At 38.7% G+C, this 72,089-nt stretch overlaps 3 protein-coding genes across 7 annotated transcripts; 2 read left to right on the top strand and 1 right to left on the bottom strand.

The window, feature by feature from the left end:
* Positions 1-19,313: 19,313 nt before the first annotated feature.
* Positions 19,314-42,757, bottom strand: ctns (cystinosin, lysosomal cystine transporter). 4 transcript variants are annotated; one of them, XM_040129374.1, is made up of 12 exons: positions 42,566-42,757; positions 39,895-39,958; positions 35,714-35,816; positions 35,173-35,251; positions 33,937-34,027; positions 32,982-33,085; positions 32,276-32,413; positions 31,381-31,480; positions 30,522-30,641; positions 27,288-27,458; positions 26,704-26,821; positions 19,314-19,923 (listed from the first exon to the last, which is right to left on the bottom strand). In XM_040129374.1, exons 3-12 carry the CDS (start codon positions 35,787-35,789, stop codon positions 19,778-19,780), a joined length of 1,143 nt encoding a protein of 380 aa, XP_039985308.1. In that variant the 5' UTR covers positions 35,790-35,816; positions 39,895-39,958; positions 42,566-42,757; the 3' UTR covers positions 19,314-19,777. The 4 variants fall into 4 exon arrangements, with proteins under 4 accessions (XP_039985308.1, XP_039985307.1, XP_039985306.1 ...); XM_040129373.1 differs by lacking the exon at positions 42,566-42,757 and having other exon boundaries at positions 31,381-31,420; positions 39,895-41,225; XM_040129372.1 differs by lacking the exon at positions 42,566-42,757 and having other exon boundaries at positions 39,895-41,218.
* A 14,345-nt stretch (positions 42,758-57,102) lies between these two features.
* mrpl55 (mitochondrial ribosomal protein L55) lies at positions 57,103-61,377 on the top strand. 2 transcript variants are annotated; one of them, XM_040129377.1, is made up of 3 exons: positions 57,103-57,239; positions 57,697-57,814; positions 60,882-61,377. In XM_040129377.1, the coding sequence occupies exons 1-3, from the start codon at positions 57,196-57,198 to the stop codon at positions 61,029-61,031; spliced, it is 312 nt and encodes a 103-aa protein (XP_039985311.1). In that variant the 5' UTR covers positions 57,103-57,195; the 3' UTR covers positions 61,032-61,377. The 2 variants fall into 2 exon arrangements, with proteins under 2 accessions (XP_039985311.1, XP_039985310.1); XM_040129376.1 differs by having other exon boundaries at positions 57,568-57,814.
* A 697-nt stretch (positions 61,378-62,074) lies between these two features.
* On the top strand, positions 62,075-68,288 carry ndufa11 (NADH:ubiquinone oxidoreductase subunit A11). Its single transcript, XM_040129812.1, has 4 exons — positions 62,075-62,211; positions 63,622-63,714; positions 65,327-65,449; positions 68,075-68,288. Exons 1-4 carry the CDS (start codon positions 62,133-62,135, stop codon positions 68,185-68,187), a joined length of 408 nt encoding a protein of 135 aa, XP_039985746.1. The 5' UTR covers positions 62,075-62,132; the 3' UTR covers positions 68,188-68,288.
* The last annotated feature ends 3,801 nt before the right edge of the window (positions 68,289-72,089 follow it).

Here is a 72,089-nt window from a genome sequence, read left to right as displayed (position 1 = left end):
AACGATCTGGCAAGAATTAAGAGCCTATCAGCTCAAATGAATATTTGAGTCAAATGAATTTTTCTCGGCGAACAGACGCCAAAAATCAACATCTTCTGTGATTTTGGCCCGTCTGCGCACTGAAATCAAATGAAAGCATGTTTGCCATCATCAGTCGTGCAATTTCTTAGGTTCCAAAATCTTAAAGTAGTTAGATGAGCTTGAGGGGTCGACAACATATCTTATATACATATATATATAGGTATGTTCCAAAAGAAACAAGCTGTTTAGACTATATTATGTTCAAATTCTCTCTCTCGTCGCGAAAGAACATCAAATCCAACATGTACTGCGTTTTCAAAAAAATGCTTATGCAAACTCAATTCAAAGCACATACTTACCTTGCTTCGGGAGTCTTCTTAAAGTAGTATGTTATGTTATTTTTGTTTTTCATTGTGGTTATTTCCGTGGTTCACTAACAACGCTACAAAAAAATGTCATTTAAAGGTTTTAATGGAAGTTGAGGTATTGTATGTTGAAGACAGTTGAATGGATGATAAGTGGAGGGATGAAGGTAGAAGGATGTCATCTGTTAGGCTGGTCTGTGAGCACGACTGAAGACTGGAGAGAGGGAGACTCAGTCTGGGGGTTCCATCTCAGGAATGATTCCAACTGAGGTGATTTACAGCCCCCCAAAAAGCGTCAGATTGAAATTTAGCCAAGTCGAGTGTGGACTTGATGGAGGTAATTAAGATTATTGCGGATGTAGGAGCGATATGCTTGAGATGACTAGCGGCCGATGACCTGGATGGTTTCGTCTGCGATGCCCAGTCTGACTGCTGTGGATTCTGCGCCAATATGGAAGAAAAGGCTCAAATATTGTTCTGAAGATATGCCTGAATTGCAAAGGACTTGGTTCTGGAACCAGAATTGAGTGGCCATCTTTTCCGTTTTAGGTGAGGAAGAGTGGTTTTGGCATTGATGCCATGGCAGTATACCTGGAGCTGATGTATTGGTCAGTGGCTTGTATGGACCGTGAAAGGGGTTGAGGCGGAAAATGTAGATAGGGAAAGTAACTCCCAGCTTTACTCCTTCGAGGTTGATTATGAGAGACTAGTATGGATGGTAATGTTGCATAGAAGGGGGATATGGGAAGAATTCGGGGAAAATTCAGAGCACCTCAAGAACCTGAAAAAAGGAAAGCAAGAATATTGATTCTAGCGAAGATGGTGGAGTAATGACGAGAAAATCGTTGAGGAGATGGAGTTTGTAAGGTAGCCTAATTGAGAGTCAGGATCCAGCACACAGCTTCTTCTGCAGTCAAATTAAGATGCACACACAAAAAAAAAAAAAAAAAAAAAAAGCCTGAAGTCTGGATGAATAGGGGAGACTTTGAATGTGCTGGCCATGTCTCTTTAAGAAAGCCAAACTCCATGATCTGCCTGATGGATGAGGATGATACCATGGTTGAGGGTTGCATATTGCATATAAACATCTGGACTAGGAATTGTCTGTTGATGCTTGGAATGTGTGAGCCATGTGGAAGGAAGGTCTATCATCAGTCTCCTTTTTTCAGTGTATTCTCAGGTGGCCACACCAATTGGGCTGATGCGCAAAATTGGAAAAGATTGTTGAATTGGCCTATCAAAAATCCTACTTTGATTTCTTTAGCCAAAAGAGTGTCAATGATGTGAGGTTCTGTGAGAGTGCATGGCAGGCATGGCAAGCATCAGGAAGTACTTCTATACCTGGGTAGCTATTGATGAGAAAGTGAACAAGCTGTCTATCTGGATGGTTTTGGTTGGTCTGTAGGTGTGGTTGCATTGTGGGGGCAGGTACTTCTAACATAAGCAACCCCCGAAAAAGGAGCAGATGTGCAGGAGGCAGCAGTTAGAAAGAGTGAAGTCCAGTTGGTTGAAGATTTTCCACACCATACTGCCTTCTTGATTCCCCGTTTGTCAACTCTGTTTGCCGTGGGAACGTTAACTGAGGAACGAATGTCAGTGAATTTAGGGATGAGGTTGGGGTGCAGACTAGGGTGTTGCCTGAGGAAGAGAGACGAGAGCGAGGTGGTGGAGCACTGACTGTGCATGCTGTGGCAGGGTGGGAAGGGGCTCTACATAACTTGCAGGAGAGGGACGAAACGGGATGCAGTTTCGGCAGTAGAGTTCGGAGACAAGGGCGCCTCAGTATGTTCCCCAGTTAAATTGTTGTATCCAGCCAGCTGTCTAGTTATTAAAATAAACATGTTAACTTTAAAAACCCATCCCTCCAAAATTTAAGGCCGTATCTAGCAGGATAGAGAGATAATCATCTAGCTCACCTCTTCTTGCAGGAAAGACTGAACAGATGAGTGACTGAACAGTAGAGTGAAAGAACAACGGCAAATACTGCAGGAGTAAAGTCCTTTCACCTTGACAGAGCTGCACTAAACTATGGTTAGTCTGCATTTCTCTGGGCTGGCTAGTGTTGATGTTGAAAGAAGCTGGGCTAAATCTACATAAGTACTAGAAAGAATCTGCTGGCGTAATGCAGGGGAGACAGGAGATGGGTGATGAACTGATGAACCTTGATGGGAGGGTGGTGCTGCTTTGGCTAGAGTGTAGTTACTGACACAATACAAAAAACATTTAGGTGTTGGAGAAGAGGGGGGGTGGGGAAGAATATACCATTTGGAAATGAAGGAAGAGGCTGTAAATCATCAACTTGACTAGCCTGAGGTGTGGCACTTTGGGTTGCTGGACAGGGCTCTTGTGCTGCCGTGTGGGCTATGACAGAAGAGCAGAAGCCATAACCATATTGCTGTATACGTGTGATGGAAGGATAGAGAAAGGAATGATGGGATGGAAGGATGTATGTGCACAGGAGTTTTGTGAAGCCTTCAAACATAGGGAGTCCAGGAGATGAGTTATTTCTCAGTTTAATAATTCATATCAAACCAGAGAATCAAATTGAACATGTAAATGGATCTTTTATATTCAGAAAACCACAATCTGCAAGCAGTTTGCTGTGGCCAACTTCCTAGAAAAGAGTACCTGACTTAGCGCTACACAGGGTTTTCAAAGGGAATGTGCACCTATCTGATTGGTGAAGAACGTTGGGGAGGTGCCGTGGTTTAGGCTTAGCGCTCCCTTGGCTGGCAGATAGGTTGGTCCCTCCTATCTTCCACAGGCTTCCACCAGTCCACCATTCCTACCATTTATCTTTACCAATGTTCCAATTGGAGCTTTCCACATGTTAAAATCTCAGCCTTTTTAGTTTTTCTAATGCTACAGTCAGGTTCCCCCCTCCGCCTGTTTGCATTGGGATAATAGTGCAACATTTGTCACCTATGAGGTCATAGAACCATTGGCCTTCAGTCAGCATGATATCCAGAACAAACCTATTTTGTAATGCCATCAGTGCAGTTGCATGTAGTTGTTTTCTTTCTCCCTCTAGCACATTCACTGTGTAATTGATGAATCTTTGTTGGGTGCAGATGGATAAGAAATGTATCCATCAGCTATTTCTTGCTGTATATTGTGCTGTGTTTATGGCCCCCCAGATTGGTATCAATCCCACAGTCTAACCTGAGATAATCCACCCTTTTGATTTTGCCTGCTGGGCCTCTCATTTGGCTCCTGATTCCAGGCAATATACACTTTATCGTCCGCTTTCCACTGTATGTTTGAACTTCTTTTTACTTTCCTTGATTTCTGCACTGGGGGACTAATTACTGTTAGATGTCCTGTTAGCAGGATGGGAGTACAGATTCCAGTCTAATTCCTTTCCAACACTTATTTGTCCGTCGCAAAACCAAAATACATCTCCTAAGGGATGTGTACCCAGAAAGTGAAACAGAAGTGAAACAGAAATAAGGCAGTATAGAAATAATGCCTTATTTCTGTTTCACGTTCATGATAGATAATAACATTGACAGCCAATTGTTGGCATTTGACTTTTGCCAAATTCTTGGTGTTACACAATTTGATATATGCTTTTGTTAGGTGTCCAGGTTATGTTTTGACATTGTTTCTCTGTGTCTGTGAGATTCATTGTTCATCTTATCCCGTTTACAGCTTCTAATTCCTGTCCTCTTGCCACACAAAATGGAAACACTATTTTTTCGGTTAATTGTACTACCAACGGTAACCTAAAACTGTCCTGTTCTGGGTTTGATTCAACTTCCTTGGGCAGATCAGGTGGTGACCATTCCAGGCTGGCATCCCTCCTGCCATGTGTATGGACAAAGCATTTGCTCAAATCTGGACAACTTCCTATTTTACTACCTGGGATTGGTCCCACCTAATGGAGCCTTTTTGCATTGTAACATGCTATGTTCTTTGTTTGTTTATGGACACTTTTGTATCTGGTCGCAAGTGTCATTTTATTCTATAATTATTTGGTATGTAGTTCTGTCCTATTTTTTTGGGGTCTTGTCCTATTAACCTATTAGTACTGGTCATAAGTAGTGTTGTTTCCAAGTTTATACAGTAGTTTAGGTTGTGTCATATGGTAACTTGCGCGTATCCTTCTCTACAACTTTTGGCCCAATTTTCATGGTGAAAATGGATTTCCTTCTGGCCTGGTATTGCTCCTATATCAAGGGCAATATTTTTACATTGTCACCAGCATTGCTCTTGCTGCTAGTACACAGTTTTCTGTGTACAATTCCTTCCTTTGTGTCTTGCTGATCTGCAAAGTTTATTGCTAGCATGCCTCCTTTTGTTAACAACACCATAAGCCATTCTGTTCATTTCTTCCTTCCCTTTTTCCTCATTCTGAGGAACCCCTTTAATTATCAGGTCTCTACATCCCTGATGCTCCTTCCTCAGGGCTCGTTGGCTGGCTGCTTGTTTGTTTGGCTGCCAGTCTCTGAGATCTCCTTTCCCCATACGGGGTGGTATCACCTGACCCATCAGACTCCGGAGGTGCTGTCCTCTCTATCTCATTTCTGATTTTTGTTACTGATCTTCCTGGTTCATCTGGTCGTTTGCAGTGATTTTGACCGCCTGGGTTCACTGTTTTCAAAACCTTCAGGAGAGGACTGAAGGTTTTGAAACCAGTCTCCTGGTTTCATTTGTTCTGAGTCCTCAGTGATCTAAGCACTCCAAGGTTGGATGGTACCTTTAACCTGTTAAAAGATAACTTTGTGGATTTCAGTTAAATGTTTACAGTAGCTTGCTAGTTCTGGTTCAAGCTGTTCGAGTGGAGGTCCTTCGTAGGGCCCCCTAATGTATGGGACAAGCGTAGGTCTTCCTGACATGCAGTTATCTTGACTTCTCATTTGAATTATTGCAAGTAGTAGTGCATCCGGCCATTTAATCCTACCTTTACTGCACAGATTTTGGCTATCTTAGCTTTCAGGCTTCCATCTGCCCTTTTTACCATCTGCTCTAACTGAGGGTGGCATACACATGCCAGTCTGGATTTCATTCTCTCTTGGTTAAGATCTCTATCGTTCTGTTCACAAAATGAACCCCATTATCTGTGCTTATCCTCTCACGTATCCCAAACCTCGGTATTAATTCTCTGTTAAGAAACTTTGCCACTACCTGAGCGTCGTTTTTAGCACTTGCCACCACCTCGATCCATCTGCTGAATCTGTCTTTTACCACTAATATTTACCTTTTGCCGTTCGCAATCTCAGGACTCATATCCACAAAATCAAGCATTATGTGTCTGAATGGTCCATCAGGTACTGGGATTGATACAATTGGTGCTGAGAATGTTTTTGTGTAATTATATTCTGCACATGTTTCATAGTCAGTTAGCATCCCGTCTACCATGGCTGTCAGATATGCTCACGACCATGCTTGTTTAATCTTTCTTATAACCTCCCCCCTTGCGCAATGGTCTTCCCCATGTGCAGTTCTTATCAGTGTCTGCAAAAGAGAGGAAAGTGCTATAAAGAGGGCTCTTGGTCCTCACCATAAGCATAGTGTGGAGGACCCATTTTCTTATAGGCTCTTCTCCTCATCTGCATAATTTTCTCATAGACAATAGCAGCTGCTCGTGCTTGTATGAGTGAGTCTAGATCTGTTTCAGCAAGTTCTTGTGGCTGGTTCATGACTAGTTTTATTTGGGCTGTTAGGGTTAGGGTCTGGTGGCTGCATGGCTGCTGATTATGTCTGCTATGGCAGACCCATGAGTTATGGCTGTGTCCTCTGCCTTCTTAAAGCCCCTTTGCTGCCATATTAACCGCGTCCTTCAAGCTGGCCACAGATTCAGCTTACACTTATGGCGTTTCCATATATTGCAAAAACGTGGCAAACGCCAGCTTGCAGGCCGTGGTTTATGCCTTAATCTCAGCCAATTGCACTGAACAGGGTTGATCCCTTTGCGCTGGTTCCTGGTTATCTTCTGATTGATCCAGGAAAGTAACATGGATTCCATCTGGTGTGCACATTATCGTGGCCTTGAGGCCCTCAAATAAATTGGTGTTTGTGTTGAATATAAGAGCAGTGCATGTACCAGGCACTTCTATCTCCTATCCCCATCTATGTAGGAAGGTGAGCAGGAACTTGGATGGACATTCATCTTCTTTTAACTTTTCTTCATCCAGTTTGGAGGCATCCATCTTTTCTGGAAACTGCTTTCGGAGTTCCTCCCACACTTTATTTCTGTATGGTCCAAATCCTCTAGTCCTGCTGCCTCAAAGATGTCCTCTGTGATGTGTTTCCCAGCCACGTGCATCAGTTAGGCTTTAATGTCTCCTAGGGCGAACCTAAATCCTCCCATACTCTCTTCCAGGGCCAGGATCCTGCAGTGAGCTCTGGAAGTCTCCCACCATGTCCAAGAACGTCCATGGAGCATACTGCTCTTGTTCTTGCCTTGTCAGCAGAGGATACTGTCCAGCTGTCGAGTGGATACAATGGATACAAAACCATTGTTCTTCCTGTTCTGCATGGTCTTGTAGTATGGTCAGACTCTGAGCTCTTAGGAGATTAGGTCTACCCTAGGGTCATCCTTTGTGGGCCAGGCTTCACTACTGTTTTGGTTACCCGTTTCTTACGCTGTGTGTTCCGTAACTGGCAACTTCCCTGTGTTTTGTATTTCTTTTTCCTCTCCATGTTCCAGGAACTGCATTAGGTTGTCTGCTGACTCTGTATGAGGAATGGCTTGCTTTCTTCGGACCATCTGTTGTCGGGATGGCTGCTTCTTCCTAGGCAGGCACCCCATCCTTTCTAGTGTCATGTTACTCTCCTCGATCATCTGAAGTGTTCTCTCCAAGCCTTGTCTTCTTCTCCTGTCATTTTCTTGTCACCTCTTTTTTGCAGCGTTCATAGATTCTACTCTTAATTTACCATGCACCATCCTTTCTTCAAAATTCTTTTCTGCATCCTCTGTGACATCACTGTCATCTTCCTTTCACTGCTGTCACTAGATTCTGTGAGTGCATTTTCGTCAGGTGTGGATGTGTTTGTAGGCTGTTCCCTCTTTGACAGGCTGGGCTCCTTTTTTCCTTTCATCTCCATGCCATCACTCCCTGCCAAGGGTTCTATCTCCTCTTGGAGTGGTTCTTCCCATCTTGCCATTACCTCCTTCAGTGCTTTGCGTGCTTCCTCGTAACATGATTGTGAGAGTCGCTGTGTGCATGGCACTTGCTCACTAGTGTTACTTCTTGTCCATTGCACTTCTCCTGTTAGTTCTCCCCTACATTTCAAGACTTTGTCTTTTCCATCCTGTACTTGGTTTACTGGATAATGTCCTACTCTGAAGGGGTTCCTATCCCCAGGGTATGGTGGTAGGTAAGGCATGGGACTCAGTGGTGTGCTACTTGTCTCTATTTCTCTTTTGTCCAGTTTCTCCCTTTCTTTTATTTCTTCTGTTTCTGTGCTCACTATCTTTCTCAGTTTTCTGATTGACTGCAAATAATTGGTGCCCTCTTGGACTAACCATGCCAGTACATCTTTTTCCTACTCTCTTATCACTGAGGCTTTGTGGTGCTTGATGTTGGCTTCCACTTCCTCACAGCAAGTAATGTCAGAGTTACCATCAATTGGCCACTGTTGACCTGTGGAAGTCCTTTTGTACTTTTTCATACACTTCAAAAGTTTTTTCTTTTCTGGATGTCTTTTGATTATTAACTCGGCAGGGGTAGTGGCTTTCTCCTCCGCCTTCTTCCTTCCCATTGTTCCAGCGCCTGTTCCCATGGAGTTGTATTTACCCAATTTTGTTGTAATTTGCTAATCTCTAGCCTCCTCTGTCTTTTCCTGCTAGTCTCTCCAGTTCTGATTACCACAATTATTTTCCCAACAGTAATGGCAGTTCTACGCTCCTTTGGGGAACTGAGGGTTGATTGTTCCGACTTTACCTCTAAGTCATGTCCCCTATTTGGGTTTTCTTCTTTACGTACCTGAGGTAGATTAATTAATTACCCTGAAAATGTTCTTTCCCCTTTTTTCTCTATATATTTGTGCCAAAAATGTGTTCTAATGCCTTGCGTGTCTACACTCTCCATGTAATAACTGGCATTGATAGTGTCACACCCACACAGGAGCCACAAACTTGGACAACTCCTCTTTATAATTATTATCAGTATTATTATTATTATTATTATTATTATTATTATTATTATTATTATTATTATTATTATTATTATTATTATTATTATTATTTTATTTATTTATATACATATATATATATATTTTTTTTTTTTTACTATTATAATTATTATTACTACAGAAATTCGTCCTCACTCTACCCCTATTCTTACCCTTACCATGCCAGTCACCTTCCAGTGGTTTGCAGTGGTCTATAAAAAATCAGACCTCAATAGACAGACACATAGCAGTGCACACCCTAGCATCCACAGTGACACATGGATCTTAAAGCTCTTGCACTCTATGGTGTTGTGCACTGCTATGTGTCTCTCTATTGAGGTCTGATTTTTAATCCCTTGTTCTTTTACTTCACTATCCACTGTCCAAACTCAATCACGCTACTCCCCACAAGTCGTACGGTGCACCTAATAATCTCTGTTGGAATAGGGGAGCCCAATCCTGACCCCTCTGTGCCCAGGCAGTGCTAATGCAGACGTTAAGTTTTTCCAAAGAAATGGATATGCATCTAGTTGCAGTATTCATGCCAATCTAGAAATGTCCCAACACTCTTTATACCACTATTCCACCAACAATTGCCAATATCCCTATTACTTTGCACAGACAACACGTATACGAACAACACATTTAGCTCTGTTTACTCTCGGCTCCTCAATGTCAATTTGTTGGTTTGGTATGTCAACAACACATTTGGCTCTTCCTGCATTCAGCTATACAGTGTCAATACATCTGTATGTCGCTGTGCTGTTGCAAGTTGCCGTCCCCTCTGGGCCCCTCTAGCAACTGTCTCCTTACAATTTCTAGCACATGTCAACCAGTGTTACATTGGCCTTTCGCCCACCATGGGCCCCCTAAGAGCTGCCACCAAGTAGTTTTAGCACAGTCCAAATATCAGTATGGTTGGTCTTCCGAAACAATACACTTTAGTACTGCCCTACCTTTTTGTCAGAGCAAATCAACTTTTCATACTAGGCCTTTTTTTTACTTCATAACAAGACCGTTGACAAACATAAGCACAGTCCGTTAGTACCTTACAACGCATCCAGAGCAATAATCACCCCAGACTCCTTATGCTGTAATATTGGTTTTCAGCATCTTTGCATGTTCTATGTTCTTTTGAGAGGAGAGGCTGGATATTACCTGGGGCCTCTGCAGGTGCAGCCAGACACAATGATTGTGCAGTTTTTAAAAATAGGTTCTACTTACCTCTTTATGTGGACACCATGCTTCTGGACTGCAGATGCTCTGCCCAGGTACTCAGGTGTCCCCTGGCCTCTCCTGGCTGGCTGGCCAATTTATGTTGCGGAAAAACTCTTCAGTTGAACCAATAGATCCTCAATCTTCCACAACTCTTACTTTCTATCGACTAAGAGGCAATTTTCAATCAATCAACTAATTAAACAAATAAAGCATAAGGACAGGCAGAGTTTGGCGTGATTCTATAGATTTACTGTAAAATGCAACATAATAGTAAACTGAGGCTGGTTCGTGAACACAGTTACTGAATCTGAGTAAAACCCTTCTCACCTTATATACCTTGCTGGAAACTCCCTTTTGTGTGCTGACCATTCCGTTCTGTGTAGCTTATTTTAGTTATAATCCTGCCTTTTCCCATACTAGGGGATTTTCCACCATTAGGTTGCATACATTTTTATTCTTCGCCTCTGGCAATCCTTGGGCCACATTCAAACTTGTTGACATCCTATATTCAATCATAATGGTGTCCAACATGGACTGATTCCAAAAATGAAATAGGAACATTTCTTATTCAGTGTCCCACCTGTTTCTAACAACGTCATGAGGGTACTTCACAGAAGATGGACCTGTGGTTTTTATCTACAAAATAAAATATAACACTACAGTCAAGGTCAGGCCAAGAAGGTGTGATGATGGGAGTGTACCCACAGAAGGTGGAAAGATTAGTGATATAAAAATGAATATACAACTGAGACAATTCAGTGTTGCTCCTGGGACCAGCTCGGTTTATGGTATTCTTTTTTAATATACAATAAATGTACTTCTACGGACTATGGATAGAGTGGCAGAGAAGCAGGGCCCATTTGGCCTAGGTGTAGGTTTTCTCCCACATTACCTAGGGCAGCGTCAGCTCGACTTCCCCTCCCATAGGAGATACTCCTTCAAAATAAAGGTGTTTTCAAAGTTAAAAACTCACTATGTTGTGGAGTTACCTAAGGTGGCATTGTCCCAACTTCTTCTCCTCCAGGAAAACCTCCTTCAAAGAAACAGTTTGTCAGAAATGTTAATCTGTCTCTGTTATGTAGTAGTACAACTACTACATAACAGAGACAGATTTTCATTCTATGGAAACATGTAGATTCTAACCAGTAAATTGTCCGAATTCATGATCACTTATGTATGAATGAATAATACACTGATAGTGATGGTAGTTTGCATGAATTGATATATATTAGAAAGGTGTATATTATCTGGTTTATTAATTTCAGAGTGGATTAGGGAAGAGTGGAAAAGTGTTGTGTTGATTTCCTCTCCTACAGGGAAAATTCCTTCAAAGTAGCAGTATCTACAAAATAAGTTGTATCATGTATTTATTTTGGTTCCTTAGCAACATAACTTTAAACCACTAAGGTTAGGACTAGTGATAGGTCAACTATTAATCATGATAGTTGTGTTAGTTGCTATCTATTAGGAAATTATATATGATATAATTAGTGTTTATTTATATTAAGATGTGTAGGAGAAGTGGTGTAGATGTTAATGTTGTATTGTGGTTGTGTCTGGAAGTGACTTCCTCTTCTGCAAAAGATACGTCAAACTGAGGATCTACATATGGCATATCTTTTAATCACAAAATTCAGTTATGGGGGACTCTAAATGTCCCTAAAAGGTTAGGATGAGGAAGATTAGAAATGGTTAGGTATCCATTTTAATAAAAAAAAATTAATACAAGGAAAGGGTTAGGGTTATGGGTAGGGTAATGGGTGAAACCCGATGCAATTATATCATTACAACTGATCGATACGATTGTTTTCGTAGCAGAATAAAGTGAAAACCAAGAGACAACTCATTATCAAAAAATAATATTTTTTTTTAAAACCAAAGATTCACAACATCCTTAGTAGTTAACCAGGCAACACTTTTCTCTCTCTTTTCCATTGTTTTTAAATATCCCACCATTGTCAGAGGAAACAGAAAAACATTTCTACTATGTGTAGAACAAGTCCCATTGTGATTTTTTACATACTTATTAGGCCAGAATTAGGCCACAACCATAGCTCCTTAAAGGCCAAGGTCCAAGCTAACAGTACCTGCTTATGAAAACTGACTTTTAGGAAGATTGTCAACAGAATAAATACATTTAAGTAGAAATTCAATCCCACCCATTTTACTTAATTCTTCAAGAACTTTATTAGCCAACTGATTTTAAAGCTATTGTTAAGGGACACATAATCTAAGACTTCCACGCCTCCATTATTTTTGCTATTACATAAAATCTCTTTCTTTAGGTAGTTCATTCAGATAAAATTCAGTAACTGTGAATTAAGCATTTTAGATGTTTCAGTTGGCATGTGTACCACCTGTTAGGTAAGGCCAAGCCATGGAAAGATGATGTGCTTGTAGAACTGGTTCACACCAGTATGACCTATAAAAGCTGCCACCTGACTTTGCTGAATTGTCTAATGTACAGACCATGAGCATGTCTTGTCTCTGTTTGAATAGACTGACCCATATTAATATGTAAGAGATGGGAATAAACATTCGAGAAAGACTTCTCTTTTTGGAGGCTTTATTCTTAGAATTTCCCCAACACTTGTCTAAAGAGAGTGAAGCATATACAGATCTAGAGATCCCTTCAGCCATTGATAATAGAATTCTTACTTGCATTGATAAATCTCCAGATAACCATAAATTAATTTGCTAATAACTGGGTAAAAGGTAAAAAAATTTTACGTATTCCTTTACTTAACAAAGTGTAATTTTTCAAAAAAGAAACTGAATCTTTTACCTTGATACATTTATGTACACCACATTACAAAATTTGAGTGGAAAAATGGCAGATTTCTTGACTTTCCTCTTCAAACCAGACACAGAAGAAAAGTAATCAATAGACTGTATAGCTTTGAAATTTCATTTTTTTTTTTGCAAGAATAATGAAGCGTCATCTGTCAGCTGACATATTCTCTACATAGAGCTGAAATCCCTTGGAAATCGCTCATTTTGTTATGTGTAGCTATTATTTGAGTGACACGCAAAAGTAAGAACAGGGGGAAACCAGACAGCCTTGTTTCAAACCTTGTTGAAATTTAAATTATTTTGTAGTTCCAAAAGTAATTTTACTGAGATAATTATATCCATTGTACAGTGTTTTGACAGCATTCAAAAAATTATCACCAAACTAAGTTCAATTGTATCAAGGCCTAATCAAAAACCAATAAATTGTATAAAGCTGTCATGTAATATAATGTGATTTTAATCAATCATATCAAGAAATAATCTCATGTTGTTATGAATATTCCTACCATGCATAAAGCCAGTTTGCGCTTCATCAATTATTTTCCCCAAAAAAGTCTTTTGGCAAGAATTAAAGTAAATATTATTAATTCATAGTTCATATTGTGCCCAATTATCTACATGTAGCATGTCTTTATTGGGTTTAAGACCTTTGATACATTCTCTGATTTTGGCAATATTAATTTGATCATCACACAAGGCCTTAAAATGGTTATCAACTTTGTTGATATTACTAGAAAATGTATCAAGAAATGTCTGGATTTTATGAGGACATGGGTGAGCAGATGTACAAAATGTTTGATAAAAATGGACCGGCCCTCCTGCAATTCCAATTGTGCAATACATATTATAATGAAAAATTAAATAGTAATAATAATATAATTTAGTATTGATTCGCTGCTTAAAAATCCATTCACCCAGAGGAAGATAACAGAAAAGCAGTGAAAAATCTGGGACCAAACCAGTTGAAGGGCTTCATTAAACAGCCCTCTGGAGGTGATTAAAGGGGTGGGCAAAAATTAGAGTTTTCCTAGCAAGTGGTATCAACACATCCGAAAGGTCAGCTGTTACACAAACAGTCCATGTTCATACAATGAAAATGTTTGCAGCAAAGCAGTCATCATCCTGATAAATCCTGAGCTCCATCAGAGCTGTCTGAAAAAAAAAAAAAAATTCAGAAGCTAAAAATTGAATTCCGTTTCCCCTGGAGAGTTACCTCTGTCCTGTGAAATTTATAACTACAGTTTTTAGTTTTGCTGCTTACTGTAATGTCTATAGTAAGCGGCTGCATCGCATTCTGGAGATGTCAGGCTGCCTGAGACAATTCTGACAGGTCCATGAGCTGCACCACTATCTTTGCTCAAAGGGCTATGCACTGAAGTGTGTGTTTGTAGTCTACATTCAACCAATTAAATTTTATTTAAGTAGGAAGCATTACTATTATTATGAACAATAATAGCAATAAAAATATTATTATTATTGTTATTATTAATGCTGCGTCCTTAGTAGATAATATTTACCCTTTGAAGGCAGCAAAAACATACGATCGTTATGGTAATTGACTGTGTATAAAAATGGACGTTAAACTTGGGGACTGAAAAGTTAAGCCAATGTGGAATTAACCTTAAGTGCAATAACACTGAGGGCCGCTAGGGGTTGTCTCGAAAAAATCTCTGGCTCCAACAGACTCCCTTTCAAAAAGCGACAACTTCTCTCATGTAATACTAAATCAATCCATTGTTTTTCCACAAGTCATTATGGTGTCATTAGCTAAATTCACACCTTCTGATCAGTGTTCTACTGTTCCTACTGAAAATAATTCCCTAATTAATTAGATATGAGGCCTAAAAGAGAGGTATGTTTGGGGGCATGCTGGGTTAGATTCACATACCTGGTCTGGAGCCAGTCTGGAGTGACTGACAGACAATCCAGAGACCTGTACTAAGAAGTAGGATTTGTGGTTAGTGAGGTAACTTAAGGGTTAACCCTGGGTTTTCGGGGTTACGACTTTGGTTCACTTCTTACATTGTACATCGCGATGGTAATTTATACTGCACACCTAGCCTGCTCTGGAGCAGGTTAACTTCAGAAGAATCAGATCAAAACCTGTGCAAAGACTGCGAACAGCGAACAAACTGTCACACATGAATATTTCACCATTTTCACCAAATTGGGCTTTAATTGGCTCAGGAAAATTGTTTCAAAAATGTAATTTCCCCTTGTGGTGAAATGAACCCCATTGTGCAAAAATAGCCCAGGAGTGTCAAACCTTATTTGAGGGGGATGTACAAAGCTGCCACTTAAACACTGAACATACAGCATGTAGCCGTAACACTGTTCACAAACCTGCAATGCCATGTCAATCTTCCCCAGATTGGCACCAGCCTTCCACTTGCATCTCTGGCTGATACCAGAGATGATTACCTTCATATCTGTATACTGCAGGTGGAAGCTGTGCAGGTCCTCGCTCATTGCTGCAACGAGGCTGACACTTGAGTCATCCCCCAGGCCATTTCCACCTCAGTGGATGAGGAGGACATCCAGTAATGCTCCTCCTGGTAGGGACTGGTCGAAGTAGGGGAGAAAACTCTTCCACCTAGAACCACCCCAGCTGAATCAATGGATGGAGATACCATCAACACCAAGTTTGTGCCCCAATGTGTCCACAGGTTTTCAGTCAGATCCATCCCTCGCTTCCTCTCCAGCTTCACCGTTTTGTCCAAATGTGGTTACTTCTGTCTCCAAAAAAATTAGATTGCAGCAGCCAAAATGCCAAACTCAATGCTTCAAAACGGCAGTTCACAAATCAAAGGGTGACGTCACAGTGGGTTGAAACTTGGTTGTGGTACTGGGGTGATGATTGCAAAGTGAAAGCAGTTGCTAAGCGGGCACCAAAAAATACCTTTTAAACTTAAAAACTGCTAGCCACCAGCAGCTGGATCTCTGCTACATTGTACGTTACATGCTGACGGCCAAAATTCACAGAGCTGCCAACCTAGGGCCGTAGTCCCACCTAGTGGAAAAGTCACGCCACTAATATGGCTTTCCTATATGGGGATCTTAAGAGTTATAGTAAGCACATTTAATTTATTTACACTGTGTATGCAATCGCATATATCCTCTAAAGCATGTTCTGTTTAAACTGAATATTGATTATTCCTGTAATTTTTGTGGCCTAAGCAATTATTTTTTCCTTTTTTTTTGTGTAAAATCTTCTGTCTAGGAGAACAGGTCAAGTGGTTATGCTGTATGGTAGTGATATTTTTAATTAATTAGAGAACAATTAAATGGAAGACACAGTTATATTTTTAATTTAGTTGTTTATAATCTTGAAATAAAATGAAATGGTCAGATAGAAAACTCAACTTTACCCTCTTTCTTAATGATATTCATACATAATCAAACTCTAGCAAACCTTCAAAATAAAAGGCAGTGGGAATAGCTAGATTAACATATGCTTTTCTTTTTCTACATGTTCATCATCACATATGTAAAACAATAGACAAATTTATCTGATTTTGTATGGAGAAACCAGTCAGTATCTTAAAAAGAGGATTTAACAACAGTAAATTACACTTTTAAAATTAACTGACAACAACTAACATTGTTGATGATGGGCAGGAATTACTTGTTCCCCACCATGTCTTCTCTTCTGTTGATGGTCTAAGTTTTAATACATCCGCCAAGGAAGGGATGTGATCCCCCATGTCTGTTGGTTTGATTGTATACTTGTCAGCAGGATTACACAAAAAAACAATGAACCAATTTACACTGAACTTTGTTGAGGGATGGGGCAAGGGCCAGGGAAGAACCCATTAAATTTTGGGGCTGATCCGGATCATTTACTTTGAATTTGAATTTTTTCCTCTGAAGTCAGATTTATGTTGTTTGACCTGGCCTCGGCAGAGGTCTGCGCTCTAAAACATTTTCTGAGATGTGAGGACTTGCTGGCCAGGCGGTCATCTTGGCAGTTCCCAAGATGACTAGCTGGTCAATGTCCGTCGTCATCCTGGGGAGAACAGTCTATTCTTGGGGAGCCCTTTGGTAATTTACCCTTGGCTCTGAAGTCTCCCTAGCATTTGGATATACAATTCCTTTCGGAATATACATTTTAATCTTATAGATGAAATGAAAATTGCTTGTCTGAAGGTTGAGTTAGGTTCATGCTTTTATTGGACAGTACAACAGTGCTGCTGCATTTGCAATCTTTGGGTTTCTTTGGGTTTTTTAATATACAGTACATTACAGACTGGATACAGGGTATCTACCCGTCTTGAAAGTTTTTAAGCAGTATGCAAGTTAGATTCCTCTAAAAAGGCCTGAGAATGCATTAAAGAAGTCTTAAATTTAATTTAGTTCAGTTTTAAATCTTGCCTCTTAGCTGCTGTAGGCAGTCATTGGTAGTTCTAAATGTTTATATATCTAGCAGCTGGTGAGAAATATTAAACACCTCTAATCAATTTTCACTGGTCAATCAAACAATCCACTTTTTTCCCCACCTACTGCTGGAAAGCCCTGAATTTATTTATTTATTTTTTTTTAATATAAATCGATAATTCTAGGCCATATCACCTCTTCTGGTTTTCCATCATACTTTGGATGGAATTATCATTAAACGGGCATGAAACTGCACCTTATGTGGTATTGAAAAGGTCTTAAAGAAAATCTTAAATTTAACTTTGTGAACCCTTCAAAGACCCTGGGATAGCATTCATGTCTTTTTATTGCATATCACTGTCATTTAGCTAATTTTTTCTTCCAAAGAAGTCGTAGTGGACCTTTAAATTGAGATTATTTAGTTACAGCAATGCAAAGTTGTTGTAGTGTAATCATCAGTGCTCAGCTGATGGTGTCTGCAAGAGCACTGCTGTCCAACTTGCCAACCAACTGCGACAATGTGACTGATATTCTTTTCACCTTGTGAGTCTGTCTGTGTGTGTGTGTCATCGTGGGAAAATGTGGTCCTGGAGACACCTCCTGTAGTGGGAACTACCGCAGAGGCAGTTTTGGGTACTTTGGCAGGTGTCTGTCTGTGGACAGTTTTGTCACCTCGATAGCATCACAACCGGAAGAGATACAGTCACAAAACTTTACAGAAGATTGGTCTGGTCTGTAATAATGCAGTAATGACTACTGAGTACACCTGTAATAGTGTAGTAATGACCACTGAGTACCCATGGGTCAAAACGTAATATTTATTTAAATCTATTTTTCACAATTTTTTCCTTTGGTACACATCTTACAGTGCAGAGTTTAGTTCACCCGCTAAATGTCACTGACACAGACACAAAACAAAGCTTGATTTTGACATTCCTGTCATTCCAGAAGCTAACATCTGGAATAGTTATTGGATTTATAGCCGTTAACCATTCATCAAAATGCCTGAATTGGTCCTAATCACAACCATGTGAATCGGTCTAGGTCATCCTTACTTTCCATTAATTTCAGGATATCGATAACTGTTTATAATTATAGTTCTCAGGGTGCAGCTGGGTATATACATTGTTCTTATTTAATGGAAGCAAATGACCCGCTGGGTCACAAATAAGCAGACAGCAGGTTAATGAAGCCCCAATAGAATGCTCTACAGAGACTCTACAGTCCGCCTGTGGTCTTCTCTCAGTATCGGGTTTATTGAAGAGTGAGCAGCAATTTATTGCATGCGTTGGATGGCAGAGATGGACTTTTAAAAGTAGAAAGAGCAACTAAAATTAATTTCAACAGATTGCTTCCACCTCTTTGGCGCCCCTCTAGCTGGTGGCCCACTAAGCAACCGCCTAGCTTGCCTATGCCTAAAAGAAAACCCTGCAAACTTGCGCACTCGGTACAGAGAAAAGCAGCTGTTCTTATAACATACAGAAGTGTTAAAATGGCTGGAGCAAGGACACTTGCAGTCATTTGGACCATGACTGCATTGGACCTAAATGAGGACTTTGAATTGGAACAGTACTTGGGCTGTGACTGATGATGTTTCAAAATTCCACACCACCACCAGTACAGAAAAAAATGCAGACTGAAAAAGGCCTAGTGTATCTGACCTATATGCAGCTATCATTCAGATCATGATTTAGTTACGTAAAAAGAGACAGTTTTCCATGGTGCTGGCCTTTCCATGCTATATTGTCACGAGCCATTAAGTTAGATTGGCATTAGAGGTGCATGCCGTTTTTGTGTAGAATTTAAAGGAAATGGGACATAGATGAAACCAGATTCTTCCAAATGATATTCCATCATTTGGTCTTTTTGATGATGTGGCGGAGAGCGCTATCTAGCATGTCAGTCCAAAATCTCCCATAGGTGTTCATTTGGAATTAGATCTGGTGACTATGAAAGCTCTAACATATGATTCACATTTCCATACTCAAACCATTCTCTGAATCCCTGTGTGCTGTGGATGGGAGCATTTTTATCCTGGAAGAGACCACTCTCATCCAGATAAAATGTTTCCTCACAGGATAAAAGTGATCAGCTAGAATAACTTTAAACACATTGTAAACTTGTCAGTGTTTTCTGGTGGACAGACTCCGAATGGAGTCACCTTCTGTAAATGACCTCAAATAAATTCCTTATTACTTATCCACAAAAATGTACCCAAATACTGATATTTGATAAGCTAAAACTACCCTGCTGATTTATCGATCAGGCTCTAGTAATTATGTTATCTCAAAAATACTATGACTTCAGTTGTGATATTAACCGAGTATCTTGTCTCTTGGCTGCTTTAAGAAGTCAATTTTAGTTAAAAAATGTTTTGGTATCTAATAGATTGCTGGGAGACATTACACACTCCTAAACTAGTGGGACTGTTATGACAGTGAACTGTTTAATCCTTTTTTGTGGAGTTTCAGTCAGCACAATCAGACCTTTTAGCAAACTGTCACAACTGCAAGCTTAAATATTATATTGGATGTAATAAAAAGTGTTTACATCAACACATCAGTTTTGCTTATACATTTATATTAACCAAAATATTCATACAGTGGTAAAAAAAACAAAAACAAAAAAACATGCTGATCCTGAGATATTTTAGAAGGCGGCACACTGAGCTCAGAGATTCTGGATACAAATCATGTAAAACCTGCTCTGGAGAACTCTGCATATGATGGAAGCCAAAGATGACAACCACCATGACTTCTCTCCAGTAACTTGAATCATTTGTTGGTTGAACAGATGTGCTCATGCTTGTTTACTGATAGAAATCGGTCACGTGTTCCCTTGTGATTGAGTGATTTTAGACAGTCTATCAACACAGCAGTGAGCCAGCATCAGTCTTCTTGGCCCGTAACAGCTTCGTACTGTGGTGGCTGTCTGTAAAGACAGTAGTGCTGAGTCATGAAGAGGATGTCGAACGTCACAGAGAACAAACCCAGGCCAAACTTTGTAGGATCACCTAATATCAGCCTCCACTCATCTGAGGAGAGATACATTACGGTCAGTACAAACAAGAAGTTCTGTCATACAGATATACAGTATACTATTTGTTGTGAAAAATGTGTGTGTGTTATCTCCAGTAGGTAGTAAATGTATTTTAATTTTTAAAATTCATTTGTCATGTAAATACTGTCTTCTGCATTAATTTTTAGCCATGCTAGTGGTGAGGCTCTAGGGACAGCATTGTTGGTCGGTTTGTCCACCATTTTGTCCAGACTGAAATCGTAACTATGTAATTGAACCAAATTTCATGACAATCATGCATGTTCTCCCTAAGGATGAATTGTGATCATTTTTCTCTACCTACATCTGGTAAAAATTATAATTTGTTCAGTACTCTGGTTTATAACAAAATACATCCAAAACTTATGACATTACCTACAGCCTCAGCTGTACTTTGTGTTGCTAACAGTGAATATGGTAAACATCAGCATGTCAGTGTTAACAATGTGAGCATGTCAGCATTACAACATGACAACCGCTCCTATTTTTACTAAAGATGAACCACGTGGTTAAACTTGTATCATCTTACTATTACTATCTTCATTGCAGCCACACAGAGCTGCATGTTTCTTACTTTTGTTAAATTGTATTTGAAAAAAATCTAGTGGTCTAATACGCAGGTACCAAACTACAACAACTTACTGATAGTAGCACAGTCGTTATAAATGTTTAAATTCATTTACGTCTTTATCACAAGCATGTGTGCTGGTTGTGGAATTTTCCCACAATTTTAAGTTCTACTACCTGCCAGATATGCCCTTCAGCCCTTACCAGAGGTACCTAACAAGAGGTAAGTCTTAAAAATACAGGTTTCACAAAAATATAAGTTCTGTTTCTATAATAAACACACCTAATGTACACCTATCTATATCAGCTTAATACTAAAGCTAAATACTGTCAAACTGGAAAAGTTGTGGTTTCTGGGTAAACATACTGCACCAATGCAACGAAGCACAGCTCTCACTCTACAAGTCAGAGGCAGCCAAAAAGCTGTTGCAAAAAAACAAAACAAATATAAACAAAACAAAAACAAAAAAACACTGCTCACACATTTTGGCAGTGGCCAGTGACACTCATGCCAAGGTTTTAACCATTTATTGGCTCTGCTCAGGCAGTGCCATGAAACAAATCTGAGCAAGCTTGACAGATTGTCCTTGAGCCCCTAAACCTGCTTTCCAAAATGATGATGTTGATTATGAAAGTGATTAAGTGGCGACATCCTTATCACATTTCTTTTGAAGTCATGCAAGCTTGATACTGATACTATTTTTGCAGTCTACAGAGCAGTAAAGACGCATTTATAAACTTAAAGTGCACTCAAAGAATTCATACCCCTTCAATTTTTTCACATTGTTATATTGCAGGCTTATGCTAAAATAAAAACAAAAAAAACAAACATTTTTTTCCCCCTCAATCTACACATAATACCCCATATTGACAAAAAGTAAACTGAATTTTTGCAGATTTATTAAAAAGGGAAAACAAATAAATAAAAATAACTATTTAGATCCTTTGCTATGACACTTCAAATTTAGCTGAGGTGCCTTCCATTTTTCTTGATCATATCTGAGATGTTTCTACACCTTGATTGGAGTCCACCTGCGGTAAATGCAATTGATGATTTGGAAAGGCACACACATGTCTATACAGTATATGGTCTCTCAGCTGATGATGCATATCAGAACAAAGATCAAGCCATGAGGTTGAAGTAACTGCCTACAGAGCTCAGAGACAGGATTGTGTCAAAGCAAAGATCAAGCCATGAGGTTGAAGGAACTGCCTACAGAGCTCAGAGACAGGATTGTGTCAAAGCAAAGATCTTGGGAATGAAAAAAAAAAAAAAAAAAATTCTGCTGCATTAAAGGTTCACAAGAGCACAGTGGCCATAATTCTTAAATGGAAGATGTGTGGGACAACGAGGACTCTTCCTAGAGCTGGCCGTCCGGCCAAGCTGCGCAGTTGGGGGATAAGGGCCTTGGTATGAGAGGTGACCAAGAACCCAATGGTGACTCAGGTTGAGCTCCAGAGATCCTGCGTTAGGGCGCTCCATCAACTTCCATGCTTAACGCTTAAGACTTTGAGTGTGAACATATCAGAACTGGCATATTTCAAGATGTTATACTGCTAATACTAGCTTTTTATGTTTATTCATCATTCATTTACGCTAATAAGGCTACCAGGTAGAGTGCACTCAGTGCACTGTGGCCAATTTAGTTAATCTAGAGACAACGTCCAGATTTTTTTTGACCCGTGATTAATTGATTGGTTGAAGAGTAGGTATGATTTCATTCAACCAAGATTTTTTTTGGTTGACTACAGCCTTAATGCAAACAGATGATTAAGGACATTTCTACAGCCACTTATCTTGCCTGTGAAAATAGAAATGGGGCTTGTGCATGTGTGCTAAATTCCACAATGACTGAGATTCATAAAAACAGAAGCATGCATATGTGCCGCTTTATAAATGTGATGAAAATAATGCGTAGGCATATTTTTATCTTGCGTGTACACACAGTTTTAGTTATGAATCTATACAGAGTTTAATACATCTGGCCCCTGGTGTGTAGAGAGAAGTCAGAATAAACTGTGATTTTTGGTTGTCCTTTGATGCTATCTCTATCTTCAAATGCTTTGAACAATACATCACATGTATACATACATGTACATATACAGTGGCATAAAAAATAATTGAACCCTTTGGCATTATCTGCATTTATGTATAAATTTGCCTTGAATATGGTCAGATCTTTACAATTATGAACTACCAATCTATTTAACTATTAAAAACACAAATCATTGTATTGTTTTTGTTCATGTTGAATACATCATTCAAAAATTCCTTCGGCTAATGACATTAACAAAAGCTAACGGGAGCCAGAAGTCAGCACACCTCCACACCTCCAATCAATGAAACCGGATTGCAGGTGTGGGTAAGAGCTAATTTGATTTATAAAACATAAAAAAAAAAAACACTCAAAACATTTGCTGATCACAAGAAGCATCTCCTGATGTAAATATGCCTTGCAAAAAAAAGATCTTGGAAGACTTTGGATCAAGAATTGCTGATTTGCATTAAGTTAGGAAAGGTTTACAAAATAATCTCAAAGAGTTTATGTTTATCAGACACAGAGTAAAACCAACAAAAAATAAACAAATCTAAAGCATACAATAAAAACACTACAAGCAAAAAATCAAAAACACACAGCTGCTAATTAAAAGCATTGTTAAACATGTAGTTCTTTAGTTTGGATTTCAGAGTGGTCAGCATCATCTAAAGTCTTAGCTCCTCTGGCAGTTTGTTCCATATTTGAGCAGCATAGAAGCTAAGGCAGCTTCACCGTGTTTAGTTTTAACTCTGTGAAAAACCAATAAACCACAGCCAGTTGACCTTAGAGGTCTGGAGGGTTTGTACTGGATTAGGAGACCTGATAAATATCTTTGACCTAAACAGTTCAGGGATTTGTGGAAAAACAAGAGCATTTTGAAGTTGATTCTCCGAGAAACTGGAAGCCAGTGTAGTGATCTGAGTATTAGTGGTAGTATGTTAAACATTTGTGATCCTGGTTACAACCCTGGCAGCAGCATTCTGAATCAGTTGGACCTGTCTGATTGCTGCCTTAGAGACCTATGAATAGACCACTGTGGTAGTCAATTTTGCCCCAAATAAAAGCATGTAAATGTTTCTCTAAATCCTGTTTAGACATACAGCCTCTGAGCCTTGTGATATTTTTAAGGTGGTAGAAGGTTGATTTTGTAATTGATTTAATATGACTCCAGAAATTTAGCTTTGAATCCAGGATAATGTCAATGTTCTAGCTTGATTTTTGCTATTCAACAACAGACTGTTAAGGTGGACACAGACTTTACGTCTTTCTTTATTGGGCCCAAAGACCATAACTTCAGTTTTGTCCTTATTCAATAAGTGGAAATTCTGGAAAATCCAGTTACTAATTTGATTGATGCACTGACCCAGACTGAACTGTAGTCATTTGTTGGCACAGCTATGTATCTTTGTGTATGATCTGCATATGTATGATATGAAACCTTGAAGTTTTGGATGATTTCAGCTAATGGAAGCATATAAAAGGTTGAATAACAAAGATACAAGAATCCTCCCTTGTGGGACTCCAAATGTTTTCGGTAGACGCTCAGATGTGCAGTTGCCAATTCATACAAAGAAATTTGTCTTAAAAGGTAGGACTTAAACTATTTCAGGACCACGTCAGATACACCAAGCCAGTGTTTAACTCTATCAATTAATATACTGTGGTCTACTGTGTCAAAAGCAGCAGTCACGTCCAATAACACAAGAACAGAGACTTTACCAGAATCGATATTACAGTGTTGTCTTTCAGAACCTTGATGAGAGCTGTCTCAGTACTGTGGTATGGCCTAAATCCGGACTAAAACATGTCAAGAAGGTAATTTTATGCTAAAAAATTAAATTGCTTTGTTGTCTAAAGACAACGTTCTCAGTAATTTTGCTAATGGTAGGAAGCTTTGAAATTGGTCTGTAATTATTTATTGCAGATGCATCCAAATTCCCTAATTACTTAAGGCAGAGAGCTGTTGGCTTCTGTTGTTAGGCAACTAAAAACATTATTTAAAAAAATTCAGTAGGCAGTGAATCAAGGCAGCATGTGGAGGGTTTGAGATGCAGGACAACATCTTCAAGAGTTGAGAGGTTAGAGTGTCAACGTGAGTCATTTTTGCTCAAATAGTTCTAGTTGATGGCTTAGGCCTGTTACTTAGATCCAGTAAGGAAGCAGTGATAGTTTGCCGGATCTTTTGAACTTCTTCTGTGAATAAAGAAGCAAAGTCATTAAATGACTTTCTATAAAGTAAGTAGGCAGTGAATCAAGGCAGCATTTGGATAAGCATGCTATCTTTAATTTTATCCTACAAAGTCATGTAAATTCAGAAAGCATTGGTGTTCCTGGACTGGTGAGTTTATTGAAAACATATGTGCATTGTTAATTTCTGAGTTATTAATCTGAAATAAAAAAGATTGTCATTTTCAGCTCTAAGTGGCTCTATCCAGATCATAATGAATTTGGAGTTATGATTTATGCCATTTACTCTCTGCTTTTTCGAGATGTTCTTTTATGATGTTTGGTCCGTGGAGCGTTCCTCCATGGTGCCTTACGTCTACCGAAGGTGACTTTGATACTAACTGTTGCAACTTCATCAATGAGTTAAAGATTTTAAAATTAAAATTGTCCAGCAGTGCCAGCCTGTTCCTCAACACTGACAATAGTGCCCTTTGCAGGGCCTCCGAAGACAATTTTTGTCCAAGAGCCTCTCCACTTGCTGGATTTTGCAGAGATTGGAAATCCCTAGCTACAAATTCAGTGATTTTCTCCAGGTGAAAGTGACAGCTCTCACACCCCGAAGGCGAGGTAAGTGGAGCCATGGCGTTTGCCCAGCTTGTTGTTCTAAATACTTAAAAACCACAAACCCGATGATAAATCCTTTATCTGTTGAAGTATACAGTTAAAAACAACCAATATCTGATAACGTGTATCATTAAAAGTAGCTCAAAACCAGATAAGAGTCAGTTTAATAGTTCAAGGGAGAGGTTCTGGTAGACAAACGCACGAGTTGACACATGCATGTTGGTACCCAGCCAGCTTGAGTCAAAAAGCAGAACGCAGAATGATCAATGAGGTAACAGCTCAAGGCTTAGAGGAATTATTGGACCTGGTTAACATATCTTTTCATGACATACACAAATTACAGTACATGGCTGCCGCTGCATCACTATGAACCTGAATTTTGCCAAAGAGCAGCTTGAGTCTTGACACTCCACAACGCTACGGGGAAAATGTTTTGTGGATTAATGAGACTAATTTTGAATTGTTTAGGAAGACCAGGCACCACTACGTATGGTGTAAAAAGGGCACTGAATACCAAAATGAAAACTTATTCCCAAAGGTTAAGTAGAGTGGAGGGAGCATCATGATTTTGGGCTGCTTTGCCACATCTGGGGCTGGACAGCTCGCTATCATTGAGGGGAAAATGATTTCCCAAGTTTATCAAGGTATCTTAGAAGATAATGTCAGGGTAGCTGTCCACCACTTGAAGCTCTGTTGAAGTTTGGTAATGCGGCAGGACAAAAACTTTAAAAATCAAATCGAAAATCTACTACAAAATGACTTCAATCTAGAAAAATCTGGTTTTTGGAGAGGCCCAGTCAGATCCCAGACCTTAACCCAATAGAGGTGCTTTGGAATAACCTCAAGTAAGCCATTCACACCAGACATCCTTAGAATACGGCTGAGCTGAAGCTGTTCTGTAAGGAAGAATGGTCTAAAATTCCTCCTGAACGTTGTGCAGGTGTGATCCGCAGCTACCAGAAGCGCTTGTTTGAGATTATTTATGCCAAAGGATGTTCGACCAGTTAGTAAATCCAAGGGCTCACTTACTTTTTCAGCCAGCACTGGGAATGTTTAATGGCTTTGTTCAATGAAGACATTAAAGATTATAATTGTTTATGTATTATTATTAGCTTAAGCACACTGTGACTTAGATGAAGATCAGATCACATTTTATGACCAATTAATGCAGAAAACCAGGTCATAACAAAGGGTTCATTGAATTTTTCTTAATTTCTTAATTTTTCTTAATTATTTAATTTCATTTAAATATGTGGCTGTTTAACACTTTAACATTTGACAGCTGGCTGCCCTAAATGCTACAAATGATACCAGATGAAATACAGCATAGAGCAAAAAATAGCATAGACTAAAGTATTTACCGTTGTTGTAAGACTGTAAAATCATTTGTAGAATACTGAAGATTCCACCAGTGAAGTCCAACAACACATTGCCAACACTCCACCCCTCAGTACTCTGTCTTCTATAGTTCATGTACGCCTGGAAACAAAGCCAGAAAGCCACAGACAATTTAACTATATGTCAGTGATAATTCCTCGGACAAACAGAAAAAAATAAAAAATACAACAAAATATGATACTGGACTGAATTTTACAGTAAACGTGGAATCAATGGAACTTCAGCACATCCTTTTTTATCAGTGTATTTACTATAAACAGAGTGAGGGGGAAAATATAGACATGTACATTGTAATGCAAGTCACTACAACAGTCCTGTAACAGTTCCTACCTTTATGAAATTTAGAATTCTACTGTAGTCAGTGTCAGAGAGGTGAGTCAAATCTGTGAACTGTAGCGAGGCTGTAGTTTGTGCTGTTGCTGTGTTTTGTTGTAAACTAAACATTTTAACATTTAGATTTTTACTGCATGGCTACTGTATATCAATGCATTTAATTCTCAATGTGTTTCCATTTTTTGGTCTCTATGTGTGTATGTGTATAGCTTACCTGTGGCACATATTTGATCAGAGTAACTGTTAGTTTAATGTAGGAGAAATAGTAGAGGTAATCCAACCATGTGATCTGTTTTGCTACAGCAAGAAACAAGCTGACCAAGGCAAATGTCCATGCAATCAGCAAAACAAAAAAGGCAGCCCAGGAGACCTTCTGACCCCCCCTCTGAAAGAGAGATGACACAGAGGATTAAATACATACACAGAGTCAATGATACAGTCCTGGTTGAAATTATCGGCACCACTGAATTTTAAGTACAGAATTTAGAATGTCTTCACAAATAAATGCTAATTAACAAATTTTTTATAAATCAGAATATTTAATAAAATGTACAAAGTTACTGAACATCAACAAAAACAAGGCTATGTTGTGGCTGGACTTCCCTTCATGTGTTTGCTTCTCCCTTACTGTCTGTGCTCACATACACTGTAATTTAATACAGCTAAATTCCCAATGAATCGGTTCCGATTTACATTTTTTTCTATTTCTGTTGTCAGACTGTTGTCAGACAACAGAACAAGTATTAAATAGTGATATACTCACGGCATATTAAGACTACATATTAACCAGCAGTCACTTCCAAGCCACTTCTAAGCTGCAACTCTGCACTGCTAAAATCCTGTTTTTCTACCATGACTTCATCTGACATAATCACCATACACCTAAGTTAAAGACAATGGCTGTACCGTGATTTTGGCTACATTTACTTTAAATGATTACTCAGAGAGAAAGTGGTGCACTCAGTTGAATGAGATGCAACGAGAGGCAATACTGGCAACTCTCTTCTACGGAAAGTAGCTAAGGTTTGTCCAAAAAGTCGCTGTATTTGTCGCTAGGTGCTTTTGTGAAGAAAAGTCGATAAAAGGGTATGAAAAGTTGGTAACTCTAGCGACAAATGCTCTTAGTTGGCAACACTACCTGTAAACACCTATTCCATGTTGAAAGAGCAACAACCAACGGTGTGACTTCAGCACTGAGTCACGCAGCATTTGGTAGACCAGTGCTGTAACTTTATCACTCAACTTTATCACACTTTATCACAATACAGACATAAAATGTACGCCTGACACAATTATTGGCACCCTTTTGAAAAAACCTCAAGCAAGACATCTAAAGAGCTTCAGGCTGACCTGGAGCAATCTGGTGTGGTGGTTTCATCCCGTACCATACGCCACACACTAAACCAAGTAGGGCTCAATGGGCTAAAGCCAAGGAGGACACCACTACTGAAAGAAAGGCAAAAAAAGGCAAGACTAATTTTTGCAAAAGCTTTCAGCCACAGTCTTTCTGGGATAATGTTATATGGACAGAAGAAACCAAAGTTCTTTGGGAATGCAGTGCATCAGTTTGTTCATAGTCGACAAAATGAATCACATAAGAAAAAGAACACCCTACCTACAGTAAAACATGGTGGAGGTTCTATCATGCTGTGGGAGGCTTTGCTACCTTTGGTACTGGAAGCATTGAATGTATCAAGGGAATGAGAAAATCAGAAGATTACCAAGGCATTTTAGATTGAAATGTGTAACCCATGGTCAGAATACTAGGTTTAAGGTGAAGGTCTTGGGTCTTTCAAAAGGGGACAACAACCCAAAGCACACATCCAGCAGCAAAAAAGAATGGTTGAAAAGGAAAAGATGGACTGTTTATAACTGGCCAGCAATGAGTCCTCACCTAAATTCCACTGAAAAACACGTTTGGAGAGAGCTGAAACCTGCCATTGCAAAAGGGACTCCTGCAAAGAGCTTGAACGCATAGCAGTGGAACAGTGGAAGAGTGGCAGAAACTATCAGCAGACAGGTGGAAATAGCTTCTAGATAGCTACAAGAAACGTTTAGAGGCTGTCGTTGTTGCCAAAGGTTCTGCAACCAAATAAAGTGAAGGGTGCCAATGACCGTGTCTAGGTTACATTTTGTGGTTGAATTATTTCACTATTATGCAGTTTTGTTTTTAAATTTCTTTTGTTCAGTAACCTTGGACATTTTATTAAAATATTTTGATTGTACAAAATTGGTTAATTTTCATTTATTTCTTAAGTTATTATAAATTCTGTACTTAAAATTCAGGGGTGCCAATAATTTCAACCAGACCTGTATATTGTCAGACAAACTGCATGTCCACATATTCACACATACACCGACCCACCCACAGTCATGTGATACTCGCCACTCTGCTGAGTGCTGAAACACTATTTCAGTTAAAAATAGAAATGATATTATATTCATTAATTAATTCTAATTGCATTTTTGAATGCTGTTAAGTTACTGACAATGAAACTCAACACCACCTGCAGCCATTTCACAATCAAGCTTACCTCCTTCAGTTCTTGTGTCCAGAGTTAGCATTTGCTCTCTATTCCTGGACAGTAAAGCCATAAGAGTTTGGAATGACTGATCCAGCAGCGGGTCAGAAGGGTTTTTTTTAGAGGTCCACTGCTGAAGAGCTGGTTGTTAACCTGGCTACAAACTTTAATAAGAAACTCGACACCAGGTTTTTTCACTTCCCTTTCTGGTTTCAAGTTTCAAGTCTGTTTTACCTCTGGAAGGAACCACAGCTAGCATCACTGTTGGGTGTGGTTACAGGTGCATTAGACCACACCCATCAGTGTACAGACACACTCTGAGGTACACTTATATATCACTGCAGGAAGGTGAGAAGTTAAACCATTGGCAGTTTCTCAGCTGCGTGTTCTTTAATACCGAATGATATGATACCGAACTGCAATATCTGCAGACTCCTCATGTCCACTGGATCTGGCTCAGTTATGTCTCTGGTGTGGTTCAAATGCCCACTGGAAGTGTTTCTGCTCTTCAGACACATTTCCAATATTTAGTAGTTTTGTTGATTTTTTTGTTTTGTTTTACAGCACACTGAAAATATGTTTACTCATTGTAATGGCTGTGCGCACCATGGAAATCTACTTAATAGTTTATATTAAAAGAAGGAAAACATAGCATTCCTCTTCCTGCTTCACAGACTTCAGGGAGAAGTGACAAAAAAACAAACAAAAAATAGCTTAGTATCGGATAGACTAAAAAAGAAGAGGCAGTATACATCACCATTAAGTGGGAGAGGAGCACTACCCACTTTTTAGCTTTTTAGCTAAGTCAAGATCATTTGTTGTTAAATCCTTTTCTGAATACTGGGACTCGAGATATACAGTATTTTAACATCAACAGTATTTTAACAACAACATATCACAAGCTTCCCTACATTACAGACACACACCTCATACACAACAGCCTGGCTGATGTACACCAAACAGAGTAGGACAGCATGGAGACTGAAGAAGACATCATTAGCGTTGACAGGGTTAATTCCATTGGAGTTCCTCTTCAAAAACTCCTCCTATGGGGCAAACACACAGCAACTTTACAGACAGCCAGCCCGATATACTGTAGATGCATCACTCAAAACCTACTGTAGCTCTAAACAAAGGCAAGGTGCGCAAAAGTTCAGCTATTAAATGAGTGGTCCAAACTCTTGTTGTAAATATGAACAGATGAACAAGAAATGCCCACAATATTCTGCATTAATTTATGCATTAATTAAAATAAACAGACAGACATTCCATTTCTGACTGAATACAATATGAAAAGACTTGAGATTCAAGCCTAGAACAGTGACCTGGGAGGGAAATGTATCAGACAAAAATGTGACATTGTATCTGATTAGGAAAACATTAATGTGACTGTCATTTACCACCATGATCAAGTTAGATGGCATTAGCATGGTCAACAAGGACAGTTGCCATGTGGCAAATGTGATCTTTATTTCACTTTTTTTTATAACTATAAGTTTGTAGTAAGATGCCTCCCTGTTTACTGATGTGCCTCTGTTGCCGTGCTGAGTGCTCCATGTCCATTCTGATAATGTTAGGGTCATAGAAGATTCCTGTGCTGGAGCTGCCTATGGATATACAGTTATGTACATGACTGTAAACTGTATGACTGTTGTTGTTAAAGTGGTACCCTGTAGTTTAGCACTTCACTTCTGAATGGTTTCTCCAGGCTCATTAGTATTAAACATGACTGGCAGACTGATCTTCAAACAGTGGTGTTCCCTTTTAAAGGAGGGAGGAAGTCACCTTTATAAATGGCACCCAGAACAGCCCAATATTGAAGACACTGTAAGCAATGAAGCCAGTTAGGTTGAGAGCCAGGAAGTCAAAGTTGAGACCTACAACACTGAACAAAAACATGTTAGAATTATTTGTATGAATGAGTTTATTTTCTCAAAGTTTTAGATATATGTTTTGCATGTACAGCCTAGTCAGACATATCAGAAAGAGAGAGATGTTTCTAAGGTCCACACCTGGCCACCAAGTCACCAGAATACCCCATGACACCCACTTAGATGATGTAAAGCAAAGTTCAAGGAAACATCACCAGAAATTTTTTTAGAGGCAATTTCTAATCAATAAACTATAGTTGATTATACCCTAATCACAAGACTACACAAAAGTCTGCCCAGTCTGACAAGGCAAATATGTATTTTCTTCTGCTTATTACATAAAATTAAAAAAAATATATATTAAAAAAAACAAAAAAAAAACAAACGATAAATAAAACATCAACAGGGGCATCCTGTTGGCCTAAGGGTTGAAAATGCTAACCACGTAATTGGAACATCCCAGTTTGACTCCAGCCATGGACCTTTGTTGCATGTCATCCCCCCATCTCACTCCCCTTCAATTCCTGTCAGCTTTCTAATTATGCCCACCTAATGTACACAAAAACGCCCCAAAAAATACTCTATGTAATGCATGGTTAACATGCTCATGTTTGTTTTTTATCATATATTTGTGCATACTGTACAGTTTCACACAGTATATGAGTTTGTTCAGATGCTTAAAATAATCAAAGATCATGATGCTGATATCTGACAGTATAAAAAAATATCTAGTTCAAAACTGCACATGGAAAATATTCAAGAAAACCTACATGAATGAAGAGAAGGTCAGATGACAGACAGAAAACTACCTTTTCCGCCTCCAGTTTTCCCAAGCTTGTGGATAGAAGGACACAGACCAGGCCAAAAAGTAAATCCAGCCAATCACCTGACTGATCATTGACAGGATGTTGCTATGGATGACCATAAAGTGGATCCTGATGGACAAACTAGAGGAGATAGAATCCAGCTTACACACAAAGAAACTGGACAGTGTTACTGTAATGTAGCATTATCATAAAACAAACTAGGCTTTTAAATGCACTCTGTCATGGAAAGGGTGGCTGTGGCTCCGTACTGGCTGTGAAGAAATCCCTTCCTGAAGTAATTTTATTGTAAGTGAAGGGGGACAAAGTCCAAGTTCCTTTTTTGGGTAAAAATACACTCCAAAATTCAGCCAAAGCCAATATGAGGCCTTTGAAGTGTGTGTTAGACAAATTAAGTGATTATCTTCCAAAGTTACATACTTATATTAGTACCAAATTCCCACTTTGTGTAACTACCCCCCGAAAAGAATCTGTAATAAAAACACTGTAACTTTGGAGAATAACAGAGTGCTGAAGCCTCAAATTAGCTTCTGCTGAACTGTAGAATTAATTTTTTTTATAGAGGACGACTGTAGATTTCATCTCTTCAAATGTATATATGGGTATCTCAGTGGGTTTTAAGATTAGTCTTCAAAAAAACCTATCCTTCAAGTCTTATGTCAGTGTATGCTGCTTCTGTACCGATACCCACTTGTTAAGGTCCGTGTTGTTGCTAAGCAAGTATGTGGTCACCTGACCAACATCATGGGCAGTCACATTGAAAGTGACTGAGGTTGCCTCCATAGGCAGTAACACCTAAACAAAAACAACAGCAACACAAACTCAAGAGGTTTTAGTCAACAAATTTTTGGTAGACAGTCCCATTTATCCCCTTCTCAGACAAGCATGAGTACATAGAATTAAATATGATCCCAGTCTGCTGATGTTGTTTTCTTTGGTTAATCCATGCTATTAATTTTGCACTCTTCATCTTAGACAATGTTGAAAACAAAGAATTTCATGTGATTCAAATTCAGAGACCTGGGCCCTTTTTTTTTGTATTTGAGGTATCTCAATATCTTTCTTGGACAACAATGGAGCTCCATGGCACAGAGGAATAAGCTAAGTAAGCTTTAGCAACACAGATTATATGTCTTAGCAAGATAAATAATTTTTTGCTTCTACCCTCAGCAGAATTTTAAATAATGTATAACCATTTTTCAAAAGATGTACCCTCATTTGGTGTTTTGATGATGGTGGTGTAAGTATACTGTCTAACATGTCAGTCCAAAATCTACCATAGCTTTTCATTTGGGTTGAGACCTGGTCACTGCGAAGGACATATCATATGATTCAAATCACATTCATACTCATCAAGCCATACAGCGACCCCTCGTGATCTGTGGATGGGGGCATTGACATTCTGTCTCTCCACTCATCATGTTTCTCAGTCATTCACCCTTTAATTTGTCACAATCTGTATCTCTATGTTTGTGAGGAATTTTGTTTGCAAAATTGCATTTCCTGGGATCCATACAATTATAATCTGGGTATATGGATGTGTACAAGTGGATATTTCATATTAAGTTCAGCGATGCATAAACAAACTTGCATCCAGACTAACTTAGAAGAATACTAGTTTGAAAGTATTTGGTTTCATGCGTTACCTGCTCAGGTACTGTGATTACAGATGAGTAGTTCCACTTGGAGCTATAGGTGACATTTAACTGAATCACGACTGACTGGTTGACAGGGGAACTACAGAAAGAAAAAAAAAAAAATTAAGTCAGAACAAAACTGATCGTTGAGAGCTACCACCATCCGGATTTCACCTCTTTAACTTGCTGAGCGTAGTTGCTTTTTTAGTTCTTCTCTACAAAAGGTAAAAGCAGTATATCAGCAGCTTCAGTACAGCTGTACAGTCAGTACTGTAGTACTGAGTAAAGTGTGATTGCTGTGTAACATTTTTAATGACCAGTATAAACAACTCCATTACTTTCAGAGACTTAGAACCGAAAAACACCAGCTGAAACATGCCTGGTCTGACGTGTTTTTCAATTCAAGCTACCGCAGTGCAACTGCAGAATGCCATTCATTTATTCGCCAACAGACCTCGACCACAGTCTAGTTTCATTTTATGGCAGTACAGAGGTTTAAGCTAGGCGAGCTTTTAAGATTTTAAAAAGTAACATCAAAAATTACATTATTTAAAACTAAATCAGACAACCGAATCAAGTAGAATCTTGGATTGGACCGGAATTTACCATGTGTTAATTGACCATAACCAGTACAACTTTCCCCAACACATTATACAATGAATGCACTGAAAATGCCTGCACAGACTTTGTAAAAAGCTTGGTGGTAATTTACCTCTAAAGCAAAGACAGATACAGCCAATCCAACTGAAACTGCTTTCCAGTGCAAACATTAACCGCCAACTTTGACTCTTCTGGTAGGTGAAGGCAACTCATGTTAAAACTTTTTTTTTAAAATTTGCTCTTGATACAATGTGTTGATGAGACAGGACACCATGACTACGTTAACTCTCAAATTGCTGCTTTATTACGTCGCATCTGAGTTACACAGCATAACGACAATCCCTACTACGCCTTAAACTGTTTTATCCATTCGACTATGGCATGTAGGTGTTTGAAAGAGTATTTCACCTGCTAATCAGAAAAGACCAAGACAGGCTATAACAAATTGCAAATAACTAGAAGATAATGATACATATTTGCAAACTGCAATTTGCAACTAAGTTAGTTCCCACAGTCTCCTATCCTTTCCCAAAGAATACTGACTCGAGCAAAGCAGTTAACGCAAGAGCCTTTTTTTTTTCTTTTTGCTATAATGTGAATACAACTTTTCTGAAACCCTTGTGCAGACTTTGTTTCTGTCGTTACCTGGATGTAATGGTGATGTTGGCTTTAGAGTATTCCTCAAGTGTGACAGCATCAGGAGCAAACAAATGTACTCTGGAGTCTGGAGGACAAACAGATTTTTTTTTTTTTTAAATTCTGTAACAATCAAAAGGTACTCACAAAAACTGTACATAGGTTGGCATCAAAAACTATTGATTGGCATGATCATAAAGCATATTTAATTAAAAGTTTAAATAATTATCTATTATTTCAGCATATCTATTTACAATTGTATCATCATTATCATCATGATTACCAAATGCTTCAATGGTGACTGAACATGGTTAACATTTTCAAAACATGTACATCCTGAACATGTTTTCCATTTTCTGAATGAAAAAACAACAGTTCAAAATACAGCCAGAGTCAACTTTTTTGAGAAATGACCCTGTGCTTTTTTTTGGCCTGGAGCTCTGTGTCTGCGCCCCCACTGTGTCAATTCAGTGACCTCATTGAAATAAATTTTACAGTGAAGCCATTGCATTTGCTGTAAATAGCCATAATAGCCGTAACAGTCAGTCACCAGAGATGTTGGACAGTGTCCCTAGGAGCAGCAGCTGAGCAGATAGCCATCTCTTGGCCAAGCCCAGACCAGCCATTTCTGCAAAATGATGGATACTGCCAACCTAAAGGACACAAGGCATACAACACATCTCAGCAATTACACAGAAAAATCTCTTTCACATTAATAAATGTGAAAAACATGTGAACAGCTGCTACAGGAGAAGTGTGGTGCACACCAGAGTAAACACATAAACTGAGTAGTAATTCTAAAGCTATTTTCGCACATGGAATGGAAATGTCTATCATCCAGAATCTATGCCAAGGAGCAATGACGCTTGGAGGGTCTTGGTGGTCCAAAACCTTACTAAAGTATTTAAAAACTTTCGGTACTTACACTACAACTGATATTTGACCTGTTTTCAGTACTTACACTTCAGTTGACCTCAACTGTTTTAGATACTTTATTAATCCCAAAGGAAAATGACAGTTTTGCAGCAGCCACTTCACATAAATCACAAAAACAATGAGTTAGGTAAATAACAAACAATGCACTTAAAAGGCTAAATTCTGTAGAGTAACTAAATTGACTAAATATGTATAAAAAATAAAGAGATAATAGGAAAAAAAATAGAAACTAAAGATAGACCCATAGCTATAATATGTGTTAAACATACACTACAATGGTGGTAATACACAATATACTATGATACACTGTAGTGCAAGCCGGGTGGATATATAGAGAGCTGACAAACCTTGTAAAGTCAGATTAATCTGATATATAACAATCTGATACATAATGTGATAAATAAATAAATAAGTCCAGGTGAGCAGTCTGTCCTGTTACAAGGAAAAACTATTAAGTCAGAGGAGTCCCTTCTCCTGACACAGAGGAGAGTGATAGCAGGTGGCAGGAATTACTTCCTGTAGCGTTCCTTGTCACAACGGTGCTAAAGAAGTCTCTTACTGAAAGTGCTCTGCTGTTTTACCAGCAGGTGTTGAAGGGGATTTTAGATGTTCTACACGATGTTCAACAGTTGTTGAAGCATCCTGCTCTTCACAACCAGTTCCAAGGGCTCCAGAGAAGTCCCCAGCACAGAGCCAGTCTTCCTTATCGGTTTAGGTTGTTGGTGTCACTGGCTCTGCAGATGGCAGCAAGGAATATTGCAGTGGCCACAACAGACTGGTAAAAGATCTGCAATATCTTGCTTTACACATCAAAGAACCTAAGCTTCCTCAAGAAGTAGAGTCTGTTCTGTCCTTTCCTGTAGAATGCCTCTGTGTTGCATTTCCAGTTCGGTTTATTGTTGAGGAGGACACCAAGGTATTTGTACCCCTCCACTGCCTCCACCTCCTTTCCAAGAATGTAAATGGTGTTCAGCATTATCCTGGTCATGCTAAAGTCCATAACCATCTCCTTGGTCTTTGCCACATTCAAGAGCAGCGTGATGGTGGGGCTGTCATGGAGTCTGCGATGGGGGTTTGGGGTAGGAACAGTGTAATATGCTGGTATTAATCACTGGGGAGGTGTGAGGGAAGCCACTGTGGGGGCAGGGAAAGTGTAGGGTCTTTGTAGCTGGAGGGGGCAGGGCAGCTGGAGGTTCATTTCAACAGGTTCACTGTTGAAGAACATGTTCAACTCACTGGCTCTGTTCCAAGTTTCCCTCAGCCTGAATCACCTTAACATTCAAACCTGTGATCTTTTACATACCAGACCACACATCCCTCACATTGTTTTACTGGAGCTTGTTTTCCAGCTTCCTCATGTGAGCATATTTTTTCTCCCTCAGCCACAGTTTCAGTTCTGCACGCTTTTCAGGAGGTCTCTGTCCCCATTCATGGTGAGGTCTTGTTGTGGAAACATCGAAATGCCCTGGTGGGCACGGTGTTGTCCACAAAGAGGTTTATGTACTATGTTGTCTCCATGGGGCTCACAAAGCCCAGTACAGGCTGTGGCCTCAATACATCCCTGCAGAGTCTCATCAGCTTCCTGTGTCCATCTCCTCAGAGTTCTTTTTATCACAGGCTGCTGCTGGTTGATGGGTGTGTAGGTGGGTTTGAGAAGAACCAGGCTGTGGTGAAGCTGCTTTTCCGGTATAAATGTAAATGTGCAAAAATTTGGAGCAAAAGGAGTTGCAGAGGACAAGCTGTTAGCCTCTTCACACACCTCACTCACCTGCAAATGTTAGGCCAGGAGGAGGATAATGACTAAAATCAGATCTCTCCCACCTTCTTTGTGTTCATCGGTTTTTACAAACCACCTACTATCATACCAAGCAGCTAGATACCCACCAGTTAACGGCCGTGCGGTTTTATATGATAGGTGGGTTAGCTAGTCTCTCCAAATCCCATCTGATCCTCCAACTAATAAATGGAGAAATCCGTCCGTCCTTTGGTTTTCTCGACAACTGCTCATTCAATCTACTTTAAACTCACATGTGTATTGTTGAGGACCCAAGGAAGTGCAATGTCATCCGTCAAGGTTTTTGGATGAGCGGTTCTTGAAAAACATAAAGAGAGAAACATTAAATATATTCAGTTAAGGCTGGGGTGAGCCATTGAAGCAAACATCACCGATAACAGTGCACTCGGTAAAAGAACAGATTCCCCTGAAAACAAGCTGCAGCTCCAAAACCTTGCACAGGATAATCTAAAGTGTGGGAGTATTTTATACAGAGACCCTAGCTCCACAAATTGTAAATGGCTTATCACAGCAATACAACTGCTATGCACAGTCCCTTGAATCAAAAGCATCCCCGAGCGCATTGATTAAGACACAGCGACAGCAAGACAGCATCGTTTCGTTTACTTTTTATCCCCATCCAAGCATGTTAATTGGGTTTATTAACAGACGGAATAAGTAATTTATGCACCGCTGCAGTTATAGTAACAAAACGCAGAAGTGAGAAAACGGCTTAAACTAACGTTAAATTATTTCAAATATTTACCTTACTAATGCAAAAATACATTTGCCAGTGATTTACTTGACTACAATTATTCCAGTGATGAAATAAATCCACATAATAGCCATTTTAAATTTTATGTCAAGTTCTTCAGTAAAAAACCTCTTGTTCCAGTTCGGTTTATTGTTGAGGAGGACACCAAGGTATTTGTACCCCTCCACTGCCTCCACCTCCTTTCCAAGAATGTAAATGGTGTTCAGCATTATCCTGGTCATGCTAAAGTCCATAACCATCTCCTTGGTCTTTGCCACATTCAAGAGCAGCGTGATGGTGGGGCTGTCATGGAGTCTGCGATGGGGGTTTGGGGTAGGAACAGTGTAATATGCTGGTATTAATCACTGGGGAGGTGTGAGGGAAGCCACTGTGGGGGCAGGGAAAGTGTAGGGTCTTTGTAGCTGGAGGGGGCAGGGCAGCTGGAGGTTCATTTCAACAGGTTCACTGTTGAAGAACATGTTCAACTCACTGGCTCTGTTCCAAGTTTCCCTCAGCCTGAATCACCTTAACATTCAAACCTGTGATCTTTTACATACCAGACCACACATCCCTCACATTGTTTTACTGGAGCTTGTTTTCCAGCTTCCTCATGTGAGCATATTTTTTCTCCCTCAGCCACAGTTTCAGTTCTGCACGCTTTTCAGGAGGTCTCTGTCCCCATTCATGGTGAGGTCTTGTTGTGGAAACATCGAAATGCCCTGGTGGGCACGGTGTTGTCCACAAAGAGGTTTATGTACTATGTTGTTCCATGGGGCTCACAAAGCCCAGTACAGGCTGTGGCCTCTCATCCCTCCCCAGAGTCTCATCAGCTTCCTGTGTCCATCTCCTCAGAGTTCTTTTTATCACAGGCTGCTGCTGGTTGATGGGTGTGTAGGTGGGTTTGAGAAGAACCAGGCTGTGGTGAAGCTTTCGCTTTAAATGTAAATGTGCAAAAAAATTTGGAGCAAAAAGGAGTTGCAGAGGACAAGACAAGCCTCTTCACACACCTCACTCACCTGCAAATGTTAGGCCAGGAGGAGGATAATGACTAAAATCAGATCAGATCTCCACCTTCTTTGTGTTCATCGGTTTTACAAACCACCTACTATCATACCAAGCAGCTAGATACCCACCAGTTAACGGTTTTTTATATGATAGGTGGGTTAGCTAGTCTCCAAATCCCATCTGATCCTCCAACTAATAAATGGAGAAATCCGTCCGTCCCTTTTTTCTCGACAACTGCTCATTCAATCTACTTTAAACTCACATGTGTATTGTTGAGGACCCAAGGAAGTGCAATGTCATCCGTCAAGGTTTTTGGATGAGCGGTTCTTGAAAAACATAAAGAGAGAAACATTAAATATATTCAGTTAAGGCTGGGGTGAGCCATTGAAGCAAACATCACCGATAACAGTGCACTCGGTAAAAGAACAGATTCCCCTGAAAACAAGCTGCAGCTCCAAAACCTTGCACAGGATAATCTAAAGTGTGGGAGTATTTTATACAGAGACCCTAGCTCCACAAATTGTAAATGGCTTATCACAGCAATACAACTGCTATGCACAGTCCCTTGAATCAAAAGCATCCCCGAGCGCATTGATTAAGACACAGCGACAGCAAGACAGCATCGTTTCGTTTACTTTTTATCCCCATCCAAGCATGTTAATTGGGTTTATTAACAGACGGAATAAGTAATTTATGCACCGCTGCAGTTATAGTAACAAAACGCAGAAGTGAGAAAACGGCTTAAACTAACGTTAAATTATTTCAAATATTTACCTTACTAATGCAAAAATACATTTGCCAGTGATTTACTTGACTACAATTATTCCAGTGATGAAATAAATCCACATAATAGCCATTTTAAATTTTATGTCAAGTTCTTCAGTAAAAAACCTCTTGTTCCAGTTCAGAGAAAGGGTTACTTTGACACAGTGATTAAATTCATCTTCATTTCTCCATCACATTTATATGAATTACGATTGACAAAATATTAGGGACACCTCTCAGTATAACCAATTACAGTTCAACGGGACCACAAATGACAGCCTCCAAAATCCCCATCCAAATAAATCAACACCTCTTTCAAACAGATTCAGTAAAAACTGAACATTAATCCTCATGAAGGGAGGATTTATTACAGGCCTGTGGTATTATACTGCCTTCGTTTTATCGAGGTGTACTTAATAAACAGGCAAGTGAGTATGTGTCACAGCAGTCCTTTTGAATTTTTGGCCCAGCATTTTCTGATCAGGTTCCTGAAAATCCATTTCTCATTTCACTGCGTCTTTAAGAACAAGAAAAACTACTTTGAAAATACTCCCACAGTTTTCAGTCTTCAGTTTTCATGTTCCTACAAGCCAACCATACCATAAAATACGGAATCAACTCATCATTGGAAACTAAAAGATGTATTCCGTTTTAAATGTATATGGGATGCGCTTTCTAATTTTTGAGAATCAGGTAAGTGCAAATCTCTGGGAGAGAAATATTACAGGTTAGACTATTAGGACAGGTCGATCTGTATGAGATAGAAGAAAACCCTCCAGCTCTCCCTCAGCCTGTGTGTCATTTTATGTTCTACTACCAAAACAAAAAGCACAACCAATGAGAAGCACTGTCAGTGTAGCTACAGTACACCTAACAGCCTTGCAAGATTTAAAAAAAAAAAAAAAAAAAGGCAACCTATGAGCATAGTCCGCCAGCAAAAGAAAAGTAGAGATTACAGATATACAAAGGGGACTGGGAAAATGATTAGCCATTGCTGGGAATCATAAGCAAGAATGTGTACAAGGCTAACTGCACCATCTGCCACCGGGTTTTCTCCATTAGTAATAGAGGAATTTGTGACATCAAAGAACATGCATCAACTGAAATTCAGGTTTGTGTGTTTGCTTGTCTTGATACATTCCTTTATTTTTTTATTTACATGTAGACAAAATAGTTTGAGCTCAGTGTCAAAAATTTTAATAAATGTACACGAGTCTCCCCTTTCTTGATTTGCATACCTAAGGATCTGCTCACTGTCTGTATGTGTTCTGTGTATATGTTTTGCAGCGTTAAAAGAAAATTCTCAAATGGAGTAGGCTACATGCCGATTGGAAGATGAATTATATCATAAATGTTGAATTTGTTACATCATGTTTATATATATATATATATTGTTCTTCTCAAAATACTGTTGCTTTCTTCTAAAGAAAGAGAAAATAATACATGAAAACTGTTGTTTGCAACAGCTCAAAGAAAATTCTTTAAAGATAATTGTTACACACGTATTCCTATCGCTCAAAAATAAAAAAAAACAATCAAATTCAGGTTTGTCTTTCCTTGGGCCTATAGATAGATGTCTGATAAATGGTTAGAGCCATTGCAGTTTCCTTGATGTGATTATGTATGGTATATGGATAGGACTTTTCCAACCACGTATGTGGGCATTTTTATGTTATATCTTTAGATAAGTCTATCACTTAAGGGTAAGCAGGTGTAAGACCCATTGTTTTGACCACAGTAAACATTATGCAGTATTCAAACATTTGTTACAGTTCCACAGTAGTAGGAGCTCCTCAGTCTAAGCCCCCACACGCCCCACCCCGCGTTCCTTGTGTCTATTTCAGGAAGTTAACAACCTTGAAGCCTCCTCTCTATCAAAATGCAAGAATTTAACTCATTAAATAATAAAAACACTAGTAAGACCTAAAATGGTAGCACCGTTGCCATCATTGAGCGGGTGTAAAGAGAAAATGGGGGTATAAAAAAAAGGGAAAACAGTACTACTAACAGATACTTGTTTATGTAGGCTAGTGCTTAATAATATGAAGCTTTTCTTTAATGTTCAACAGAATAGTAAAACAAAGGAAAAGCGAGGCAAATAATGCTACTATTAGACTCAAAGCCTTTCTGCTATTTAGTGGCCGACTTGACGTTTGATTACAACTTACAATGAATAAACTTAGCAGATCATTCTGTTCTCATCCATTTGGTCTCATACAATACGTTAAACACACGGAACACAATACAAAAACAGTTGCCGCCAGACGTAGCGAACTAAATGAACTTAACGCGTACATTTACTTGAACCACTAAAAATGATAAGAAATTACCGCAGCTATGTTGCTCCCACTGCTTCGTCATTAACAGGTCACAAGACAAATCTGAATATAGCCTCGTCCTCTTCTTCTTTTTTTCTTTTTTTTTTGTAGGTTGGCAAACAACGACATAATGCAATACCGCCGCCAATTGGTATGGAGGGTGGATCTGAACCGTCAATAAATAAAATAGAATATTATTATTGTTATTGTTATTATTATTATTATTATTATTATTATTATTATTATTATTAATAGTAGTAGTAGTAGTAGTAGTAGTAGTATAAGAAACTAATGAATAACAAAAAACTCTCAAATTTACTCTCCTAAGATAATGAAACAAAAATAGATAGCATAACATTAATCTCCTGAACTTCTCTGCAAAATTACACACAAAATTAAGTTTAATTTTCTCACTCTGAGGATTTGAATTAGGTCTCCTCTCTCTTCATAACTGAGACAGCGAAGCATTACATGACTTTGTCCACCAAAGTCAAATCCTCCTGTATTTTGTTTTCCTACCTTAAATAATCTGCTGTTTAGTCCTGTTCGACTACAACTTAACAAGCTCATGTTCAAGTTCCAAGTTTATTTGTCACATGCTTTCTGTTGTAGCTTTGTCCACTTTTCAGAATTATAATAAAACTGAACCAATAAAACTTAGATCATAATCAAGATAAATAATAAAAGTGAAAATGAACAAAATAAAAGCATAAATGAACAAAAGTGAACACAGACACTAGCCTACTAATATCAAAAGAACTTTACTAATAACTGTGATCAAAGGTAATAATAGATAATAATTAGAGAAATGAATAAAGGGACACTGTGGTCACAAACCAAGGTGCGTAACTTTCCTGGATATTACTGTCTCCTTTCTCCTGCTCTTTCATGTACATCTCATTTCTCCAAATTTTCTTTGATTTCTATGAAACCATTGTCCCATCCTCTCTTCCCACTACTACTTTTGCCACCTTTCCTTCACTCTATGCATAATTAAACTCTTCATTTGTGTCTTTATTAGCTAATTAATTCCCCTTCATTTCAACATGTGCTGATATCCACATCATTTTAATTCTATATAATATTTGTCGTATTTCTATCAAAATATCTGGTCTGGTCAAAGTGGCTGGGGATGAACCTGAATTTGAAACAACTCAACTCAAACAACTCTGCTACAGTAAACAGGATCTCCAAGTGTGAACTGGAAGAAATGCTTACCAATCAGTAAGACCACAAATTCAAGTGCGGAGGAGAAGGAAATGTCCAAAGAAAACCTTGAGTTTCTGGAAATCATGAAGCACTCAGCACTACTTCAGGATGAGAAGTATTGTTTGAAATTGCCCTTCAAGAACAAGGAGGTCTTATCTGCCTGACAACTTTGCAGTGGCTAAGCAAAGGATCCAGGGTTTGAGGAAAAGGTTCCTTAACAACAAACACTTGCACCAGGAATATGCAGGGTATATGAACAAGCTCATTAGTAAGACCTATGCAGAGCAGGTACCTCAGCAACAACTGCATTGTAGGAATGGGAAGGTGTGGTACATCCCTTACTATGGTGTCCAGCATCCGATGAAAGGGTCCCTTTGTGTGGTGTTTGACTGTGGACATTTTAAGGAGCATCTTGAACAGCAAATGAAGCTAGAGATTTTCTTCGCTTTCTCTGGTGGCCAGATGGAGCTGCCAAGAGGGGGTTGTGGAATATAAAATGACTGTACAGCTGTTCAGTGTTATTTCATCCCCCATTTGTACAGGCTATGCCTTGAGGAAAACTGCTGATAATAACCATTCTGAGTTCTCGGCTGCAGTGCTTCAATCTGCAAACACAATTTCTATGGGATGACTGTCTGAAGAGCTCAGTCATTGAAGGAGAAGTTCTGCAAAAGATAAGAGATCTTATTGCTCTGTGCTAGAAGGGGGGCCTCACCTTGAGGAAATAGATCACTAATGGTCATGTCATTTTGCAGGCCATCCTAGAGGATCAAAGGGCCAGAGACCTAAAGGAGTTGGATCTGGACCAAGACAAACTTCCAGTGGAAAGATCACTGGGTCTACAGTGGTGTGTGGAGACCGACTATTTTAGATTCAAGATGGAAATGAAACATAGGTCTCTCAACAGAGAGATCCTCGCCAATGATCATTATGTTGCTATGCTCATTCTTTATCATGTACACCAGAATCTGGGCAATGGTGGACAGAAAGTGGTCTAAGTTCTTCAATACCAATTCGGCTGTCAGGAAGATCATTATTTAATGTGGCTTTTGTAGATACTACAACGGAAGAGCAGTGGAACAAAGACGGCAGCTCTTCCAAAGGCGAGAATCCTTCCTGATCTAACACCTTCCTGATCTGAAGAGTAGACCACCTTCCTACCTGGAGTGTTCGAGCCTCATGACTAATATGTAAGTAGCTGTAAGTAGTGTATTTATCGATAGAAACTGAAAGAAAGGTCATAATTATATATGGTGGAAATAATAAAAAGGGATTGTTATGCTGCAACCGAAGAACAGTCTGCAGATTCTGTACTGAACATTCACGTCAACATTAAAACTGTGCATAATACCTGAAACGTAAGACAACTAATCGAAGAAAAGACATGGTAGGGAGTAAAATTCCATTAGGCAGGACATGTAAAATAACACCTAATCCAGTTAATGTTAAAAGTGTGGTTTAATGTGGTGAAATCCACAAGATTAAGGACATCCTTACCATACTTGCTGTTTTTTTTCATATGAGTGTGTTTTTTCTATGCAAAACTCAATGGAACTTTGACAGTAAAACCGTGCAACTTGAAGATAGCCCTCTTAGAAGCCATACATTAAGACCAGTGTAGAAGGTGTACATTGGCATATTGTATTGGAGTGTGTAAATTCATTCCTGAATACTGGCTGGTTTAAAACAAACAAACAAACAAACAAACAAACAAACAAAAAACCAAACCAAACCAAACCAAACCAAACCAAACAAAACAAAACCAAACAATACAAAACAAAACAAACAACTCCCTATCTGAATTATATTTACTACAGTGCACGATAATGTGTTTAAAAGTTTTGGCAAAGATTTGAAGGACTTTTTTCAATTAAATATAGCGTTGAATCTGAACCTGCATGCCTAGCCATGCAAAGATCACTTCTTCTCTCCTTGAATCCCATTCCTACTGCCAGGCAGTTCCATGGCTGTTCTGATTAGATTCTTTGCTTCTCCTCTACCATAAGCTGCTTTTATTACTCGATTATCATATAATTTAATAGCCCTCTTTGCCAATTTATCTGCTTGTTAATTTCTTTTAATGTCCATATGAGCAGGACCCCAACTAAACCATACATTGTATTTCTACAATGGTTTTCGCTAGGTTTTAATTTTGCCATATTTATGCAGAGCTCTTTTAGTCAAGTTTTTTTTTTTTAATTCTTTCCATCCTGCTGAATTGTTGTAGCCTCCCTCCCCCTGTATGGTGGATATTGCATATTTAACTCTCTTTGGTTTGCCGTGTGTGTGTTTTGGTGGTTGTACACAACTGTGGGGATCTAGACTCTCTCTTAGTTGGGCCAATGCCATGAACACCATCCACAACTTTTGATTTTTTTTCAGTGCAAACCTAAAGATAACTGGTGACAGTTTTTTGGTACCCTCTGTAAGATTTGAATTAATGTTATTAAGGTTTTGTTTTTAAGTATCTTGTTATTTTACCCTTGTGCCAATAAAGCTGCCCATCTTAGACTAAAATCCACATTTGTCTTTATTTACAAGCTTACCTGGGTTCACTAACCTCTCAACTTGGTTACAACCTGGTATAACAAATGGAAGTATCAAGCAATTTTCCAACAATTAGGGGGCCTTCTTTCATTCCGAATCATGTTGAACAAACCTAAAAGAACATTCAAGAACATTCATGTAACGGTTCAATATTGTATAACATAATTGATCTTGTTCAGGAGCAGAGTTACCATTACCAGTCAAAGCCCCTTTCAACTCGAACAGTGTAAATTTTAAAGTGGACATTAGTGTGGTGGAGGACCATGGTGGTCCCAAACTATCAAATCAAGCCATTCAAGCCAATTCCCAAAACCTGAGCTCCTCGAGTGAAGCATATAGTTTGCAAATGTACATAACAGTGTGTTGTTATCAAGGGATCTCCTTCCATCTGCAACCACTGCCAAGCCATATAAGGGTCTGAAGGGAAAGAATGCAGTCCGGTGGTGCTTATGTAGCCATCAAACCATTTAATTTTCAAGTATGTGGTTAGTTTATCCAAATAATGTCTTTTGAAGATTTTCTCCAACTTTTACAGAGATGTGAAGCCAGTGCATGTGTGCTGTTGTCCCAGGGAGAACAGTCTCATCTCAGTAAGTAAGTAAAAGTCTCTTTACCAGATCCCAGCTGAGCTTTTGATGTCAACAAGAATGTTTCTGTTCCAATTAGGAAATAGTGCTCCCATGTATGTGCTTTGTCCTTAAGGGTCACCGTAACTATAATTTTAAATTGTACTTTTTAGCCTTGGGAGAAATTGGCTATTTTAAATATTTTGAGTATTTATCTGAGTGATTCTCACATATTCTGATTATTGTGTTTCTAATCAAATCATGAAAAAACTTGTTATTACATTTCTTAACAATAATGAACAACAGGCCAGTTTAAATCTGGAAGAATTGTATCAAGTCTTTTGTATCAAGCGCACCAGGGGAAATGGTATTGCTTTACATATTTGGATTAATTCCCTGTAAAAGCATACTATGTCAAACTTTTCATTAAAGGTGTTCAAGTGCAAGAAACTGCCAAGGTCAGATCAGTGATTAAACAAGGTTTTCTATGGGCTCAAATTAGGATCAATAAGATTTTGCACTTGTAAAGTGGAAATAATTTCAAAGTTTGTAGTTATAAATCAATCTTTGTAAACCAGTTGTGTTTCTAGGAGCTGACAAGGTCTGGGACTAAGCTCAGGGTGTGTGCCAAATTTTTTTGGATGGTCCCTCCTGTTCTGCCTGTAACACTACTGCTAAATGGAACTTAATTTTACTGCATTGTATGACTACTGCAAAAATTACATTTCATTTGAAATTTAATTTTTAATAGTAATGTCAACACAATTGCTCTGGACAAAATGGACATCTAAAGGGCAGCTGAGAATTCAGATAAACGCAGTTTTCCCTATCCACAACTGGATATGGGCAGTGGAATTGCTACTAGGAAAAACGCCCATTTCAAATACATACTATCCAGTTGTTACAAGTCAGAATTTTTATATCAGACATCAAAAATGAAAAACCATTTCAGATATCCTTAATGTATTTTTGAATATCCAAAATACATTTTGACCAGTAAAAATGTAATTACGGATATCAACAATTGTCATTATGACTATTAAAAATGGGATCCTGGCCTCTCTCCAGGCCAGAGACTATGGGTTTTGAAAGTGACCAATCAAAGCAGCAGAGAAGTTAGCCACTGTCCCCACCTCCAAAGTCTCCGAAGTCAACTCTATGAGCAAGCATGTGCATGAGCGTGTTTTTTATGTGTGTGCATTTTGAGAGTAATTAAACACCATACCTGATGACAGTAGATTGGTTGTACAAATAAACAAGTATTTAAATTCATTTAGGGAATATCAGGTGTTTTGACGACCTTGCTTTTCTCCAAATTGTGTTACCAACTCCCCAAGTATCCTATGTCCTTTAACTCATGTAATCTATGCCTACATGAAAAAATCATATATTACCTTAAACATTGTTCCTTTAACATATTTATCCTATTCACTAAACAATCAATCATATAAATCGTGCTGTAAATAAGAATTTCAGGGATATGTCCAAGATATAGGATGCATATCTTTCGGATCACTTTGGGAAGTCTGCATTACGCAATGGTTGCACACACTCCCATCTAGTGGATGGACAATCCAGGCTATTTAAGATTGTTTAACACAGGGATGCGAGTTGGTTGAAATTATTAATAATGTAATTTTTTTTCTACCAAGTGTTACCAAGTGTCACCAAGTGTAGTAACTATAAAATGAATATAAGCACAAATAATTAATTTAATAGATTACCCATCAAATCAATTTAGAAAGAACAAAAATCTACTTTATGTAGACTTGTAGGTAAGTTCATACTGCCACTTAGTGCTTGCACGATCTGCAGCTGTGTTCCACATGGGTGTTGGGAAGATTAAAACAGGTCCCCAAATTATCTGAATGCATAATATGAAGCCAAAGCCCTCTCCAGTCTATTGAACAAGACTAGGTCAAACCTAGTATATGGCTGGACCACCCTTTATCTGTTTCCTTCTCAACTACTTTCGGTGCTCACATCTACAGTAATTTAATAGAGCCAAATTCCCAATAAAATTGTTCTCATTTACATGTTGTTCTGTTGTCAGACAACGGAACAAGTATGAAAAAGTGACTGAAACGCAGCTCATTAAGACTACATGTTAAGCAGCTGTCACCTCCAAGCCATTTCCAAGCTGCATCTCCGCACTGCTAAAATCCTAATTTTATAACCCTGATGTCATCTGAAAAAATCACTATACACATAAAGTTAAAAACTATAGCTGTGATGTGATTTCAGTTATATTAACTTGTAAAACAATTACTCAGAAAGAAAGTTAGAAGCTGCCATGTGGTCCATTGACTGAAACCAGACAGAGGTGTGCCTGCGGAGGGAAAGCCAGACCTCGCGCTATGGCAACTCCCTTCTACGTAAAAGTAGGTAAGGTTTGTCCAAAAAGTTCCTAGAGTTGTCGCTATGTCCTTTTATGAAAAAAAACCTGTGCAACCATCGGAGTGATCAAAGGCCAGCAGAATCTTTCGACAAACCTTAAATAGCACACAGGACTGAAACAATTTCTCAAGTTGGCGGACCATTAAGGAAAGACATCTCACAACCACAACTGAAACCTAGGAACATGTTTTAAGATTCCCAAGAAATCTACAAGCTACTGTCTCCCTTGACAACACAAAGTGAAACAAAGCCATCTTGCAGACAAGTTTCATCAATAGTAAACCATAACCTTTACTACCCGTCGAAAAAACTAGAATATACCCAACTATCTTCTGTGAGGTGTGCTGGAGCATTGTGCAGCACCACCAGCCAAACAAATCCAACAGCACTGTATAGTATACCCCAACAGGGACTAGTGTCCCCATTCAGTATTACTGATATATATGTTTACCTATTTCAACTGGTGCCTAACTTATCAGGATATACCTCTAAACTCAAAAATAACACCCCCACTGTGCAACAAACAAAATGGAGAGACTGCTGTGATTACTTACCACCACAACACACTAGGAAACCAAACAAACCAGACTTCTACGGGAATAACCAAAAATATGTAATTGTGGCCCAAAAGAGCCACCCAGTGTTATCACCCTGGCTCAGGGGGAAACAACATCAAGGAGCAAGGAGGAGCATGAGGAGATAATCCAAATTTTAGATTTATCAAGTAAATAAATTAAAGAGAAAAAACACAGGGAGCAAGCTTCTCCTAATACCGCATCGTAGCAGTGTTCAGAGCTATGTGTATCCCACATTTCAATTCGGTCTGCTTATGTGGAAATTAAACCAGCAAAACATCCAAGCTCCATAGATGTAGTATGCATAAACATTAACCAAATGTGTCTCAGTGAGCTCTGATTAACTTCCACTTGCTTGCAGTCTTAACAGGCACTTGGGCACTATGGCCAGTGATGCTGGAAATACATCACATAAGTAGGTGCATGAGCTTAACTACTTGAAAATACTGCAACTGTGGGTATTGGGTCAGAGCCATTCAAACATACAAAATGACTCACAAACCAAAAGTAAGAAACTCAAACCGAAAGAAAGGTAATACAAGCTGTGATTTTTAGATACAAATCACATTTCTTTGCATTTAACATTGTAGCTCTTTGTTATATATTTGAATGATAGTAATTTGGTTTGCTGTTTATGTTGGTTGGTTTGCGATTCCACATTTCTTCGCATTTTTTGTGACAGACAAATTCAACCCCATATGCACAAACATTAAGAGAAATCTGAATGTTTGTGCTTTCACTCTTGTGTGTTTTGGTATTTATTGCATTCCTGGATTTGGATTGTGTTTCCCTTAATGTTTGTACTTTCTTTCTTGTATGTGCTTTGTCCTTAGGGGGCATGTTAGTTTCCTCTTTGTGTACTTGGTTAAAAAACTGACCACAGTTACCCCAACATTAGTTTTTAAGTTGCTTCTCATGCAACAGTCATGGTCTGGTAGGAGGTGGAAGGATTTCTGACCCATTCACAAAGGCCTTACTATGATTAAAGAGGGCAAGTTTCCCATCTTCTTGTGTTTTTTAAATCTATCCCCCTTGGTACGGTCCACAAAAAAGCGCACATCATTATTCTTCGTAGCTTTCCACACTGCATCCCTGAACCATTAGGCGATGAACAACATCTGATTGTGAACATTTATGCCATTACCCAATGGCATAAACTTCTCTTTTTCCTATGGTATCTCTTTGCACAGACAGATTACCTCTTTGCGCACATTTTCTTTTTTATTTTCAGGAACTCTGTGAAGTATGAGATTCTGGCACCGACCAATTGACTCTTCCCTAAGCCCCGCCCCTTTGTTGTTAGCTGCTGCTAGTCCATCAAGCTGTGGATGCTAGCATGGCACCCACAGCTTGATGTCACTAATTGCACTCCCTGAAGAAATATTATCCAATTTTTTGAAGAAAGAAAAAACAAAAAGAGAAGCAGACGTAAGGGTCTACAGTATGCAATTTAAGGGATATATCCAGGATGTTAAACGGACTCAGTTGCAAGAACGTGTTAAAATTAAAGCTGCAAGCAGCACTGATCGGTCCCTCGCACCGTTGTGCATGTCAGGGGTGCTGATGGATGCTGGTTGATTGTCTGTGCACTTTTGCAACTATCGGAGACTGCGCAAACGTTTGAATTGCTTTTGCCATTGTGTAGTTGCATGTTGGCAGACATGATGTTTTGCACATTTCCTGTGTCAAGAATGTGGCACTAGTAAGTATGTGTGTACCAGGTTTCATGATTTTTGAGCTTCCCTGGCACCTCAACAACAGCATCCTATTTAATGGCGAAACATCGAAATTAGGCGCGTCGACAGGGCAATACGGATCAATGAAATCTCACAATTTTTGCAATGAAGCATCATTAAGGTCCTAAGTAGTTTCTGACCAATTTTTAGGTGGATGTGGTCAACCCGATGAGAAGTATGTCAAAGTATAACACATGTAATTTCCTCTTGCCAATAGTGCTATGACTATCATAGAAAATTGACATGTGGATGTCTTCCGGCCAGGTATCTTATCAAGCATGTGAGGTTTGGGGCAGATTGGACAATGTAGATTTGAATCACAACAACTTCCTCTTTTCTGGCGAAACATCGAAGCTCACCGTGCCGCCAAGAACATGCCATTCAACGAAAAAATTCAGAAGCTTCACAATTTAGCATTGGGCCCTGATAATAATAATAAACACAGCAGTTTTAATAAGGTCTTGGCATCGGTCGGTGCCCAGGCACGTGTGATAGAAGTCCCAGCCTGAAGACATCTACGTGCCAATATTCAGTTATAGTCATAGCACCACCTACTATTACTACTAATAGATAAATAGCTGTTTTAATAGGGTCCTTGCACCGGTTGGTGCTTGATCTATCTAAAGATAAAGATAGAAACTAAAGCCTACAGAGCACAGTGTGAGAGCACAAAAGTGAGAGCACAAGAGTGAACCATCACATTACCTGGCCAGTTTCCGTTGGCGGGGCAAGACTTAGCAAAGGGTAAATTTTCTCACTTTTCTCCACACATTTTAAATGCAGTTAATTTTTTTCCCGTATGTCTATATGATATCACCATGGCCAGCTTCCATCATTTTCTCCAAGGCATCACTTAGCCATAGCATCATCATATTTGGATCTACGATTTTGAAACAGAATCAGCTTCTTAGGGATCTGTGGTTTACAAGAGGTTACCAGGAGTGGAGGAAAGTTTTTCACCTTCAAACTCCTCACTTGCCACTTGTAGCAGTACAAGCATTCAGTTGTGGTAGTTGTGATTATCACTCTTTTGTCTTTGCAACAGTCACTGAGTCCTTTTTGAACAGACTTAGACATCTTTTCATGCAATACATTGGGCCATTAAACACAGGAAATACTTATTAAACTCTTTCAGCTAATAAGATATTATCAATGGACTTAAAATGCTTTGGAAAAAAATTGGGGTGCAGAGAGCTTGGGAAAATACAAGTGTGATGTAACAAGGCCTCTTTTGGGATGGTCACATGATTTTGACATGGTGAAGCAAGGCCATGGATGTATTTCAAGAATCCTCTTGATAGCGAGGCACATGGGTGTATTATACCAGGCATAACTGTTTACTTTTCTGACTTTCTAACTTTTCTTCTTTTTGTAGAAGAGGAAATTATTTTAATATAGTTTTTGGCTTCGTTCAGGAAAAAAGAGTGATGGATTGCTTCTATTAACTTTCGATTTATGGATGTAATATTTAGCTAGAAACAAAATAAGGTTAGTCACAAAAAAGTCACAGTCCTCTTTCTTAAAATCAGTATAACCAAAGATAAAAATTGGAAACCTTAAGGAGGTTTGTTGGGAAAGACAGGGCATAACGTCCATGTTTCCAGAATCTCTTGACAATACTAAAAAAAATCACTTCTGTGTCCTGCCTGCAAATTTTTAGATACGGCTTGGCAGGGTAGCATCTATGAATATACATTGAATATTAATATACATACATACACCTTTTTGCACTTTATTAGTGAGAAAATATCTTTGAGGTAGGGACCTTACTTTATTACAGTCAATCTTATCTGCCTGTTTATTCCAATAAACATAAGCATTTGGTATTGATACAATTTCATTTTGAAAAATGTAAGCAAATGTAGGGGTCAGTGAAAAGCAAATCTTAGCAGCTGATGCATCCAATAGATTATATGATGGTATTGCCCCTAAATCTTGATGCGTGAAGCCTTTGAAAATAATGATGATACCTAAGGGAATGGCATCAAAAATAGCAGCACAGTCCTTTGCTGTGATGGGTAGATTGTAGAAAGACAGTGATTTTGCTGTAACCGAGCAAAGATCCTCTGTTATTAAACAATTGTTTCACAATAATAATATCATTTTTCCTTCAATTATAAATATAAAGAGACTTATTTTTAAATAATATGTCTCTATTGTCCCATATAATGTAATTCTGTGGAGAAAAGTCGTATTTGTAGATTGATGACGAGGACAGTGAACCCTGTTTATGAAATTCAGGTCATTTGACTGGAATCTTATCAGGATTATAATTACAGAGCAATAAAAAAAATCAGACTACCCAACTGAGAAAAATATAATTAGGCATAAAGTTCTACATTAATGTGGCTGCTGTTTTGTTCATGTGACTTTTAGTGTTTTGTTAAAAGTGGACAAGTCTATTAAATTTAATCCACATTTCACCTTAAAAAATTTTATGTTATCCATAAATTTAATCTTATAAATAGAGAGTGAAGCTCTGAACAGAAAATTTTTTTCTCATGGAGCAATAAAACAGGCAATCTAAATTAAAGCTACTGTTTACATCTGATGGGTTCAATAAAGACAGTATTGATGTTGATACTGGCCATAGGGCTATATACACTCACGAGCACTTTATTAGTAACACCATACTAATACTGGATAGGGCCTCCCTTTGCTATCAAAACAGCTTCAGTTCTTCATGGCATGGATTCCAGAAGATGTTGGAAACATTCCTTTGAGATTCTGGTCCATGTAGACATAAAAACATCTCATTATTTCTGCAGATTTGTCAGCTGCACATTCATGCTTCCAATATCCTGCTATACAAAACCCCAAAGATGTTCTATTGGATTCAGATCTGGTGACTGGGCAAGCCAATGAGGTACACTGGACTTGTGTGACATGGTGCGTTATCATGCTGGATGTAGCCATCAGAAGATAAATTGTGGCCATTAAGGGATGTACATGGTCAGCAACAATACACACATGGGCTGTGGCATTCAAACCATGACTGATTGGTATTTATAGGCCGAAAGTGTGCTGAGAAAGTATTCCCCACACAATTACACACCATTACACAATGGATTACACAATTACAACATGGATCCATGAATTCATGCTGTTGATGCCAAATTCTGACCCTACCATCTGCGTGACTAAGCAGCAATCCAGGTTCATCAGACCCGGCTATGTTTTTCCAGTCTTCAGATGTCCAGTTTTGGTGAACCTGTGTCTACTGCAGCCTCATCTTCTGCTTTTGTAGTGCATCTGCCTCAAGGCTCAACAAGTTGTTCAGTCTAAGATGCTCCTCTGCTCACTACAGTTGTAAAGAGTGGATATCGGAGTTACTGTTGCTTTTACAACTAGTTACAACTAGTTACAACTAGTGTGGACATTCTCCTCTGTCTTTCCTCATCAACACGGCATTTCCCTCTGCAGAACTAGTGCTCACTGGATGTTTATTGTTTTTTGCACCATTCTGAGTAAACTCTAAAGACTGTTGTAACTGAAAATCCCAGGAAGTCAGCAGCTCCAGAAATACCCAAACCAACCCATTTGACACCAACAATCACGCCATGGTCAGAGTAACTGAGATAACATTTTTTCCCCATTCTGATGTTTTTTGTCACCATTAACTGAAGATCCTGACCTATATCTGCATTTATGCTTTGCTCTGCTGCCACATGATTGGCTGATTGGATAATTGCGAGAATAAGCAGATGCACAGGTGTTCCTAATAAAGGCCAAGATGAGTGTATATTAACATAAAACTGTCAACAAACTACGTCCCTCTGTCTTCATATTAGAAACACATCAGCATTTTATTTTACAATTTTGGAAAGAGCTAAGAAATATGGAATGATTGGCACTAACTGGGGACTGCTGAAATTTGAGGTGGGTAGATTTTTGTGGTAGCCACAAAGCTAAAGCTAAAGCTAATAAGTAACTAAAGTAGTTACAAGAATTTCTCATGTATCTCACAAAAATCCAAACAATCTTCTTGAAGAAGAAAAAATTGAATTAGCTGATCTGCAAATTAATTCAGATGAACCATATAGACAAAGAGTTAAATGTGTTTCTATTAGATCAATTTTTCAGTTTGGAAAAAACATAATTCTATGAACAATTGTATTAGCGGATCAAGTATCAATGGTAGTATTACAGATGATCATAAATCTTGCCAAATATCAGCTGACTTGTCTATGAACTTCCTGACTATAAAACCTGTCAGTAAAAATGAAATTGTATTATGTGATAAGCCGACTACTCTCAAAGAGGTTGCAGATGCAATTAGTCTTCTTAAAAATAACAAGTCACCTGGTGCTGATAAATAACAGCAGAATTTTATAAAGACTTTTCTACAGAATAATCTTTTTTTAGAATTGATATCTGATAATTAACAATATCAAGGAAGCTTACTTCAAGCTTACTTCCTAGACTTGACTCAGCTAAGATATATTTTCAAAAAATTTAGAGAAGAAAATTGATATACACTCTACAATATGTTGTAGATCCCATGAGACTGGTGTTCATTTATTTTGACACTGCCCTTTTGTGAAAAAGCTTTGGAATAACAGCTGTATTTATTAAAATTTTACATTATTTTGGAATCTTGTACTGTTTTGCAACATAGATAATAAAACAAAGTTGAATTCTCAACTGTATATTACTAATTTAATTTTGTTGTCCAAATTCCATATTCATATTTTCAAATTTACAGGTGAAAAGCCACACTTCTTGGTTTTCACAAAGGAGGTCATTCTGTACATTGACGCCATCCACTTTTCCATAAATCCAAATGCAAATAAAAGTACCTGTTTTTTGTTAAAAATCCCTATTTGAATTGTATACCCCATTGCAAACCATAATGTGTACTGTTTATTGTTATTTTGTGACAGTTAACAGGCAGTAGACCCTGTTTAAAAGTGATCACTTTTCCTAATACAAGCTTTATTGAACAAAAAAATTTAATAATGGAAGCAGTAAAACCACTTGTATTCTGACTGTTTCATCGTGGTCGTAGATTTAGGATTTAACCCTTCCATACAAATGCAATTACCAAGGAGTTGGCCAGCAGATGTCGCCACGTCGGAGTATCAAATATTTATAAAAGTGAACCCTTTTCAGCACGATTGTTTCATCTTGACACAGAGCGTGAGAGCTTCGTTTACCCCATTCATTATAATTTATGCAAACCGCTGAGTCCAAAATTTCAAAGATCGTAACTGAAAATTAAAAAACTGGATGAAAATGTCCAACTTACCGCTCTGTCTAGCTTCTACCCCATCTGAATTTGTCGGAACGAGTCTGCGCTGTACATTGTTTCGGTAGGATTTTTGTTCTGTGTACTCCAGTTTTTGACCTAGGTAAGTGCTTCCTGTAAGCGTATATCACTGCACCACCACTCGACTTTTGTCAGACGACCGAAAGACAAGTTTTAGTTGACTATTTTCATAACGGCGAACATGTTTCTGATGAAGCTTTGTGCTCCGCAGAGTCTGTTTTCATGGTAAGATTCGCAGAATAATGTTTGGAAATGCATGGTCGATAAGTATAGCACTGACAAGTAGGACTCATGTTAGGTTGCTGTCAAACATTCTGCAAGTTAACGGAGAGGAAGGGTCACGTCAAAACTCACTGAACGCTAATGTTGAAGTCCTTATTGTATAATATTGAATTGTTTATTGTCAAATAACATAAGTTACCTAAAATCTTACGGGAGAGTAAATGTGCTTTATACGTACATGAAGGAAACTGAGATAAATGTCCCGTAATCTTGTTTTTCATTAGTACATCCGACATTTAAAGTATATTTTTTTGTGGTCGTGTGCATGTAGGTGCAGGTGTGTTTGTCCTGTGTTCACCCGGATAAAATGCCAGTCAGTGTTACCACTCCGTGCACAGAAAGCGCGGTTCGGCCAGGCTTCACTGTTCCATACTCAAATTCCTCAGCTCAACTCCAACAGGACGTCAGTTATTCGCTGTGGTCGGCAGAGATATGAGAGACTGTACCCTATGATGCTGGTCCGGTCTGATGGATCTACAGTCAACATCAGATACAAAGAACCCAGACGCATCCTCATGGTTAGTACGTCATCTCCTTAACTCTCCTTAAGCTCTGTTTCCATATAGAGCTTTTTGATAACAACTGATTTGTGAGAAATAAAATTTAAATGTATCACTAGAATGGATTCTATTTAAAGGAAATTTCTGTTTTCAGCATGTTTTTTTTTTCATGCAGTTTTATTAATAAAAAACTTTAAAAATTTTTATCAGGATCTGGATCAGCATGAGAATACACACAGTGATAGACAATCATGAGATACACTTATATACATAAGTATTTGGACAGTGACACAATTTTCATAATTTTGCCACTACACCACCACGATGGATTTGAAACAAAGCCATCAACATGTGACTGTATAAAAGTGTAAACTTGCAGCTTTAATTCAAGTGCTTTAACAAAAATATCCCATTAGCTGTTTAGGAATTACAGCCATTTTTAAACATAGTCCCACAATTTCAGAGGCTCAAAAGAACGAACATAATTATAAATATTAGGATTATTTTTAATACTTGGATGAAAATCCTTTTCAGCCAATGACTGTCTGAAGTCTGGAACCCACATAATGCACATAATGCTGAGTTTCCTCCCTTAAGATGCTCTACCAGGCCTTTACTGGAGCTGCCTTCAGTTGCTGCATGTTTGTGGCACTTTCCGCCTTCAGTCTTGTCTTCAGTAAGGGAAAACCATCCTCAGTTGAGTTTAGGTCAGGTGATTTGACTTGGCTATTGAAGAATATTCCATTTCTTTGCCTTGAGAAGCTTTTGGGTTGCTTTCGCAGCATGTGTTGTCATTATCCATGTGTACTGTGAAACACCGTCCTATCAATTTTGGAGCATTTGGCTGTATCTGAGCAGATAGAATAGCCCTATAAACTTCAGAAGTCATCCTGCTACTTCTGTTTTCAATCAATCATCAATAAACACCTGAGATCCAGTTCCTTTGGCAGCCATACAAACCCGTTGCCATAACACTGCCACCACCATGTTTGACAGATGATGGTGTATGCTTTGGATCATGAGCTGTTCCTTTTCTTCTCCATACTCTTCTTTTCCCAACATTCTGGTACAAGTTAATCTTCGTTTCATCTGTCCAAAGAATCGTGTTCCAGAACTTGGCTGGCTTTTTCAGATGTTTTCTGGCAAACTCTAATCTGGCCTTTCTGTTCTTGAGTGTTACCATTGGTTTGCACCTTGTGGTAAATCCTCTGTATTTACATTCACAAAGGCGTCTCTTGATTGCAGACTTTGACAATGATATACCTATCTCCTTGAGGGTGTTCTTGACCTTGCTAGATGTTGTCGAGGTTTTCTTCACCAAGGAAAGGATTCTGCGATCTTCCACTTTAGTTGTCTTCTGTGGTCTTCCAGGCCTTTTGGTGTCGCTGAGCTCGCCAGAACATTCCTTCCTTTTAAGAATGTACCAAATTGTTGAATTGGCCACACCTAAAGTTAAGTTAAGTCTATATGTGTCTTTGGACTGCACATATACAGAGTTCCCATGAACAGCTACCAAATGCAAATTCAATACTTGTAATCGACTCCAGACCATTTATCTGCTCTATTTTTCATGAAATAATGAGGGAACAGGCCACACCTGGCCATGAACCTGATCAATTGTCAATCGTCCAATTACTTTTGAGCCTCTGAAAATGAGGGAATTGACTGTGATTCCTAAACGGTTAATATACTTCAATCACATCTTGATGGCTTTATTTCAAATCCATTGTGGTGGTGTACAGATTAGAAAAAATTATGAAAATTGTTTCACTGTCCAAATACTTATGTACCTAACTGTAAATGTGCTCGTCTTCATTTAAGCAGGTGCAGTGAATGAGTATTACAATGTTAAGGCACACCTGTTTATATTATCAAAAAAGCTCATGATACATCATACACATTCACATACTATTTACATGAGAGTTTGTACCTTAATATTTACAGTGCTGTACACAAACAAACCTTTGCCCCTAACTATAAACAATACCCTCACCTAGTGTTTGTGGAAGAATACACACTTGAGTGAATGCAAAACTAAAAGCAGTCGGCACAAAATGAGGCACAACTACAATAAACTTAAAATAGATCTAAAATTACATAAAATAAAATGAAATATTACTTTAAAAATATTGTTATTTTAAAAAGCTAATTCCAAATCGTTATTGTCGATTATTTTCACCATCATCATCATTCATGAATAGTTTCCACCTGTCAATCCCCTTATTTTCATATAGTATGTAGTTCCTGGAAGTGTTGGATCTCTGCTATAGCGAGTACATAGCAATTAACTGGTTGTTTACACCTGCCATTTTCTCTGTTAATCCTAACAATAAAGTCCAGTGCCAGTCCATTTGGTTAGTGATCCCCGGGCCACTGTGGCTACCAAGTAGATCCTTGATCTGCTCCTGCATCCTTTTAAAGGGGACTCCAGCGATTTTTTTTTTTTTTTTTTTTTTTAGCGTTGTACTTCCATAAATTTACAGCAGTGCTGATATTAAAAAATGGATGATAATTTGAATTTAATAATCAGAATTTTGCTCACTGTGCTCACCTGCATATCAGTGGTATCTACCAGTGAAACAGAGTGAAAAGCAATTATTAATTTGCACACAGCACCAGCATATCATAATAAGTAGTGGCAGGTCGCAGTGGCATAAGAATTGATATATGCCTGTGAGTAGTGATATATGACATTGGAACATGAGTGACACTGTTATTAAGTGCCAAAGGCCAGTAAAACAAATAAGTGGCGTATCACTCAAAATTGGCATTGCCACTAGAAAAAGAGTGACATACCATCAGCCACTTTTTGATCTTGGTGTCTCCCTAAATTTGGGGACTTCTAGAGACACATTTAACAAACAAAATGGAAACAGCCCAGATATCCTAAATCCACAAATGGGTTGAGCTCTGTTTATAGATCTGAAGTCTCCAAGCCAAACCATGATCATCACTATGACATCATCAGTTACTTTCTCAGACTTGACAAAGCTCTGCCAGAGCCACAGAGGACATTATACATATGTTTTCACTGATTGTAGTATGTTTTGTAAGTTTATTGGTGTCTCTTCGTGTGTTTTGAAAGATGCCAGTCAATCTGTCCACTCTGTCTGAAGAGGAGCGTCGAGCTCGACAGAAAAAGAGAGAAGTCAAGAAGATGAAAAAACAGATGGCAGTCCACTATGAAGACGACTTTGAAGTTGACAAATACAGCCACTTTTGGAAAAAGAAATAAATTATCTTCATGTGAATGTAAAGTACGACTGAGGAAACATCCATAAAAATCAGACTCTCACTTGAAACTTCCATTTGTCCATGTAGAGTATGTTTAAATTGGGTCGTTTTCATTCTAAAGAAAGTGACTCCTCCAAAAATTTCAAACAGAATGCTGAAACCCAGACCAGTGACATTTTTATGGCATTAGTCTGGGTTTCAGACTAATGTCATAAAGTCTGAAGACCCTGTGTAGCAAGGGGAACTCTGCTGAGTTTTGCTTTGACTCTTGGGTTACTTTCTAAGAAGTCTATATAACCTATAAATGCTGGAAACCATAACAATGTTAATAAATTGTTTTAAAGCTGTGTCCATGTGATGACTTTTCATAAAATACACAAAGTTGTTGTTGGATGATCTCCAAATTCTGCTGTTGAAAAATGTTGATGGGCTGCACATGCCCTAGTAGATAGGCGATTAAAGAAGACGGGCAGAAAACTTTCACTATTTTATAAAGCAGCAGCTTGTCATCTCTATCCTATTAGATGAAATGTTAAATAAACCCTTTACTCGAAAACATATTCCTTTGGTTAACTCTTCCTGGTAGCACTGACTTAACGGATTTAATTGATTTTTAGAGATATTCTCTCTACCCTCCTGAAATTTGAAAAACGGCTGTCTACATACAGTACTACTGTGGTGATAGCAAAACAGGAAACATTTACAGAAAGATTCAGATAGTATGTTGGCAGCAGATGTTTCATGTAAGGTTAGAATATACAGCACTCAATTATACACTAAAATACACTAACCAGAATCAGTTCAAATGTGCTAATTTTAGTGCACATAAAGGGTGGAGGAAACTTATTGACTGAAGGAAGCAAAATAACTAATGTGATATAAGAGGTCTCCTCGTTACAGAAAGTAATTTAATTGATTCAGAAACCGGTTGAGCGCAGTGTTTTTCTTTTTTCTAGTTTAGTGCAAGGCTACTACTTCATACTCCATTCCAGTAGGTGTTGGTAGTGCCCCATAAACTGGGTTGCCAGCCGACAAAAACATATGAAGAAAGGATTTCTCGCGAGAATTCTACTCCTCAGCGTGTGTCCTTGCAAAGTCCGAAATGGGGTACTGGGACCTACCAGAGGGTACGGACTGCATCGAAAAAACATGGATCACTACCAAACTGGGCACAGCCTTAGGTAAATATCAGCATTGATAAAACAATTCCGAGTCGTGCTGTCTATAGATGCAGATTGTTGGCGCTGGACCGGTAAAGCAAACTAACTGTGTGTAATGCTACAGTGTTTGAGCTAGCAGGTTAGCCCAGGACTGGTTTGAAGCAAGATGCTTTCGGATTATAATACAAACACTAAACGAAAAGGATTTTGTTGTGTTTTATTTGCTCGAATTTGACTACTGTGTTTGTTTCTTTGTTTTTGTTTTGTTTTGTTTTTGTTTCTTAAGCCACAAGCAGCCAATGTATGAATTCCCGAGCTAATAGTACGTGTGTTACTACTAAAAGTAACAATAGGCAGTAGTACTTCTGTTAGTAGACTAACTTCTATGATTGATTGATTTTTTTTTTTTGACAGTTTCGCATCTCAAGTTTAATGATTTGACTGACCTAATTTAACGATTTTTCACCACTAAAACTTCAGTAGTTTCAATTAAACATGACAAGAATATATTACCACCTTAGTCTTCAACTTGCAAACTCATACTGGTTGAGTTTGTCACTGGTTTATATCAACCAGCCACAAACTCAGTGTGTACAGAATAAAACAACATAGTTTTATAGAGATTTACACTATTGGACAATTAGGAGGACAATATTATAGACTGTGAACATTATTGGAGAATATGATATGGGAGGGCATCAAAAAACTTCCAGGTTCCGCCAACAGATATGATCTTAGCCACACGACCTCTTCAGCATGAAGACATGGAAAGAGAACAGCTTACACACACACAAACACAGGAAGCAAAACCAAGCACATCATTCACACATATAGGAGAAGGAAACATCACACAGAAGGAGAGAGAGAGAGAGAGAGAGAGCGAGAGCTATAAGGAAGAGAGGCACTGATGACCAGGGGAAAGAGCGAGGTCCCAGGACAGCCGATGGTCCAGCACAGAGCGCCTGAGTGAAAAGAGAGGACTGGGGGCACTGCTTGACATTTACCAGACAAAGCAGTTTTCATCCTTTGTGCATATTCTGGCCTTTAGCCCCTTCAAGTTGCTCATTGTTCTGGATGGTATTTTTATCCATAGTATAAACTCTATGTATAAATACTTAAAGTTAAGCTATTTAAGCCAAACCTTTGGAATTCAGCAGTGTTTAATGTTGTCTTAACGCAAACAAGAACACGTTTGCGTGAATAAAATACATTATAAAATAAACAAAATCAGGGAATATCTGATAAGTAAACAAGACTGAGTCTGACAAAGAATTCAGAACAACAACTCTGAGTTCTTTACAACTTTCTTACTCACTACTGCAGACACCGTTCAATGTGACTCTATCTAACAGGATACAAATTTCACCCCTGTGTGCATGATTTCAAGTTTCTTAATGTGTGTGTTTGTATTTTTTGTGTGTACTTTTTCAGGCCTGGTTGGTTCCGCCTATCACATAGTGGCATTCCAGCCTGATTCTGCATTGGCAGCACTACAGAAGGCTACCAACACAACTGTTACCATGGGTAAATTTTCATGTTATCATTCAAAAATCCACAAGTAAACAGTTGTGTGGTCAAAAGTGTATCGTTTTTGATCATAAAGTACAAGTCTCAAACCCCACTGATTAATATTGTAAAAATGAAAGATTTCTCCTGCTGGTCCACCACCAATTATGACAACACAAGATTGACAGGTCACTATAGTATATAGATCAAGAAAAATTACAGATGCTAGCTTTAAAGACATCATCAGCACCTTCTGAGCTGTTAAACTATCAGCAGGTTAGTTTTCAACCTCAAACTGTTCTAAACCTGCAGTGCGTAACTTTTCGCTTCCCTTTCTGACCGATTAATTACACAAACATTGTCGAATGCAGAGAGAAATCCGTAGTTCCAAGACAATAATTAATTATTTAGGTATAGTAAATGTAATAGCCACATAGTATATTCCAAATATTTCCCAAACACCAACCTGTTCAAGAGCAGTAAGGCGGCATCTGTCTGCCCTGAATCCCTTCTCTTCTTTCAGCGCTCTCTGATGAGAATAAGCCAAACCAGTGGTAATCTGTGTTTGTCCTCACTGTGAATCGCTTCCTTTTTAAGACTGAAAGACGAGATTCTTTTTTATCTGGAGCATCAGAAACTTTTCCTGGATGCTCCCTAGGTTTTTTTGCCATATGCTCTGCCATACTCCTAGTTGCTGTAGCCTACCCCTTCTCCGTCACTACAGTTGCACCCCTCTTAAGCTCTGGAAAACTTGCTGGTTGACGTAAATTGCATCGCTACCGTTGTGCAGAGCGGGAACGTCCCCACATACACCAGATGTAAAACTCCAGTGTACTGCAAAATACAGAGATTTACCTGGCACTGATAGGCTTAATCAGCATTTTGTGAATTTTTTGGTAAGGGCTTGAATGTAATGGATGCTCATTTATATGTAAACATCCTGCACTCCAGATGTAAGTTTAATTATTCCATTGTAGACTACTGTGCAGTTTATCAGTGTTTGTAGAAGGCCATTTGTTTTGTTGTTGTTTCTGTTTTGGAGTCAAGCACATTGAATTCAAAATGAAACAATAACTAAAGTTATATGCCATCTTTAAAAGTTAATTTGAGCCATATCTGAAGAGTGTAGGAATTAAAGAAAACAACAACAAAAAACTCCTGTTTAATATTTAGTTGCCAATCCTATGCAATGACTGACCTCCTGGGTTGTCTGATCCACGGACATCAGAACACGCTTTGTATCTATCCTGCTGGGGCTCTCGTATCTGTTCTGCAGCCAGCTTCAGTTATTGCCGGACATGTAATGGATTGAAGCGAGGTGAGTGACTTGGCCAGTCTAGAACGTTTCACTTTAGCCCTTAAAACTCCTTGGCTGCTTGGCTCTTCCATTAATATTATCCTGCTGCATTACCCTAAAATTAAAGCTGAAAGTAGGCACTTCAACCTCATTGTTTTATTTTACGTCCAAAGGGCAGGAGTATAGAGACCAAACGATGATGAATGTGTCACTGTCAGAATCTTGGTCATGTGATTCAAACAGTTTGGTTTAAATGAGCTGAAGTACTGACCTATGTATTCAACAAGTTGCTCTCTATAATGCTGATATGGGTGTCTGTCTGTGTTGTATCAGCCACCATGGGAGCCATCTTTGGCATGGCAACGTGTCTCAGCGCTCAGGTTCGTGAAGCTCCAAATGACCCTCTGAATTACTTCATTGGGGGCTGTGCATCTGGGATCTTCCTGGGAGCCAGAAGTAAGTATGAGGCCATGCAGAGGAAACACTGGGTAGTTTCTGTTCAGCTAAATATGCGTCCTCTCAACCTCGCTCCTCCGTCCTTCAGCCTGAAATTGATCAAGGTCCACCATCATTGAAGATGTTCCAATCCTTTAAATGCATCTCAGAGAAGATGAGGGGAAAGGAGGCTCCTGAAAGAGCTTAGAGCATGGAACACCACATACTACGTGCGATTTTTTTTTTTTTGTTAAATCAGACAGCATCACCCATTCGATTATAATGTATTTATTGATTGATCATCCGATCTGGGGATAGTAAAAAGAACTGTTGGGTTGCTGTGGGGACAGGAACACACAGTCTTATTAATAATAATATTGCTTGATTATAATACTGTAGATTAGGCAAACTACCTTTGGAAACAGGACTAACACCAGTGGTAGCTCTGTAGTTATATTTATTAATAAAATAAAACTATGACGTGAATTATGAATTAATCGTGAAAACACTAAACTTCACTCAAGCCAACATGCAACTTTTTATTTTTTCCTCTCTTCTTCATTAGCCTATAGGCTTTTTTTTTTTCTTCTTTTGTTTTCCATTCATATGAATCTTGGCTCAGCCATACAGTCCTGTACAGCCACACTGTGGCTGCTGTTCACTTTATTAGCACTATATGTAATAACAGGCAGTCTGAAAAGGCCACCAGAGTTACTGTACCTGCAGCCTTTCACAATCTATTGAGGCTATAGATTTTAATTAAAACATTTACAATTTATATCATTGCTCCCTCAGGTTCATTCTTTCAAGTAATAAAAATATTTTAATAAACACATTTTTATTGTCTGTTGACGTGACAGCCTGACACCAAAATAGATCTGTGACCAGTGTTGGAGCAACAGTCATCAGGTGCCAGGTGTTTTTTCTTAAACTGTTGCGTACTTATTTCTAGACATTATAGGACAGGTAAGTACCTGTGCATCATGAGTAACTGCTACCTCCTCAAAATGATGCTTAAGTGAACAAAGATTTATCATTTGTTGAATGCAATTCCTCCTCCTTGCACCCTCTTTGCATCCACGCAGGAAGGAGCAGACACTGTCGAGCGAAATGAATAGCGAAAAGCTGATTCACTCAGTTGTCCACTGAAAGGGATTGCTGTCAGGGTTTAGCTTGAGAGGAGAGCGTGCAATGTTGGATAACATAGTGATGTTTTTTTTTTTTTTTTTTAAATTTTTAAAGGAAGATTTAAGTGAAGGACTGCTGACATTAATCTTGGAACTTACTCATTCCTTCTAACAGCAACACAAAAGATACCTGGCAAAAAGTTACAATGTTATATCCACAGCACTTCATGATGTTACTTTAGCTTACCTTTTTATACATGTGGGCGTACGAGCCTGCATGTTTTTGTAGTTTGTCCCAACTGTGTTGTTCCCACTTCTTGTCTAATACTCAATGGACTGAAGATTAATACAGTCCATAAATCTTTCTCTTCCAAAAACAGGCAAAGCCAGATAACATTACTGATAGTGATTGAACATTAGTGAATGTAAAGTGCTTTATATTATTGTTAGTAGCTAAATCAATTTCTGAACAAGAGACATTTTTGGGCGGTGGGTTGGTTTTACAAATCAGGATTAAGAAGTGTGAGGTTTCTGCTGATGCAAGTCGTTGAATATTGCATTAAAACAGTATTCATTTGCCCTTTCATCCATTTTTTACATTATTGTTTAGTTTTTGTTGATTTAAGTCCTGTTTTTGTGGTGAAAAATTGGCCATCAATGGAAACTTTTCATATATATTATTTTAGTTTAAATTTCCATTAGATTGTAATAACAGTAGCTACTCTTCCTGAGGTCTGCATAATTGTATTAACAAGAGTTAGTATTGCACACATTGGGAATCCAGGTAATCATGTGACCATGATATTATAACCAGGGAGCTTTGTCGTCATTTCTCATTTCTCTCCCCTCTCTCCCCTGCATTTGTTTAATTCCCATGATTCTTTTTGATGAGTTTCTTTAGTAGAAGTACCTTTTGGCAGAGAGCAGATATAGCCTTGATGCATATGTAGATCTGTCTGCGTTACACATCCGAACAGTAAAGTTTCCTTCATTTATCTTTATACTACTAGATGTACTAAACTTTAGCTGGTCAAATAAGGGCAAGTGCAGACAACAAAGCTTTGAAAATCTCAGAGTTGATGTGTTGGTCAAATCAAGACATCTTTTGTCCCTGACTGTTTGCATGTAGATGTGAGGGTGCACAGGGTCAGGGGCAAGTGATCACAATAGTCAATGAAAACGTGAGAACTCACTCAGTGGAAATTATGTCCAGTTTGTTTACATCTTGCTAGTGATGAAGGGCCATAGTTCAATGAGTGTCCGCTTCATCTCGTTTCCACATGTTGGAAGCCATGATGTCAGTTTTGTGCAGGAAATGTGACAACACACCAGCAAAAAGTGCCAATACTGCTATGCAACCAATTAGCCTTTGGGGACAAATAAAGGGATTAATTTAATTTTTTTTATATCAATACTGTTTATTACTGTTTTATGGAAGATTAAGTGTAAAAATCCTCTTGCCCAAATGAAATCATATTATCTGCTCTGTGTGTGTGTGTGTGTGTCCATCCATCCCTAGCTCATAGTGCTATGACGGGTACGTCAGCGTGTCTGGGTCTGGGAACACTGGCTTTCTTCACAAAAGTTGGCAAGATGGAGGGATGGAAGCTAGCTGGACCACCCAAACTATGAGGAGGAAGATTGCTGTAAGATTAACTGTATGTTGTAAAAAGAGTTAATGTAATAAAGTTCTTGTGAAAATGACAAAATAAACTCTGAGTCAGTTCGGTTGAGTTCATCTCAGTTGCTTACAACAATATTCAGTTTAATTCCAGGAGTGCTGTATTTTCTGGGAGTTCAAAAATGATTTGGGGAAGTTAAGAAATGACTTGAAATTCACACTAAAATTGCAGTTTGAATTTTGTTGTTTGTGTACAGATCTTTTTTAATGATTTTATCATCAGTGCCTTTACATGTGCACAAGTATCCTGGTTATGATAGGGTTTTTGGAGTATTTCGGTGATTAGTTGCACATGTAAACATCACGTCCTGGTCTTAGGAACCTGGATAAGGCCTTATTCCACTTTTGATAAAACCTGGATTTGCTACCTGGAGTGCTCCAATAGAAACCAGCATACTGTTGCATGTAAATACCTTATCCAGGTTTCTGAACATTATTTTTTGGTACAAAACACAGTGAGATGGTAATGGTGAGAAGATTTTTCCTGTTTTGAAAAACCTGGATATTAAGGGTGGAATCTCCAGTCAGATTTACACGTGCGTGGTTGTGTATGTATATATGTATGGAGGGTGAAAAGGGTCACAGAGGACGAGATGCGCGTACATATGCTTTATTGATTATTTACTAAAAGTCCCATGTGTATGTATGTGTGTGTGTCTGTGATTAGTATAACTTAGCAACTGTACACGTGTGACCCTCAACTATAATCATTATTAGAGACCGAGCATTGACTGGTGCAAAGACCCCATTGAAACTGATATGTTTATTATTATTAGGGCCTGAGCACCGACCAATGCGAGGACTCTATTGAAACTGTTGTTTGTTAATATTATTATTATTATGACAAATTAATTTCAGTTTTGAGGGGCTAAAAGTGCTCAAACTCACAAAATTTGGGACATGCGTCTGACATGTTGAAAATTTACATGTTTTATGGGTCTTACATATGCGTATGGCAAAATGGCTTGATAGCACCCCCTACAAAGTTTCAATGGAGTAGCCCTCCAGTTTTTAGTAGTACATTTGACCTACATCTACAAAATTCAGTAGGCACATAAATTATCCCAAGACTTACAAAAAAGCCTCAGGAGCCATACCCTAAACTCTACAGGAAGTGTGCCATTTTGAATTTACTGTGCAATTTTTGCCATTTACAAGCCATTTATAAACTCCTCCTAGAGAATTGATCAGATTGACTTCAAATTTGATCAGTGCAATCTAAAGACCTTTGTAATGCTAAATTGCGAAGCTTTTGAGATATTGTTGAATGATGTGTCAGCATGGCAGCATGTTGAATTTCAATGTTTTGCCATCAAAAGGGAAGTTGTTGTAACTGAAATATACAGCTCTGGAAAAAATTAAGAAACCACTGCAAATTTTTCTGAAATCAGCATCTCTGTATGTATGACAGCCTTTCCATTCCAGTGTCTGTTGAATCCAACACAAGCACACCTCATTCTACTTAAATGAGGTACTGATTAGGTGATTACCTGACCCAAATCTTATTTAACGAGCAAAAGTATAAAAGCTGTTTTTTGCTATCCAAAAATAACTTTTGACCATGCCAAAAGAAAAGTTCTGAGTGAGGAAAAGAAGGGTTAAATTCTGGCTTTACTGGCAGATGGATACAGTGAGGGTCAGGTTGCTTCCATCCTTAAAATTTCTAAGACGGCAAAGCTACAGACCGACAGAGGGCGAAAACGACTGTCCACTGATTGGGATGACCGTCAACTCATTTGAATGTCACTCAGCAACTGTAGGATGGCATCAAGTGACCTACAAAAAGAATGCCAAACGGCAGCTGGGGTGAAGTGCACGGCGAGAACGGTTTGAAACAGGCTCCTAGGGGCAGTGTTCAAGTTGTGTAAAGCTAGAAAAAAGCCCTTCGTCAATAAGAAGCAAAGAAGAGCCAGGCTGAGGTTTGCAAAAGACCATAAGGACTGGACCATAGAGGACTGGAGTAAGGTCATCTTCTCTGATGAGTCCAGTTTTCAGCTTTGCCCAACACCTGGTCAGTCTAATGGTTAGACTGAGACCTGGAGAGGCCTACAAGCCACAGTGTCTCGCACCCACTGTGAAATTTGACAGAGGATCAGTGATGATCTGGGGGTGCTTCAACAAGGCTGGAATCGGGCAGATGCGTCTTTGCGAAGGACGCATGAATCAAGCCACATACAAGGTTATCCTGGAAAAAAACTTGCTTCCTTCTACTCTGACAATGTTCCCCAACTTTGAGGATTGTTTTTTTCAAGTAGGACAATGCTCCATGCCACACAGCTAGGTCAGACAAGGTGTGGATGAAGGACCACCAGATCCAACCCAATCGCCAGACCTGAACCCCATTGAAAACCTCTGGAATGTGATCAAGAGGAAGATGGATGGTCACAGGCCATCAAACAAAGCTGAGCTGCTTGAATTGTTGCGCCAAGAGGGGCATAAAGTCACCCAACAGCAATGTGAAAGACTGGTGGAGAGCATGCTAAGACACATGGAAGCTGTGATTGAAAATCAGGGTTCTTCTACCAAATATTGATTTCTGAACTTTTCCTTAGTTAAAACATTAGTATTCTGTTGTTTAAAAATGAATATGAACCTGTTTTCTTTGCATTATTTAAGGTCTGAAAACACTGCATCTTTTTTTTATTTTGACCATTTGTCATTTTCTGCAAATAAATGCCCTAAAGGACAATATTTTTATTTGGAATTTGGGAGAAATGTTGTCAGTAGTTTATAGAATAAAACAAAAATGTTCATTTAGCTCAAACACATTACTATAAATAGTAAAATCAGAGTAACTGATAATTTTGCAGTCTCTTAATTTTTTCCAGAGCTGTACATTGTCCAATCTGCCTTCACATGTATGATAAGACTCCCTGCCTGAAGACATCTACCTGCCAAAATTTAGATATAGTCATAGCACCACCTACTGGCAATAGGAAATGATGTGTTTTATATTTTGACGTACTCCTCTTGGCCTGTTTACCACATCCACCTCAAACGAAGTCAAAATTCTCAAGACCTTGATGATGCTATATTGTGAAAAATGTGAGTTTTCATCTAACCCCATGTCCCTAACAGCATGTCAAATTTCAATGTTTTGTCATGAAACAGGAAGTTGTAACGCAAACATATATTGTCAAATCTGCCCCAAACTTCGCATTTGATAAGATTCCTGGCCTGAATAAAATATAATGCCAATATTAAGTTATAGTGCCACATTCTGGCAATAGGCAATTATATGTTTTATACTTTGATGTGCTCCTCCTAGTGGGTTGATCAAATCCACCTCAGATGTGTTCAGAAAAGCTTTAAGACTTTGATAATGCGTCATTGTGAAGATTGTGAGTTTTAATTGAACGCTGTTTCCATGGTAGTGCAGTGAATTTGGATGTTTTGACATGAAAACAGAAACTGTTAGTCCTGGCCAGAAGACATCTACAGGCCAATATAGTGCCACCATCAGGCAACAGGAAATAAGCCTCATATGTCAGTCATCATTTTATTTACATGAAAGTTTCCTGATTTTGTCAACACTTGAAATACAACAGCATAATGCAGTTTGGTGCATGTTCTCTAGCGCCACATTCTTGAAACAGGAATTTACATAAAATGTGTAAAACAGCATGTCCACCACCACGCACTCCATGCAGGAATAACATCTTACTCATTTGCACAGTCTCCACTGGTTGTGAAAGTGCACAGCTGCGTCAACCAGAATCGTCATCAACCCCAATGTGCAAAATGGTGCAAGGGCCCAATCAACGCTGCTTGCAGCTTTAATGGTCGTTTTATCTGTTTTTGTCATTTATGTAGCTTTATATCAAATTTATATGTATACTGTATTTGTATTTTT

Source organism: Xiphias gladius, chromosome 6 (assembly GCF_016859285.1).
Source record: "Xiphias gladius isolate SHS-SW01 ecotype Sanya breed wild chromosome 6, ASM1685928v1, whole genome shotgun sequence".
NCBI lineage: Eukaryota > Metazoa > Chordata > Actinopteri > Istiophoriformes > Xiphiidae > Xiphias > Xiphias gladius.
This window is presented reverse-complemented; position numbering and strand designations above follow the sequence as displayed.

What these genes read in the sequence shown, in the direction of transcription:
- ctns (XM_040129372.1), bottom strand. Translation starts at nt 39,984, where the DNA reads ATGTTTCTCTCTTTATGTTTTTCAAGAACCGCTCATCCAAAAACCTTG. An exon ending in GGGTCCTCAACAATACACAT is followed by an intron (nt 35,817 to 39,894) that starts GTGAGTTTAAAG and finishes TGTGTCCTTTAG; the next exon opens with GTTGGCAGTATCCATCATTT. An exon ending in GACACTGTCCAACATCTCTG is followed by an intron (nt 35,252 to 35,713) that starts GTGACTGACTGT and finishes TTTGTCCTCCAG; the next exon opens with ACTCCAGAGTACATTTGTTT.
- mrpl55 (XM_040129376.1), top strand. Translation starts at nt 57,196, where the DNA reads ATGTTTCTGATGAAGCTTTGTGCTCCGCAGAGTCTGTTTTCATG. An exon ending in CCGCAGAGTCTGTTTTCATG is followed by an intron (nt 57,240 to 57,567) that starts GTAAGATTCGCA and finishes GTGTGCATGTAG; the next exon opens with GTGCAGGTGTGTTTGTCCTG. An exon ending in AACCCAGACGCATCCTCATG is followed by an intron (nt 57,815 to 60,881) that starts GTTAGTACGTCA and finishes GTGTTTTGAAAG; the next exon opens with ATGCCAGTCAATCTGTCCAC.
- ndufa11 (XM_040129812.1), top strand. Translation starts at nt 62,133, where the DNA reads ATGGGGTACTGGGACCTACCAGAGGGTACGGACTGCATCGAAAAAACA. An exon ending in CAACACAACTGTTACCATGG is followed by an intron (nt 63,715 to 65,326) that starts GTAAATTTTCAT and finishes GTGTTGTATCAG; the next exon opens with CCACCATGGGAGCCATCTTT. An exon ending in GATCTTCCTGGGAGCCAGAA is followed by an intron (nt 65,450 to 68,074) that starts GTAAGTATGAGG and finishes ATCCATCCCTAG; the next exon opens with CTCATAGTGCTATGACGGGT.